This window comes from Oncorhynchus mykiss, chromosome 24 (genome assembly GCF_013265735.2).
Source record: "Oncorhynchus mykiss isolate Arlee chromosome 24, USDA_OmykA_1.1, whole genome shotgun sequence".
NCBI classification, from domain to species: domain Eukaryota; kingdom Metazoa; phylum Chordata; class Actinopteri; order Salmoniformes; family Salmonidae; genus Oncorhynchus; species Oncorhynchus mykiss.
The window spans coordinates 10,926,450-10,985,159 of NC_048588.1; the positions used below are offsets into that span (position 1 = coordinate 10,926,450).

At 42.3% G+C, this 58,710-nt stretch overlaps 1 protein-coding gene and 1 pseudogene across 1 annotated transcript; one reads left to right on the forward strand and one right to left on the reverse strand.

The window, feature by feature from the left end:
* The first annotated feature begins 5,429 nt into the window (after window positions 1-5,429).
* LOC110503736 lies at window positions 5,430-44,565 on the forward strand (annotated as a pseudogene).
* Window positions 44,566-45,641: 1,076 nt separating this feature from the next.
* Window positions 45,642-55,669, reverse strand: shbgb (sex hormone-binding globulin beta form). The gene is given in 8 exon segments (NM_001124673.1): window positions 45,642-46,149; window positions 47,682-47,907; window positions 48,689-48,846; window positions 49,778-49,943; window positions 50,952-51,113; window positions 53,427-53,616; window positions 54,732-54,847; window positions 55,487-55,669. Coding segments are annotated over 8 exon segments (1,239 nt in total). The 5' UTR covers window positions 55,568-55,669; the 3' UTR covers window positions 45,642-46,009.
* Between the last annotated feature and the right edge of the window lie 3,041 nt (window positions 55,670-58,710).

A 58,710-nucleotide genomic window follows, 5' to 3' on the forward strand; every position in this document is an offset into this window, starting at 1 on the left:
TTATGTCATGCAATAAAATGCTAATTAATTACCTAAAAATCATACAATGTGATTTTCTGGATTTTTGTTTTAGATTCCGTCTCTCACAGTTGAAGTGTACCTATGATAAAAATTACAGACCTCTACATGCTTTGTAAGTAGGAAACACTGCCGATTTGGCAGGTTTATCAAATACTTGTTCTCCCCACTTTATTTGCATGCTATTTGTCTATTGAAGAAAAAATAACACAAGCAACAGAGTACAACCAGAGCATAAAAAAAGTAGCATTAAGTGGACAAAAGAAGAAGAAACACCTGCAACCTTTCACTGCAACCTGTTGAGAGGGAATACTATTCATTGGGTGTGACAGACAGTTCCTGTAGTGAAGCCTCTCTCTCTAACATAAAGATGTATTATAAAGGTTTTGTCAAATTTCAGCCAGTGGTTTAGAAATTAGCGCTCACGAGCTAAAACAGGTCCCCGAAAATTGTGCACAATTGTGTACAACGTCATCCATTTCGTATATACAGTATGTTATGTCCTGCAAAAAAAAAGGGATTTTATACTAAACAAAAACATTATCGCAACATGCAACAATTTCAAAGATTGGACTGAGTTACAGTTCATATGAGGAAATCAGTCAATTTAAATAAATTCATTAGTCCCTAATCTATTGATTTCACATGACTGGGAATACAGATATGCATCTGTTGGTCACATACACCTTTAAAAACATGGGCCTCACAATGGGCCTCAGGATCTCGTCACTGTATTTCTGTTCATTCAAATTGCCATAGATAAAATGCAATTGTGTTTGTTGTCTAGCTTATGCCTGCCCATACCATAACCCACTGCCACCATGGGGCACTCTGTTCCCATCATTCCATCATTGACATCAGCAAACTGTTCATCCACACAACACCATACACGTGGTCTGCGGTTGTGAGTCTGGTTAGACGTACTGCAAATTCTCTAAAATGATGTTGGAGGCGGCTTATGGTAGAGAAATTAATGTTCAATTCTCAGACGATAGCTCTGGTGGACATTCCTGCAGTCAGCATGCCAATTGCACACTCCTTCAAAACATGAGACGTTTGTTGCATTCTGTTGTGTGTTGTACCCAGCACAAGGTGCACCTGTGTAATGATCATGCTACTTGATCAGCTTCTTGATTTACCACACCTGTCAGGTGGATGGATAATTTTGGCAAATGAGAAATGCTCACTAACAGGGATGTAAACAAATTTGTGCGCAAAATCTGAGAGAATTAAGGCTTTTATAAGTATGGAACACTTCTGGGATCTTTTATTTCAGCTCATGAAACATAGGACCAACACTTTAGCTGTTGGGTTTATATTTTTGTTCCGTGTACAGTATATGTTACGGATTCCAATTCAGAAATATGTTATGAATTTGTAAGTGCTTAAGATCCCATTCAATCTCTTTAAGCCTCGCCTGTACTGTATCTCACCTCACCTCTGTGTTCCTAAGATAGGAAGAGGACCCTTGGTCTCAACCCGACCCCACTGCGAAGAAAGGAAACATCAGTCTCAACGTCAACAGTGAAGAGGTGACTCCGGGATGCTGGCCTTCTAGGCAGAGTTGCGAAGAAAAAACCACATCTCACTGGCCAATAAAAAGAAACGATTAAGATGGGCAAAGGAACACAGACACTGGACAGAGGGACTCTGCCTAGAAGGCCAGCATCCCAGAGTCGCCTCTTCACTGTTGACTTTGAGACTGGTGTTTTGCGGGTACTATTTATTGAAGCTACCAGTCCAGGACTTGTGAGGCGTCTGTTTCTCAAACTAGACACTCTAACGTACAGTACTTGTCCTCTTGCTCAGTTGGGCACCGGGGCCTCCCACTCTTCTTTCTATTCTGGTTAGAGCCAGTTTGTGCTGTTCTGTGAAGGGAGTAGTACACAGCGTTGTACGAGATCTTCAGTTTCCAGCTCCAATACTCATTTACAACATTAACAATGTCTACACTGTATTTCTAATCAATTTGACGTTATCTTAATGGACAAAAAAGTGCTTCTCTTTCAAAAACAAGGACATTTCTAAGTGACCCCAAACTTTTAAATGGTAGTGTAGTTGCCATTGCACTCAAGCAAGGTCCATCCACAGTGAGACTAATGCGCAGGCGTACTAATAACAGAGTGATGGCGCCATAATAAAATAAATATAGGGATACTTAAAACAATAACTTTTCTTTAAAGACAAATAAAACATCAACAAAATAATTCAAATGTCCCAAGTATTATTTAAGTTACCAATTGCAAATGGGTTGTGTGACAAGTTTATATTTTTTATTACTTAAGCTACCACTTTCCATTGCTGAGTGCCTGTGGGAGCACAAGACCGGATGCTCCCTTTTTAGTCATAGTCAGCAAGCTGTTCCTTTGTGGTTACCCCATAATCTGCTGGATTCTCTGTGCTTGAATACGTTCATTGATGCTGCTAATCTCAAGACAAAGTATTTTCTCTGTGACATACTTGGTTGACTTGACAGCATCAACTAAGGAGCAGTTGTCAGTGACAAACTGCAGGTAGAATGTTCCGTTTTGTCTCACCAGTGGTAAGCTCTGAGGACAGAGGTGCCAGAAGGATGGCATTGTCAATTCCATCCACAAGAGCAAGGGTTTCTCCAGCAACTGTGTTTCGGACAGCCCTTCTAATCCTTTTTGACTGCCAACAGATAGGTGAAAATCTTCCTCCTTCACCCATTAACACGATTACATGTCCACCTTGTGTGTCTCCATCTGTAAGGTTCCCTAGCGAAGCATCACTGAAGACAACTAGTTTCAGAGAGTCATCTTTTCCAACATGCTGAAACTTTAGAGTCAATGGTTTGTACAGTGACGTGCTTTGTGTTGGATGCTAAGTTGCAGCCATCAACTATTACATCAGGTCTACTCTGTCTAGCAATCAATGGAATTTGACCTATCTTTGACCTCAATTGATCAGCTTCAATTCCACAGAGGGGAATTCCTTTGTATGGCACTTGAGGAATCCATGTGGATGAGTTGAAGATTATTGATATAGCTCTCCTGTTGCATCAGTATTGTTCCATCAACTGTAATAAACTCTATGCCAACATAACAATTATCATGCTCCTCACGGCCAACCTGGAAAACAGCTTTGAGGTGTGGAATCACAGTTGTAGCAAATGTCTGTGAGCCACCCCAGATGAAGTCATCAACATGACAGGCAAGTATTCCAGTCACACTGCAGTCTTGATCAAGCCAATAGAAGACTGTAGGATCCACTTGTGACATTTTTCCATTGTTGCCTTGACTTTGTTGTACTAGTAGAGTGATGCATCTGCCTGGCCATGCACAAATTGTTTTAGTTTCCACAGTGTTCCTTCGCTCCTAGCTTCAGGGGAGGTCGGATGTGAATGTTCCTTGACAGCTCTGTTCCCTGGAAAAATGCAGATTTTATGTCTATTGAATGAAGTTTCAGTTTTTCTGGCAGATCACTGTCAGCAGCAATCTGAGTGACTGAGGTGCATGTCATGAGTTCTTTAGCAGACAGCTCCTCAAAACCTCTAGCCACTAGATGTGCTCCAGTTAAGGATTCTTTAGAGGTACACACCCACCTTGTTGAGACACATTTTTGGCCAATGTCTTTGACTTCCTCAAACACTCAATTTTTCCTCCAATTACTAAGCTCATCTAGTTTAGCTGAGTCAAATGACGTCTTTTACTTCAAGTACATCATCATTTTGAATGTCATTCTGTTTTTCTCGATTTTCCATTGGTTCAATTCTGAGATTATCTACAAATAACAGGTCAGCTGACCCTGTTCTACCAGAAAGTGTACTTAGTTCAGAGTACTGAAAGTTGTACCAGTTCTGTTCCTTTGGCTTTTGCTGCCCGTCCAATGACGGAATGTGGAATACCTCTTTCTCTGTTCAGTTTGTCCAGTTTTCAAATTGGAACAACCATGTTTTTCAATTTTCGCCAAAAATGACATACCCAAATCTAACTGGCAGGAGCTCAGGACCTGAAGCAAGGATACGCATATTCTTGATACCACTTGAAAGGAAACACTTTGAAGTTTGTGGAAATGTGAAATTAATGTAGGATAATGTTATTTTGTATCAAGACTGCCCAAATGTGCCTAATTGGTTTATTAATAACTTTTCAAGTTCATAGCTGAGCACTCTCCTCAAACAATAGCATGGTATTATTTTATTTGACCTTTATTTAACTAGGCAAGTCAGTTAAGAAGAAATTATTTTCAATGACAGCCTAGTGGGTTAACTGCCTGTTCAGGGGCAGAATGACAGATTAGTACCTTGTCAGCTCGGGGGTTTGAACTTGCAACCTTCCAGTTACTAGTCCAACGCTCTAACCACTAGGCTACCCTGCCGCCCTTTCACTGTAATATCTACTGTAAATTGGACAGTGCAGTTAGATTAACAATAACGTAAGCTTTCTGCCAATATCAGATATCTCCATGTCTTGGGAAATGTTAATGTTACTTACAACCTCATGCTAATTGCATTAGCCTACATTAGCTCAACATCCCGAGGGGGACCCACCAATCACGTGGCTGTTGTTGAATATTTTCCTCATTTGAACCCTCAACAATATTTGCTCATGCTCCAGATACTCAACTAGTCTAAAGAAGGCCAGTTTTATTTCTTCTTTAATCAGAACAACAGTTTTCAGCTGTGCTAACATAATTGCAAAATGGTTTTCTAATGATCAATTAGCCTTTTAAAATGATCAACTTGGATTAGCTAACACAACGTGCCATTGGAACACAGGAGTGATGGTTGCTGATAATGGGCCTCTGTACACCTATGTAGATATTCAAAAAACAATCTGACGTTTCCAGCTCCAATAGTCATTTACAACATTAACAATGTCTTCACTGTATTTCTGATCAATTTGATGTTATTTTAATGGACAAAAAAGTTGCTTTTCTTTCAAAAACAAGGACATTTCTAAGTGACCCCAAACTTTTGAATGGTAGTGTATATATGACAACTCTCACCTTTCCCATGTGCTAAATCTGTACATTATCATATCACCTCTAAACCAGTGATATTTTTTCAAGATTAATATCCAATAATGTAACACACGAGTACATATACATTATATACAATAATATTGATCTCTAGACTCTAAGCAGAACCACAGAGGAAAGTGGGAGAGGGAGTGGGTCACGTTCATAATTAAAATACAAAAAAAGATTACATCCATGATGAATAGATTCATGATGTTTAATCTAAAACGCATGCAGGTTATTCTTAATTTTAGTTTAACATCTCAAGGTATAGTACTGTAGGTTTGTAAAAGTAGCCTATACAATTTCTCATAAGATTAGCGTTTGTTTTTTTTAATCGGCCAGCTGAATAAACAAGAAAAGCATTCACGGTGAGATTCAGTGACTTAAGAAGAAAACGCCTATTATTAGGCTAGTCCTTTTGTAATAAAGGAGCAGCGCATCCTCGCAGTTGTAGGCTAGAAAAGGGATCTTACGCGTGCTTATTTGGGGAACACGTTTGCCAACCGTGCGCGCAGTGCTCTTATAAAACATTTGAAGAGCTCCATGCGCAACAGACCGTACGGAGGTGTTCTGAAATCAGCACAGCCGACGTAGCCCCTTGGCTCACTCAGGGATATTGTGGATATTATACTCCGTGGAGCATCCGTTTGGTAGCATGACAAACGGGGCCATTCGGGACGCAGAGGATCGGGAGAAGCCCCCTCTCAGTCAAGCAGGTGGGCTATGGAGTTCAATCATTCAATGTGTGTTTATTCGGCTGTTTAGCCTATACTGTGAATTAGTGTAGGCTACTGTATTTGAATTAGGCTACTGTTTGAATTAGGCCTACTGTTTTACCATATTATGCTTTGTAAATTATGACAGCATCAATTAAATAGCTTAGTTGAAAGGATTTCGTTTTGGGCAAGTAAAATGCAAGTGGTTTTTGTCTGTATACATGAAGGCTATACAAGTTATATGCTTATTTAAAAACATTATTTGTTCTTTTTGACATAACCTATAATCTCCAAAGTAGTTTAGCCTAATCATTAATCAAATAAATAAATATATTACATTTATTTGCAGGTTTAACTGTATTTTTTAAGATTTACTATGATTTTCTGCATTGGACCTTATTCTATTTTGAGACCTGCCAATTGAAAGAACGATGACTGACGTGTAACTCATGTACTGATCTCGATGGGAGATTTTTACATGATCGCAAATTAGAATTCGGCCCATAGTATAATAAACACAATCTACTCTCTGTCTGAGGGTTTTTCATATGTATTCTCTATACTGTCCTTTCAGTATGTCAGTCCGCACAATAAATGAGCCCTTAATACATCTTAAATGTAATTATTACCATCATATTAATCATCCTTATTATTTTGAAAATAATAAATCATGGACTGGAGCATATCTGCTCCCTCTGTGCCAGAGTTCTCAGTAAAAACATGTAACTTATTTTTATTTTTTATTTTTTTATTAAAAAAAGCCCTCCTGGGTGGCACAGTGGTCTAGGGCACTGCATCGCAGTGCTAGCTGTGCCAACAGAGACTTTGGGTTCGCGCCCAGGCTCTTGTGTAGCCGGCCGCGACCGGGAGGTCCGTGGGGCGACAAACAATTGGCCTAGCGTCGTCCGGGTTAGGGAGGGTTTGGCCGGTAGGGATATCCTTGTCTCATCGCGCACTAGCGACTCCTGTGGCGGGCCGGGTGCAGTGCACGCTAGCCCGGTCGCCAGGTGCACGGTGTTTCCTCCGACACATTGGTGCGACTGGCTTCCGGGTTGGATGCGTTAGGAAGCAGTGTGGCTTGGTAGGGTTGTGTTTCGGAGGACGCATGGCTTTCGACCTTCGCCTCTCCCGAGCCCGTACGGGAGTTGTAGCGATGAGACAAGATAGTAACTACTAACAATTGGATACCACGAAAAGGGGGTAAAATTTCAAATTAAAAAAACATTATTTTTTTAATATATTTTTTTAATCATAAATGGTCCCAGCCAACATTTCCATGTGGGGCCCATATGGGTTAATGAAGGGCTGTTCCACAGGCCCCATGAGGGAAACCCAACAGGGAGTCAGGGACCCACAACATTTTGTCCTCAGTATCCTCTTTGGCCCCACATGTGGTTATGAAGCCCTACATGAGCCCACATAAAGCCCGACATGGCAATCGCATGTGGGGCCAACATGGATTCTGAGGACAAAACTTTGAGGGGTCCCAAGTGTTAGTCCAGGTGGATTAAAGAAGGGTTAAGTATACATTGTACAGGGAAATAGCATTGTGACTGAATATGCATCTGTGGGTTCAGAGCTGATGAAGAGGAGGAACAGGATGGCGATATGGCTGGTACTGGGCATGTTCTGTCTGTCCCTGGTCCTGGTCATTCTGGGGATCTACACCACCACTCGCACAGAAAGCCTTAGCATCACTGGATATGCCTCTGGAGTCATTGTAAGTACATCTTCATCATTATTATCATCATCCTCATTATTATTAAAACCATCATCATAATCATCATTATGTTAATCTGCCATTTTAGTGAAAATTGCTCACTATACATATAAGTGAACTATTAACAATAACCACATTTTCTCAAATGTTTTCTCTTTTTGTCATAAAAAGACTACACATACCTTAAGAATAAAGAAGTTGCAATGCCAAGAAGGCAGGTCTGTTATTGATGGATAGGGAAACTATGGTTTGTGAGTTGTCCACAAAACAAGATGTCTTCCAAATCATGACAATTAAAATCTCATAAATGTCGTGAGAGCTGTCATCATTCATCTTATTATAGCACATGACAGACAAACAATACATATTTCAGCTGTTATTCACACCACAGTCAGTAAATCTTTCCAGTAGATTTTATACACATTTGAAGATCGATCATTTCTAAGTGTAAAATCTCGGTTAACCCAGAACTAAAATCTTGTGTAATTGGTCAGCTGATCGATAAGTTATGGGCCCATACGTATTAACAAATTGGATCAAGAGATGGTAGAACGAGGTGCTCCACCTTCCCTCTTTGCAATTTACGGTCCGAATGTCCTCTTCCCTTTGGAAATTCGAAATATGCTAACAACTGCGAAATTGTCATTTGTCCAAATAACCAGTGACGAAAAACCCAAACGCTGGAACTACTGCGGCTCGTTATCCCATACATCCCATTCCTTTGCGTACCAGTTATTTTTTTACGTAGAACTGTCCACAAGCGATTACTAAATGTAACATAGAGAATATTGAATTAAAGTTAGATTCTGTTTTGTAGTGGCATCATAGGGTTCGGAAAGAGGGTCTACGATTCTGTGACATCATAGTAAGCGCTATTGGTTCTTATCTGTTTTTTAAAGTAGTCAATTTCTTTTTCTCAACCAAAAGGAAGTCTCACCCAATTGACTATTCGAAAATTGTGAAAATCTCAAATGGCGCTGCCCATGCTAAAACAGGCTTTGTGGCAAGTGTGCCCTCTATCCACCTCTATAAATTGTACTATTAAATTGACATGGATAAGACACAGCCATGTTGTAACAGGTACATTTTCTATTATGTCCATGTTTTAAACCTTAGCATTTCTTCTGCTGGATCACCGCAACTCTATTCTGATTTGGGGGTAACATTAGTGGAGTGATTCAACTGCACAGCTCATTGGTGCTCCCAATTCTGTAGTAGTAGTAGTCCACCAGGGAATAATCTTTCCATAAAAATAGCATCCGTTATATGCCTTTTAATAGTGCATAAAGTTCTCTACAGTAAGAGCCAACCTCTGGCATCTCTCTAACAGTGGCTGTTCTATTTGATCTCTGCAGTTGGCGTTTGGATCCTTCCTGGGTGTTCTTGGACTCTGCCTGGAGGAAAACCGAAAACAGCTGGTACATAATACTACTTCTCACTCATTTGTCACATTTGTACTGTCCTTCCTCCTGAATGGTCTCTCTCTATTTCCCTGCTTATCTCATCATGTTCTTGCCTGATCCATCTCTCTCTCTCTCTTGTCCACTTGGTTATAGTTGCAGCCATGCACAGCAGAGATGGATTTGGGTAACTCCAGGTTGTGTGCAGGCTTTTTTCCCCCCAGCCCAACATTTTAACAACTGATTTACCTGATAGTGGACCATTTGTTAAAAAAGAATGCACACCCCATGGTTGTTGCTCGCCCCTGATGCACAGTATTCACAGGGCTAATGACCAAAAGAGTAGTTTCAAAAGTGGTTACTTGGGGTTGAGTTTTGGTTTCAGTGTGTTTCCATACTGCATCTTTCAGTTAATTGTCTTTTTTATCTGTCAAAGAGAGTGGGAGGGATTAAGAATAGAGAGTGGTGTGGTATCCAAGCCACAGCCTCAGTTTGGTGTAAAAGACAGAAATATGGCCTGGCCTGTAAAACATTGAAGGAAACCCCTAAAACTCATTGGATAATAGTATTGGTCAAATCACATTTTATTTGACACATACACATGTTTAGCATGTGGTATTGAAGGTGTAGTGAAATGCTTGTTTCTAGCTCCAACAGTGTAGTAATATCTAACAATTCATAACAATTCACACAATACACACAACCTAAACATAAAAGAATGGAACGGAGGAATATATAACTTTATGAGCAATGTCGGAGTGGCATGGACTAAATACAGTAGAATAGAATACAGTATATACATATGAGATGAGTAAAGCAAAAATATGTAAATATTATTAAAGTGATTAGTGTTCCATTATTAAAGTGGCCAGTGATTTCAAGTCAAAAAATATGGGGCAGCAGCCTCTAAGGGTTACGTAACCGGGTGGAAGCCGCCTTTTGATGGCTATTTAACAGTCTGATGGCCTTAAGATAGAAGCTGTTTTTCAGTCTCTCGGTCCCAGCTTTGAGCGACATGTACTGACCTCGCCTTCTGGATGACAGTGGGGTGAACAGGCAGTGGCTCGGGCGGTTGTTGTCCTTGATGATCTTTTTGGCCTTCCTGTGACATCGGGTGCTGCAGGTGTCCCTGGAGGTAGTTTCTCCCTGTGGTTGTGGGTGGTGAAATTGCCGTAACAGGCGGTGATACAGCCCGACAGGATGCTCTCAATTGTGCATCTGTAAAAGTTTGTGAGGGTTTTAGGTGCCAAGACAAATTTCTTTATCCTCCTGAGGTTGAAGAGGTGCAGTTGCACCTTCTTCACCACACTGTCTGTGTGGGTGGACCATTTCAGATCGTCAGTGATGTGTACGCAGAGGAACTTGAAGATTTCCACTTGCTCCACTGCAGTCCTGTCGATGTGGATAGGGGCGTGCTCCCTCTGCTGTTTCCTGAAGTCCAGAATCAGCTCCTTTGTGTTGTTGACATTGCGTGAGAGGTTATTTTCCTGGCACCACTCTCCCAGGGCCCTCACCTCCTCTCTGTAGGCTGTCTCATCATTATTGGTAATCAGGACTACTACTGTTGTGTCGTCTGCAAACTTGATGATTGAATTGGAGGCGTGCGTAGTCACGCAGTCATGGGTGAACAGGGAGTACAGGAGGGGACTGAGTATGCACCCTTGTGGGGCCCCTGTGTTGAGAATCAGCGAATTAGAGGTGTTGTTTCCTACCTTCACCACCTGGGGCAGCCCGTCAGGAAGTCCAGGACCCAGTTGCACAGGGCCGGGTACAGATCCAGGGCCCTGAGCTTACTGATGAGCTTGGAGGGTACTATGGTGTTGCATGCTGAGCTGTAGTCAATGAACAGCATTCTTTAATAGGCGTTCCTCTTGTCCAGATGGGATAGGGCAGTGTGCAGTGTGATGGTGATTGCATTGTCTGTGGATGTATTGGGGCAGTTAGCAAATTGAAGTGGGTCTAGGATGTCAGGTAAGGTGGAGGTGATATGATCCTTAACTAGTCTCTCAAAGCATTTCATATTGACAGACGTGAGTGCCACGGGCGATAGTCATTTAGTTTAGTTACCTTTTCTTTCTTGGGTACAGGAACAATGGTGAACATCTTGAAGCAAGTGGGGGAAAAAATTCTAGATCACCTGTACTCCACACACAGAGACACGTACAAAGCTCTCCCTCGCCCTCCATTTGGTAAATCTGACCACAACTCTATCCTGCCTGCCATCCAGGATGGCTAAGCTGCCTGCCATCCAGGACCTCTACACCAAGCGGTGTCAGATGAAGGCCCTAAAAATTGTCATAGACCCCAGCCACCCCAGTCATAGACTCTCTCTACTACTGCATGGCAAGGATCCTGGTCGGACACCATATCTACTGGTAGTCCATGGATCCGGAAGACGTGCTGCACCATGAGCTGGGCCATCTCTTTGGCAGAGGGTAGATTGGGGAGAGGAATGAAGTGGGTGGCTTTAGGAAACCAATCTATGGTAGGCCACCAAAAGACCAGGGTCCGACGGCAGCCCGGGTGGCAGGCAAGCCCGGATGAGTGGGCCCACTAGGGCAGCTGTGCGGACGGCGTCAGGAACAAACATCCGGTTATCAGGCCCCCCGGGGTTTGGCTGGGAACACTGCGACTAACAAACCTGCTTCCCTATCCCCCAGCTGAGTGCCGTTGCCAGGCACGAAGTGGGAAGGATGGTCTCCGGTTCCGGGGTTGTAGTTGTGGGGCTATAGCGGCGGGTCAGTGCATCCAGCTTGACATTCTGGCCGTGTTGAAGGCAGTCTTCCACTCGTCCTCTTCCGTATCTGCACCAGGTGGTAGGTGTTACGTAGATCCAGCTTCGAAAATATAGTGGCCCCCTGGAGCGTCTCAAAGGCAAAGGAGATGGCGGGTAGCGGTTCTTCACCGTTATCTCGTTGAGACCCCGGTAGTCAATGCACGCGCGCAGGATCTTGTCCTTCTTCTCCACAAAGAAGAACCCTGAGACGGCGGGGGAAGAAGAAGGTCGGATGAATCCTACAGCTAGGGAGTCCTCCATGTAGGTCTACATCGCCTTGGTCTCTGGGACGTCCCTGGGGCGCAGTCGTGCTTGGGAGCAGGTCAATCCCGCAGTCATAAGGTTGGTGCGGCGGAAGCGAAGTGGCTTGTTGAACATGTCCCGGAGGTCCTGGTACTCCGCGGGAATGGCGGAGCGGTCCGGGGCGACTTCCGAGCCCCCAGGAAGACATCCCGGGGCAGGTTGTGCTGACTCCAGGCAATGGGCTTGGCAGAACGATCTCCAGTAGACCAGTTAATTAGGGGAATGTGTCACTGGAGCCAGGAGAATCCCAATACCATGGGAATCTGAGGAGACTTAATGAGCAGGAACTGGATAACCTCATTGTGGTTCCCTAACACACGTAGGCTGATGGGAGTGGTGTTCTGGGTGACCCAGCCTATAGAGCGCCCGTTCAGCGCTCTAACATCCATGGGAATGGAGCGGGGCTGAGTGGGGATGCCCAGCTCGGAAGCCAGGGTAAAGTCCAAAAGGCTCTCATCGGCCCCAGGTGAGTAATCCAGATTGGTAGGGAAAAGATGCAGGGGCAGGGCTGGCAGGAATGGTCAAAACTGGGAAACAAGAAAACAGGAACTATAGCAAAGACAGGAGCAAGGGAAAATGCTGGTAGGCTGTTTGTCTGGCAACAGACAAACAGAGAACACAGGTATAAATACACAGGGGAAGATGGGCAACACCTGGATGGGTGTGGAGACAATCACAAAGACGGGTGAAACAGATCAGGGTGTGACACCCATGGTACTCTCTGTTCTGTTGTGTTGACTCTCCACCTCATACAGCAGGACTAATGATTAACAAGTTAGAGAAGATGGACAGGTGTGTGTGTGTGTGTATATATATATATATATATATATATATATATATATATGTATGTATGTGTGTGTGTGTGTGTGTGTGTGTGTGTATATATATATATGTATGTATATGGATATTGATGAGTACATGTGGGGCTGCTCCATGCCATCTTTATCCAGCAGAAGAAAACACTGTTTAAAAGGAGGCAGATACTGAGTGTATGAACAGAAAGCAACTCGTTAGGTCGATGGGAGATGGAGAGAGTGAGGGGACCTCAGCACAGATGAGAAAATGTGCCTGGCTTGGAAAGTATCTCAATGCCTGCAGTGTAGACACACACACACACACACACACACACACACACACTCACACAAGATGTTCTTCTGTTATCAATACATTTTACCACAGTTTTCTTGGAATTTGGAAAAATTGTAAACATTTGCGAGTTTGTAATATGAAGTAAAGGAGTCTGCAGCTAATTATTCTCACCTGCTAATTTCTGTCTCTTGTTACGGTTCTTGTAATTGTATAAGAAAACAAGAATATTTCCAATTAAAATCACAATAAATGTTAAAGAAGGGAGGGGGGGAGCATTCCAGGTGATTACCTCATGAAGCTGGTTGAGAGAATGCCAAGAGTTTGCAAAGCTGTCATCAAGGCAAAGGGTGGCTACTTTGAAGAATCTCAAAATACAAAATATATTTTGATATGTTTAACACTTCTTTGGTTACTACATGTGTTGATGTCTTCACTATTATTCTACAATGTAGAAAACAGTAAAAATAAAGAGAACGGTAGTGCACTACAGTGCCTTCAGAATGTACAGTGCATTGCGAAAGTATTCGGCCCCCTTGAACTTTGCGACCTTTTGCCACATTTCAGGCTTCAAACATAAAGATATAAAACTGTATTTTTTTGTGAAGAATCAACAACAAGTGGGACACAATCATGAAGTGGAACGACATTTATTGGATATTTCAAACTTTTTTAACAAATCAAAAACTGAAAAATTGGGCGTGCAAAATTAAAATTATTTAAGTTAATACTTTGTAGCGCCACCTTTTGCTGCGATTACAGCTGTAAGTCGCTTGGGGTATGTCTCTATCAGTTTTGCACATCGAGAGACTGAATTGTTTTCCCATTCCTCCTTGCAAAACAGCTCGAGCTCAGTGAGGTTGGATGGAGAGCATTTGTGAACAGCAGTTTTCAGTTCTTTCCACAGATTCTCGATTGGATTCAGGTCTGGACTTTGACTTGGCCATTCTAACACCTGGATATGTTTATTTTTGAACCATTCCATTGTAGATTTTGCTTTATGTTTTGGATCATTGTCTTGTTGGAAGACAAATCTCCGTCCCAGTCTCAGGTCTTTTGCAGACTCCATCAGGTTTTCTTCCAGAATGGTCCTGTATTTGGCTCCATCCATCTTCCCATCAATTTTAACCATCTTCCCTGTCCCTGCTGAAGAAAAGCAGGCCCAAACCATGATGCTGCCACCACCATGTTTGACAGTGGGGATGATGTGTTCAGGGTGATGAGCTGTGTTGCTTTTACGCCAAACATAACGTTTTGCATTGTTGCCAAAAAGTTCAATTTTGGTTTCATCTGACCAGAGCACCTTCTTCCACATGTTTGGTGTGTCTCCCAGGTGGCTTGTGGCAAACTTTAAACAACACTTTTTATGGATATCTTTAAGAAATGGCTTTCTTCTTGCCACTCTTCCATAAAGGCCAGATTTGTGCAATATACGACTGATTGTTGTCCTATGGACAGAGTCTCCCACCTCAGCTGTAGATCTCTGCAGTTCATCCAGAGTGATCATGGGCCTCTTGGCTGCATCTCTGATCAGTCTTCTCCTTGTATGAGCTGAAAGTTTAGAGGGACGGCCAGGTCTTGGTAGATTTGCAGTGGTCTGATACTCCTTCCATTTCAATATTATCGCTTGCACAGTGCTCCTTGGGATGTTTAAAGCTTGGGAAATCTTTTTGTATCCAAATCCGGCTTTACACTTCTTCACAACAGTATCTCGGACCTGCCTGGTGTGTTCCTTGTTCTTCATGATGCTCTCTGCGCTTTTAACGGACCTCTGAGACTATCACAGTGCAGGTGCATTTATACGGAGACTTGATTACACACAGAGGTGGATTGTATTTATCATCATTAGTCATTTAGGTCAACATTGGATCATTCAGAGATCCTCACTGAACTTCTGGAGAGAGTTTGCTGCACTGAAAGTAAAGGGGCTGAATAATTTTGCATGCCCAATTTTTCAGTTTTTGATTTGTTAAAAAAGTTTGAAATATCCAATAAATGTCGTTCCACTTCATGATTGTGTCCCACTTGTTGTTGATTCTTCACAAAAAAATACAGTTTTATATCTTTATGTTTGAAGCCTGAAATGTGGCAAAAGTTCGCAAAGTTCAAGGGGGCCGAATACTTTCGCAATGCACTGTATTTACACCCCTCGACTTTTCCCACATTTTGTTGTGTTACAGCCTGAATTTAAAATAGATTAAATTGAGATTTTTTTTGTCACTAGCCAACACACATACCTCATAATGTCAAAGTAGAATTAGGTTTTTCTAAATTGTTACAAGTGAATGAAAAGAAAAATCTGAAATATCTTGGGTCAGTAAGTATTCAACCCCTTTGTTATGGCAAGAATAAATAAGTTCAGGAGTAACAATTTCCTTAACAATTCACATAATAAGTTCCATGGATTCACTCTGTGCGCAATAATATTGTTGAACATGATTTTTGAATTACTACCTCATCTCTGTACCCCACACATACAATTATCTGTAAGGTCCCTTATTCGAGCAGTGAATATCAAACACAGATTCAACCACAAAGACCAGGAAGTATTTCCAATGCCTCGCAAAGAAGGGCACCCATTGGTAGATTTGACAGAAAAACATGCAAGTAGTCCGGGTAGCCATTTGATTACCTGTTCAGGAGTCTTATGGCTTCAGGGGAAAAAAAATGAGAAGCCTTTGAGAAGCCTTTTTGTCCTAGACTCGGCACTCAGGTACCGCTTGCCATGCAGTAGTAGAGAGAGCAGTCTATGACTGGGGTGACTGGGGTTTTTGACAGTTTAGGGCCTTCCTCTGACACCTCCTGGTGTAGAGGTCCTGGATGGCAGGCAGCTTAGCCCCCGTGATGTACTGGGCCATACGCACTACCCTCTGTAGTGCCTTGCGGTCAGAGGCCGAGCAATTGCCGTACCATGCAGTGATGCAACCAGTCAGGATGCTCTCGATGTTGCAGCTGTAGAACCTTTTGAGGATCTCAGGACCCATGCCAACACTTTTTAGTTTCCTGAGGGGGAATAGGCTTTGTCGTGCCCTCTTCACGGCTGTCTTGGTGTGTTTGGCCCATTCTAGTTTGTTGTTGATGTGGACACCGAGGAACTTGAAGCTCTCAACCTGCTTCACTACAGCCCCGTCGATGAGAATGGGGGCGTGCTGGGGCCTCCTTTTCCTGTAGTCCACAATCATCTCCTTAGTCTTGGTTACGTTGAGAGATAGGTTGTTATTCTGGCACCACACGGCCAGGTCTCTGACCTCCTCCCTATAGGCTGTCTCGTCGTTGTCTGTGATCAGGCCAACCACTGTTGTGTTGTCTGCGAACTTAATGATGGTGTTGGAGTCGTGCCTGGCCATGCAGTCGTGGGTGAACAAGGAGTACAGGAGGGGACTGAGCACGCACCCCTGTGGAGCTCCAGTGTTGAGGATTAGCGTGGCAGATGTGTTGCTACCTACCCTCACCACCTCATGGCGGCCCGTCAGGAAGTCCAGGATCCAGTTGCAGAGGGAGGTGTTTAGTCCCAGGATTCTTAGCTTAGTGATGAGCTTTGAGGGTGTTATGGTGTTGAACTTTGAGCTGTAGTCAATGAATAGCATTCTCACATAAGGGTTCCTTTTGTCCAGTTGGGAAAGGGCAGTGTGGAGTGCAATAGAGATTGCATCATCCGTGGATCTGTTTGGGCAGTATGCAAATTGGAGTGGGTCTAGGGTTTCTGGGATAATAGTGTTGATGTGAGCCATGACCAACCTTTCAAAGCACTTCATGGCTACGGACGTGAGTGCTACGGGTCAATAGTCATTTAGGCAGGTTGCCTTTGTGATCTTGGGCACAGGGACTATGGGGGTCTGCTTGAAACCTGTTGGTATTACAGACTCAGTCAGGGACATGTTGAAAATATCAGTGAACACACCTGCCAGGATTCTACTCAGACCCATACTCTACACAGACTGGTGCGCCATAACCAATCAGAGCTGCAGTATCCCTATATACAAACAGACTATTGTCATATATGGATCTATGCCATTCACTTTGAACTGGACTGTGTTAACAGCATGAGTGGGGCAAAGTAGATGTGCTTGTTTTGAGATCAAAGCAAGAGCTGCATGTAGCCAGGTGTGCACATTTGTTAATATTCTTTGCTAGTAAGTGAGTTATTAGCCCAGTTATAGCCAATTTCTAGTCAGCAATGGGGGAGTGGTTGCTTCCTACAAGAACACAAAACATGTACATTTCTAGCCATCTTTGAAAAGCAAGACAGGTAAATAGCTTTTTTCTGGATTAAAGGGGCATTGTTGTATTTTGAGACAGGCTTGAATAAGCTAAGTAGCCAATAGACAGAGAGTATCATAGTTTATCTAATTCTTTGTTATAATTTTTTATTTTTTTTATTTTTTATTTTTACCTTTATTTAACCAGGTAGGCAAGTTGAGAACAAGTTCTCATTTACAATTGCGACCTGGCCAAGATAAAGCAAAGCAGTTCGACAGATACAACAACACAGAGTTACACATGGAGTAAAACAAACATACAGTCAATAATAAAGTATAAACAAGTCTATATACAATGTGAGCAAATGAGGTGAGAAGGGAGGTAAAGGCAAAAAAAGGCCTTGGTGGCAAGGTAAATACAATATAGCAAGTAAAACACTGGAATGGTAGTTTTGCAATGGAAGAATGTGCAAAGTAGAAATAAAAATAATGGGGTGCAAAGGAGCAAAATAAATAAATAAATTAAATACAGTTGGGAAAGAGGTAGTTGATAGGGCTAAATTATATGTGGGCTATGTACAGGTGCAGTAATCTGTGAGCTGCTCTGACAGTTGGTGCTTAAAGCTAGTGAGGGAGATAAGAGTTTCCAGTTTCAGAGATTTTTGTAGTTCGTTCCAGTCATTGGCAGCAGAGAACTGGAAAGAGAGGCGGCCAAACTGGTATGGGAATAATAATTAATTACATTTTGTAAAGTGGTTTCTTGCATCAAACAACACATTTTCAGTCACCTCCTTGTCTGAAGGACAAGTGGATAAACAGGTTAATGTCAAGCCCTGCATGTTTTTTTCAAAGTGTCATGAATGTAGGCCTACATTGAACACCACACATTGTCTGCTACTGTAGGATGAATGATAGAACAGCTATTTCCATGTGAAAATGTTGCATTTTCTTTAATGGTAGGCCACTCTGATAGGCCTAGATTATGATCAAATAGCCACTGTTATAACTATAACTTAAAGCGGGTACAGCCTCAGTGTTCACAGTAAACGCATGCCAGAAGTTGCATTGAATTTTCAAAACTTTTAAGTTTGAGCTCAGCTCAGCAGACCTGAAATTTGCTCAGTGCCGAAACATTGATTATGGTTATGCTTGTAATCGTTAAGGACTGGGGAGTTTTTCAGGTTAAAAAATAAACGGAATGGAGCTAAGCACAGACAAAATCCTACAGGAAAACCTGCCTCAATCTGCTTTCCACCAGACACTGGGAGATTAATTCAAATTTCAACAGGACAATAACCTAAAACACAATGCCAGATCTACACTGGAGTTGCTTACCAAGAAGACAGTGAATGTTCCTGAGCGGTTCCAGTTTTTACTTAAATTGACTTCAAAATATATGACAAGATCTGACAATGGTTGACTAGCAATGATCAAAAACCATTTTGACAGAGCTTGAAGAATAATGGGCAAATATTGCACAATCCAGGTGTGGAATGCTCTTATAGACTTACCCAGAAAGACTCACAGCTGTAATTGCTGCCAGAGGTGCTTCTACAAAGTATTGACCCAGGGATGTGAATACGTATGTAGATTTGATATTTCATTTTCAATAAATTTGCAAACATTTCTAAAAACATCCTTTCACTTTGTGATGATGTGGTATTATGTGTAGATGGGTAAAAAAAAAATTTTTTTTTGTTGAATTCGGGCTATAACACAACAAAACACGGAATACGTCAAGCGGTATGAACACTTTCTGAAGGCACTGTGTACAGTATATATTGAGATCTGGACGCGTACCCATCCAGTACCTCCGTGGACAAGAACCCCTGTATTAGGGCATGTAATGGAAAAAAAATAAAAATGTTTTGCAACTGTGGAAAAATGTATTTCTTATTAGGAAGTCAATGTACTGTAGTCCCTTCCTGTTTCTGGCAGTTTTCTTCAGTTTGGTCCCTACCCACTGGGCACAGATACCATTTCAACTTCTAGTTTTGAGTTACATTTCGTTGAGATGTCATCTAATGTGACTTCAACATGAAGTCCACCATGTCATTAGATTTAAGTTAAGAGTAAAATAATATGAAATTCCCTTATGTTGATGACTTTTTGCAAATCCAATCAGTTTTCCACGTTGATCCAACGTCATCACATTGAATTCTTTGTTGAACTTAAGTGGAAACAACGTTGATGCAACCAATCGTTTCCCAGTGGGTAATGAACACATCCCAAAGCATGCTTCCCTCAGGTCCACAAACTCCCTCCCACCCCTTCCCGCATCTGTTTCTCTTTGTCTGCTGGCGGCCAAAGCTCCTTCAGACTCTCTCTCTCTCTCTCTCTGAGTGTGGATATTGTGTTAACACTGGGTGACATTGAGTTGAATCTGCTCAGCTATTTTGTCTGGCATAATGTCTTAAATCCATATATGCGCCCAACTGTGTTTATTGTAACAATCATTTGGTTTTCTGTCTTCATCAGATGAAATTGAAAGCTTTAAACATCTCACTGGGCACACACTGGTTGAATCAAAGTTGTTTCCATGTCATTTCAATGAAATTACCTTGAACCAACGTGGAATAGGCGTTGAATTGACATCTGTGCAAGTGGGATTGCTACAACCCACTTGGAAGGATATGCGCAGTGTACTGTCTTCCTAGTTTTGTTGTTGAACATTAGTCCTACTAGCATGTGCTCAGTCGTGTGTATGTTACTATCTTTTTGAATAATGTATTTTTCCTTTTCTCTCGAGCTTGTGGCGTCCATTGTTTTCCTCAGCTTCGGAATCATTGCCTCCTTCCTGTGTCTGGTGGTGGATGGTGTCTTCATCGTTTTCAACATGGTGAGTCACGTTGCTGCTCCATGTGTGTCTTTCAGCAATATTAGGAGGAAAACAACTCATTTGTTTCTCATTTATTCTGTCGGCAGTAGGCTTGATCTCAGTTTCTCTTCCCCCAGTCTCTGATCTTGATGTCATGTATGAGAGTGTTTGTAAGAATAGCTATGATATAAGTGTTCATGCATGAGTGTTTCAATGTGTGAGGATGGACATTGACCCACCCTGTCTGTAATGTTGACGGCAGATTGATGGAGCCTCACTCCCTGTGGATGAGTGTGATCATGAGAAACCTTTGGGTGAGAGAGCTTCCTCTCCCCCCATTTCAACCCAACCGAAAATTTCACACAAGATCAAATGTTCCATTTGCCATGCCAAATGGCACAATATGCCGAAACTGTAATACTTGCAATAAACTTTAAAACACATTTAAATCTCAAAGTGGAACAATGCAATGCAATATAATATTAATGTGTACATTTCTAGGAAAATGGCAAGATGCAAAGGACCCATGGTCCAGAATTGTGCCTACACAGTATATCTGCCTGCCGGCATCTTTGTCCGTGTTAGTATGTAGTGGGAGGAAGGCTGGGGAACCCAGCAGGCAAGTTATTTTATTAGACCAGTGATCCCAAAGCTTCAGCTTGGAATGTTTGCCTCTATCAAAGCCCTATTAAAAAAATCTAAAGAAACCAAAAGTGAATTGTAAAATACAAAGCATCAATAATACCCCCAAATGAACAAGGTAGACAATATATTATGCATCTAAGTGAGTGTTTTCTTATGCTTTTTTCTATGTAATGATGTAAATTATGTAAATTACGCAATTCTTCTGTTTTTCTCTAAACTGTGAGCAAGAAAGTAAAAGCAGACAGAAATAAGTATTTGGATATAGCAGCCTGGTCTCATAGACTAGGCATAACATAGTAAATGTAAGTCATTGACACCCAAATTAGTATGATATGTTAGGTTTGGTATGGTTACAGAAAGGTTACTTAAAGCAAAAATGAAAGATGGTTGGTTGGGGGGAATGTGTGGGCGTATAACATGACTATTTAGCAACCCAAAGGTTGCGTGTTCAAATTTAATCACGTACAACATTTTTGCATTTTAGCTAATTAGCAACTACTTACTCCTTTATAGCTACTTTGCAACTACTTAGCATATTAGCTAACCCTTCCCCTAACCCGAACCATATCCCTTTTAGCTAACCCTTCCCCTAACCCTAACCATATCCCTTTTAGCTAACCCTTCCACTAACCCTATCCCTTTTAGCTAAACCTTCCAGTAACCCTAATCTTAACCCTTCAATGTAACTCTTAACCTTAACCCTAACACCTAACCCCTAGAGCCACCTAGCTAACGTTAGCCACAACAAATTGGAATTCGTAACATATCATAAGAATTGTAATTCGTGACATATCATACAAAATGGATGATGGACATCCACAAATTAATATACAGTCAATTCAGAAAGTATTCAGACCCCTTGACTTTTTCCACATTTTGTTATATTACAGCATTATCCTAAAATTAATTTAAAAAAAAATCCTCATCAATCTACACATGATACCCGATAATGACATAGCAAAAACAATTGTATTTTAAATTTAGCAAATGTATTAAAAATAAATAACATTAATACCTTCTTTTACATAAGTATTCAGACAACTTGATTGGAGTCCACTTGTGGTAAATTCAATTGGTTGGACATGATTTGGAAAGGCACACAGCTGTCTATATATGGTCCCATTTGACAGTGCATGTCAGAGCAAAAAACAAATCATGAGGTTGAAGGAATTGTCCGTAGAGCTCTGAGACAGGATTGTGTCAAGGCACAGATCTGGGGAAGAGTACCAAAACAATTCTCCAGCATTGAAGGTCCGAAGGAATAGAGTAGCCTCCATCATTCTTAAATGGAAGAAGATTGGAATCACCAAGAGTCTTCCTAGAGCTGGCCGCCCGGCCAAACTGAGTAATCAGGGGAGAATGGCCTTGGTGAGGGAGGTGACCAAGAACCCGATGCTCCAGAGATCCTCTGTGGAGATGGGAGAACCTTCCAGAAGGTCAACCATCACTGCAGCACTCCACCAATTAGGCCTGAATGGTAGAGTGGCCAGACGGAAACCACACCTCTATCTATATAAGGCACATGACAGCCCGCTTGCAGTTTTCCAAAAGGCACCTAACGACTCTCAGAACATGAGAAACAAGGTTCTCTGGTCTGATGAAACCAAGATTGAACTCTTTGGCCTGAATGCCAAGCGCCACATCTGGAGGAAACCTGGCACCATCCCTACAGTGAAGCATGGTGGTGGCAGCATCGTGCTGTGGGGATGTTTTTCAGCAGTAGGGACTGGGAGGCTAGTGTTAAGATGGCGCTGGAGAAGAAGGCGTGTGTTACGTGTTCCTATCCAATTGTGTTTTTTGTTTATTTCTTTACGTTGTAACTTATTTTGTACATAATATTGTTGCTACCATCACTTATGATCGAAAATAACTTCTGGACATCAGAACTGCGATTACTCACCACGAACTGGCAGAATCTTATTTTCCTTTAACGAGTCCGACGAGCCTGACATGAATGACATACCTCTTTCAAAGGGGACAGGCCCAGAAGAAGAGAAGAAAAATGGGCCAGAGGGTAGGCTGCCTTCTGAGAATTCGTAGGTGATCTAATAAACCCCCACTGCCTTCCATTCTACTAGCAAACGTGCAATCTTTGGAAAACAAAATCGATGACCTACGTGGAAGATCAAATTACCAACGGGACATTCAAAACTGTAATATCTTATTCTTCACAAAGTCATGGCTGAACGACGACATTATCAACATACAGCTGGCTGATTTTACACTGTATCAGCAGGATAGAACAGCGGCGTCTGGTAAGACAAGGGGCGGTGGACTATGTCTTTTTGTAAATAAAAGCTGGTGCACGATATCTAAGGAAGTCTCAAGGTTTTGCTCGCCTGAGGTAGAGTATCTCATGATAAGCTGTAGACCACACTATCTACCTGGAGAGTTTTCATCTGTATTTTTCGTAGCTGTCTACATACCATCACAGACTGAGGCTGGCACTAAGACCGCACTCCGTTAGCTGTATTCCGCCATAAGCAAACAGGAAAACGCTCACCCAGAGGCGGTGCTCCTAGTGGCCTGGGACTTTAATGCAGGCAAACTTAAATCCATTTTTCCAAATTTCTATCAGCATGTTAAATGTGCAACCAGAGGGAAAAAAAACTCTGGACCACCTTTACTCCACACACAGATATGAATAAAAAGCTCTCCCTCACCCTCCATTTGGCAAATCTGACCATAATTATATCCTCATGATTCCTGCTTACAAGCCAAAATTAAAGCAGGAAGCACCAGTGACTCGATCAATAAAAAAGTGGTCAGATGAAGCAGATGCTAAACTACAGGACTGAGCATGCACGGACAACCTGGCAAGTGTTTTCACTGACATTTTCAACCTCTCCCTGTCCGAGTCTGTAATACCAACATGTTTCAAGCAGACCACCATAGTCTCTGTGCCCAAGAACACTAAGGTAACCTGTCTAAATGACTACCAACCCATAGCACTCACATCTGTAGCCATGAAGTGCTTTGAAAGGCTGGTCATGGCTCACATCAACACCATTATCTAGAAACCGTAGACCCATTCCAATTTGCATACCGCCCCAACAGATCCACGGATGATGCAATCTCTATTGCACTCCACACTGCCCTTTCCCACCTGGACAAAAGGAACACCTATGTGAGAATGCTATTCATTGAATACAGCTCAGCGTTCAACACCATAGTGCCTTCAAAGCTCATCACTAAGCTAAGGACCCCGGGATTAAACACCTCCCCCTTCATGGCTACCCAGACTATTTGGGGCGGCAGCGTAGCCTAGTGGTTAGAGCGTTGGACTAGTAACCGAAAGGTTACAAGTTGAAATCCCCGAGCTGACAGGAAACAAATCTGTTGTTCTGCCCCTGAACAAGGCAGTTAACCCACTGTTCCTAGGCCGTCATTGAAAATAAGAATTTATTTCTTAATTAACTGACTTGCCTAGTTAAATAAAGGTAAAATAAAAAAATACAAATTTGCATTGTTGTTATCATCTATGCATAGTCACTTTAATAACTGTACCTACATGTACATATTACCTCAATTACCTCAACTAACCGGTGTCCCCCTGTATATAGTCTCGCTATTGTTAAAATCAAATCAAATCAAATTGATTTTAATGCTGCTAATTACTTGTTACTTTTATTTCAAATTCTTATATGTATTTGTATTTTTTTTTAACTGCATTGTTGGTTAGGGGCTTGTAAGTAAGCATTTCAAGGTCTAAACCAGTTGTATTTGGCGCATGTGACTAATACAATTTAATTTGATTTAATAAAGCCAGTAAAAATAGGGCATTTACCTGTTGGCAGCACACATTTCATCTAGCATATGCAATACTTTGGTAGACATATTTCAAGGCAATGGGGCTGATGGCAAGAAAATAAGGTTTATTCGAGCATTCCGTAAAAATGTGTATCATTAGTCCAGGTTTGAGGGAAAGATGAACAGAGCAAAGTATAGAGAGATCCTTGATGAAAACCTGCTCCAGAGTGCTCAGGACCTCCGACTGGGGCGAAGGTTTACCTTCCAATAGGACAATGATGCAAAGCACACAGCCAAGACAATGCAGGAGTGGCTTCGGGACAAGTAACTGAATGTCTTTGAGTGGCCCAGCCAGAGCCCGGACTTGAACCCGATTGAACATCTCTGGAGAGACCTGAAAATAGCTGTGCAGCAACACTCCCCGTCCAACCTGACAGAGCTTGAGAGGATCTGCAGAGAAAAATGTGAGAAACTCCCCAAATACAGATGTGCCATGCTTGTAACATAATACACAAGAAGACTCGAGGCTGTAATCGCTGCCAAAAGTGCTTCAACAAAGTAAAGAGTCTGAATACTTATGTGATATACGTTTTTTTTTATTGTAATACATTTGCAAAACATTTCTAAAAACCTGTTTTTCCTTGTCATTCTGGGGTATTGTCTGTAGATTGATGAGAGAAAAAAAATGATTTAATTAATTTTAGAATAAGGCTGTAATGTAAAACAAAATGTGGAAAAAGTGAAGGGGTCTGAATACTTTCCGAATACACTGTATACCATACGAAACGTAACACATCATACTAAAAGCAGAGTCTTGGATTTACGTACAGAATAATATGAAATGCTATGAGACCACTTTGGGAATAGGGGCACTAGACTCCACTGGTTGTCTGTTTCCCAATAAGTCTTGATCCCACACCACTCGTTTGACATTTATTTGTATTTTTGATTTCCAAGTAGGATTTGACCACTGGAAGGGATTAGTATTAAAGTGAAAAAGAAGGATTGATTTTTTCCCATAATTTTTATAGATTTTCATTTGTATCCCTTTATAAGGAGAAGTGTAGCAATTTGACATTTGAACGTTTAGCCTTTCCTCATACTGTCAATATTACTAGGCCATAGTTCTGTTCACAATTATCAACTGGCCAAATCAAGTCCATACAGTCATCTGGCTTACAGATTTTGTCACAGAAACATTCCAATGCACTGTACAGATGCAGGATCTTAATTTGAGCAAGTTTGCTAAAGCAGGAAGATAATCCTGCAGCAACAGGAAATGTCAATTATTTTGTAGATTATAATTAATCAACATTTTTGTAGGAGTTGATAAATGTTAAATAAGTGAAAATCAAGTCTGAAATTTCAAAGTGGAAATTACAAACCTCAGAAGCCTTTTTAAAACCTCAAATACACTACAAGTTTTACATTTCTTGCATTACAGGAAAGTTCTTCTACAACAGGGTGATCAAATTAAGATCCTACATTTGTATGTATTTGGTACTTACAGACTTACAGACTTACAACGCCTTAGCAAAACCCCTTCTGCTTTTAACATATACAGTACCAGTCAAAGGTTTGGACGCACCTACTCATTCCAAGGTTTGTCTTTATTTTTTACTATTTTCTACATTGTAGAATAATAGTGAAGACATCAGAACTATGAAATAACACATATTGAATCATGTAGTAACCAAAACAGTGTTAAACCCAGCTTTGCACACTCTTGGCATTCTCTCAACCAGCTTCATGAGGAATGTTTTTCCAACAGTCTTGAAGGAGTTCCCACATATGCTGAGCGCTTGTTGGCTGCTTTTCCTTCCCTCTAAGGTCCAACTCATCCCAAACCATCTCAATTGGGTTGAGGTCGGGTGATTGTGGAGCCAGGTCATCTGATGCAGCATGGACTCTACAAGATGCCGAAAACGTTCCACAGGGATGCTGGCCCATGTTGACTCCAAAGTTTCCCACAGTTGTATCAAGTTGGCTGGACGTTCTTTGGGTGGTGGATCATTCTTGATACACACTGGAAACTGTTAAGTGTGGAAAAACCCAGCAGTGTTGCAGTTCTTGACACACCGGTGCGCCTGGAACCTGCCACCATACAGCTTTCAAAGGCACTTAAATCTTTAGTCTTGCCCATTCACCCTCTGAATGGCACACAGTCTATGTCTCAATTGTCTCAAGGCTTAAAAATCCTTCTTTAACCTGTGTCCTCCCCTTCATCTACCCTGATTGAAGTGAATTTAACAGGTGGCATCAATAAGAGGCCAAAGCTTTCACCTGGATTCACATGGTCAGCCTATGTCATGGAAAGAGCAGGTGTTCCTAAAGTTTTGTACACTCACTGTATATATATATATATATTATATCCGTCTTCTGTTTTATTGGAGAACTTTACAATGCCAGAACGATATGGAGTGTAATTGGTAATGCTATTCAAAAGGTGTGTGCTGGAAATGGATGGAGTCATTGCAGCTGTCTTTAAACTATATAACTGCAGTCTATTCAATTCTCTCATGCATTAAGATATCATGTCTCGCTGTCTCTCTCTCCCCACACCAGGATGTCCGTCCTCTGAAAGCAGGAAGATGCCAGTTTTACACGAGTGGGAACAGCTACATCTATGAGAATTACTATGCCTCTGTGAGTACAACTGCACTCATAGCAATATGACTTACTGTGTCAGCTATACTGTCCAATTCAGAAAATACGTGTGGTACATACTGTCTGGCAGGGGAAATCACCTTTGACTAATCTCTTCTTGTACTGTACCTGTCACTCAATACTGTTGATTGGAGTGTCTGCCTCCTCTTGCAGGTGCCATGCCAGGGTCTCACGGAGTCATGTAAGATGAAAGTACGCAGTGGGACCTGCTACTGCTGCGACCTTTATGACTGTGCCAAGTGAGTCAAAGATAGGCCAACGTTAAAAGGTCCATCATGTAGCTTTGTGTACTACCCAACAAATTTCTGATGGAAATGTTATAGATTTGTCATTGTTATTGGACGCAAGCCTGATAAGTGGTACATCCAACCAGTAGTAAAAATGCAGTGCTAAAATAACTTTACATACAGTATGCGTGGTAACTCACCCCTCACATTAGCAATGTGTTGCACCCACCCACTTGTGTGACACTTGGAAGGCATTTGGTGTCAGAATGTTCTTCACACATTAGCTATCACAATGATAAGATGTGGAGTGATTGTGACCTATTTAAGCTGAAGTAGGCTCAAACTAGTGCAGAGTTTGTCCTAGCCAGGTCACATGGTGTACAGACCAACTCATCTCACTTCCCATCATTCGCTGCTCATTGGTAAGCAAATGCTCCTGCCACCTGTCTCTTCTTGACCTGTGTTTTGACTCACTGCTTGCTTCTACAGAACCAAGTTGGTCATCTCCCGCTCGTATAGTGTATGTGTAGGCAGTATAAATACAGTGAGCAAGTCCTCCGTTTTCTCTCTGTTTGCCATACTGGTGTGTGACTCAGGTTTGTGTTGCTTGTGCATTTTCCATTTCACAGGATGTGCTTGTTTCAGGAGGCAGGGTGCAAACCCACTGTAGCTAATAGCAAACTTTTTGTAAATTCCTGTCAAGAAGAGAGACATGGAAGCCCAGTTAGCCTACCTATCTTAGCTAGTCTGTATTTTCAAATGGAGGTCGCTAATGAACGGTTTCAACGGTTTTATTTTTCTCTATTCTGGGACAATGTGGACTGTCCGGACTTTCAATGTAGCAGAGGACTACAGAGGCGATGTGTCTACTCTTAGCAAACAAGTAGAGAACTTACACAAGCTACTGGGGAATCCACGTCCGCCTACTTTCTCTTTCTCTTCTATTCCAGTAACTGGACGCTGCTCTGGCCTGGTGGGAGTGTTGCCCCCGTGTCGTCTATCCCATTTAATTAGTAGGATGCCTCTAGATGACTTAGTGGATGTTACTATTCTTGACCCTGCCAACCAGCCATCGAGGCACGTCACTCGCCGTGGAAGTCCCACAAGGAAGCCACTGTTAGCGTCACCTATGCTATTAATAGTTTTATATCAAGCTATCATTTTTGCTAGATGTGCTCATACCCATACGGCTATTGTCAATAGTTATTTTGTGCATATTTACCTGAATTCCACTATTAGCTTCGCAACTTTAAATCCAATCAAGAAGCCTTTTGTGGCTAGCTCATCCAGTTCTATTGACTCTTGTGTCAACATGGATCCTCCAGCTGTTTTCAAATCTCACAGATGGCTTGGACTGTTACATATAAATGTGTGAAGCCTGATGCCTAAACTGGACTTTCTGGGGGCATGACACTAGCCCTGATGTTCTGGTTATCTCAGAATCCTGGCCGAATAATTTGATTATGGATAAGGATGTTACCATTGCGGACTACACCATTTTCAGATGTGATAGGCCAAAAAAGGGGGAGGGCTGGCTATTTTTGTAAGATCTTTTCTTATAGCATCATGCTCTCTTAGCATTTCTGTCCCCAAAATATGTGAGCTACTGGTTATAAAAGTGTCCATAAACCAAAAAAGTAATATTTATTGATGCAGTCTACTGCTACCCCAGCCCCAACCAGATAGGGTTATAAATAATCTGAAATGATTTATAACCCTATCTGGTTGTTTTAGGAGATCTAAATCTTGATTGGCTTACACATACCTCAGATCAGTTTAAGAATATCTGTCTTGAGTTCAACTTGACTCAGCTGATAATGAAACCCACTCGGATAAATGTAAAAAACCTTGATTGACCTTATTCTGACTTACCATCCCCATAAATATTTGGCTAGTGGTGTTTTTGCTAATTATATCAGTGACCACTGCCCTATTGCTTGCATTACAAACACCAAATCGAAAAACTCTGACCATAGTATAATTGCGGCGCTCCTTCATGATCTATATTATTCAGATCTATTTTTCTACCTCTCTGGCTGATAAACAAGACCCTTTTAAACAACTTTGAGTAAAAAAAAAATTATTGCTAAGAAATCAAGCCTGGGCCAAGGCTCGACAAACTGTGTCATTAGCTGATTGGCAGCTACAGTGCCTTGCGAAAGTATTCGGCCCCCTTGAACTTTGCGACCTTTTGCCACATTTCAGGCTTCAAACATAAAGATATAAAACTGTATTTTTTTGTGAAGAATCAACAACAAGTGGGACACAATCATGAAGTGGAACGACATTTATTGGATATTTCAAACTTTTTTAACAAATCAAAAACTGAAAAATTGGGCGTGCAAAATTATTCAGCCCCTTTACTTTCAGTGCAGCAAACTCTCTCCAGAAGTTCAGTGAGGATCTCTGAATGATCCAATGTTGACCTAAATGACTAATGATGATAAATACAATCCACCTGTGTGTAATCAAGTCTCTGTATAAATGCACCTGCACTGTGATAGTCTCAGAGGTCCGTTAAAAGCGCAGAGAGCATCATGAAGAACAAGGAACACACCAGGCAGGTCCGAGATACTGTTGTGAAGAAGTTTAAAGCCGGATTTGGATACAAAAAGATTTCCCAAGCTTTAAACATCCCAAGGAGCACTGTGCAAGCGATAATATTGAAATGGAAGGAGTATCAGACCACTGCAAATCTACCAAGACCTGGCCGTCCCTCTAAACTTTCAGCTCATACAAGGAGAAGACTGATCAGAGATGCAGCCAAGAGGCCCATGATCACTCTGGATGAACTGCAGAGATCTACAGCTGAGGTGGGAGACTCTGTCCATAGGACAACAATCAGTCGTATATTGCACAAATCTGGCCTTTATGGAAGAGTGGCAAGAAGAAAGCCATTTCTTAAAGATATCCATAAAAAGTGTCTTTTAAAGTTTGCCACAAGCCACCTGGGAGACGCACCAAACATGTGGAAGAAGGTGCTCTGGTCAGATGAAACCAAAATTGAACTTTTTGGCAACAATGCAAAACGTTATGTTTGGCGTAAAAGCAACACAGCTGAACACACCATCCCCACTGTCAAACATGGTGGTGGCAGCATCGTGGTTTGGGCCTGCTTTTCTTCAGCAGGGACAGGGAAGATGGTTAAAATTGATGGGGAGATGGATGGAGCCAAATACAGGACCATTCTGGAAGAAAACCTGATGGAGTCTGCAAAAGACCTGAGACTGGGACGGAGATTTGTCTTCCAACAAGACAATGATCCAAAATATAAAGCAAAATCTACAATGGAATGGTTCAACAATAAACATATCCAGGTGTTAGAATGGCCAAGTCAAAGTCCAGACCTGAATCCAATTGAGAATCTGTGGAAAGAACTGAAAACTGCTGTTCACAAATGCTCTCCATCCAACCTCACTGAGCTCGAGCTGTTTTGCAAGGAGGAATGGGAAAACATTTCAGTCTCTCGATGTGCAAAACTGATAGAGACATACCCCAAGCGACTTACAGCTGTAATCGCAGCAAAAGGTGGCGCTACAAAGTATTAACTTAAGGGGGCTGAATAATTTTGCACGCCCAATTTTTCAGTTTTTGATTTGTTAAAAAAGTTTGAAATATCCAATAAATGTCGTTCCACTTCATGATTGTGTCCCACTTGTTGTTGATTTTTCACAAAAAAATACAGTTTCATATCTTTATGTTTGAAGCCTGAAATGTGGCAAAAGGTCGCAAAGTTCAAGGGGGCCGAATACTTTCGCAAGGCACTGTATTTAGGCAATTGAGAAATAGGTGCACTACGTCGGTTAAACAGGCCAAGTCAAACTACTTCCTTAGCGCTATGACAGACTGTTAGTGATCCCTCTAATTCCTCTCCTTACCCGCCTAAGCAAGTCGTTTTACACTCCTGCAAAAGTGACTGAAAATCAGCATTTTATCTCAGCTGCTTTCCTATTTGAAAGAAATAGTGGTCATTTTGTATTTAACTTTGGTATCAGGAAATATTGCAAAAGTGTGGAAAGCAGCTTTTGTGCTACCTCTCCATAAGGGCGGAGATAGTAGTGATCTTGATAATTATCGACCTATTTCCAGACTCCCTTGTCTTGCAAAAATACTATAATCATTAGAAAATTACGTATCTGTTTATTGACCATCTGTAAATTGTACTCATAATGTTAATCAATCCAGATTCAGACCTAAACATAGCACCACTATGGCTACCATGCTTGTTGTAAATCATATTGCAATTGCCTTAGATGATAGAAAGAATTGTGCTGACAGACTTGTCAAAAGCTTTTGATACTGAATCAAATCAAATCAAATGTTATTGGTCATATACACATATTTAGCAGATGTTATTGTGGGTGTAGCGAAATGCTTGTGTCCCTAGCTCCAACAGTGCAGTAGTATCTAACAATTCACAACAATACACATCTTAATGTAAAATAATGGAATTAAGAAATGTATAAATATTAGGACGAGCAATATCGGAGTGACATTGACTAAAATACAGTAGAATAGAATACGGTATATACATATCAGATGAGTGAGGCATTATGTAAACATGATTAAAGTTATTAGTATTCCATTATTAAAGTGGCCAGTGATTCCATGTCTATGTACAGTGGGGCAAAAAAATATTTAGTCAGCCACCAATTGTGCAAGTTCTCCCACTTAAAAAGATGAGAGTAATTTCCATCATAGGTACACTTCAACTTTGACAGACAAAATGAGAAAAGAAAATCCAGAAAATCACATTGTAGGATTTTTAATGAATTTATGTGCAGATTATGGTGGAAAATAAGTATTTGGTCATCTACAAACAAGCACGAATTCTGGCTCTCACAGACCTGTAACTTCTTCTTTAAGAGGCTCCTCTGTCCTCCACTCGTTACCTGTATTAATGGCACCTGTTTGAACTTGTTATCAGTATAAAAGACACCTGTCCACAACCTCAAACAGTCACACTCCAAACTCCACTATGGCCAAGACCAAAGAGCTGTCAAAGGACACCAGAAACAAAATTGTAGACCTGCACCAGGCTGGGAAGACTGAATCTGCAATAGGTAAGCAGCTTGGCTTGAAGAAATCAACTGTGGGAGCAATTATTAGGAAATGGAAGACATACAAGACCACTGATAATCTCCCTCGATCTGGGGCTCCACGCAAGATCTCAGCCCGTGGGGTCAAAATGATCACAAGAACGGTGAGCAAAAATCCCAGAACCACACGGGGGGACCTAGTGAATGATCTGCAGAGAGCTGGGACCAAAGTAACAAAGCCTACCATCAGTAACACACTACGCCGCCAGGGACTCAAATCCTGCAGTGCCAGACGTGTCCCCCTGCTTAAGCCAGTACATGTCCAGGCCCGTCTGAAGTTTGCTAGAGAGCATTTGGATGATCCAGAAGAAGATTGGGAGAATGTCATATGGTCAGATGAAACCAAAATGTAACTTTTTGGTAAAAACTCAACTCGTCGTGTTTGGAGGACAAAGAATGCCGAGTTGCATCCAAAGAACACCATACCTACTGTGAAACATGGGGGTGGAAACATCATGCTTTGGGGCTGTTTTTCTGCAAACGGACCAGGACGACTGATCCGTGCAAAGGAAAGAATGAATGGGGCCATGTATTGTGAGATTTTGAGTGAAAACCTCTTTCCATCAGCAAGGGCATTGAAGATGAAACGTGGCTGGGTCTTTCAGCATGACAATGATCCCAAACACACCGCCCGGGCAACGAAGGAGTGGCTTCGTAAAAATCATTTCAAGGTCCTGGAGTGGCCTTGCCAGTCTCCAGATCTCAACCCCATAGAAAATCTTTGGAGGGAGTTGAAAGTCCGTGTTGCCCAGTAACAGCCCCAAAACATCACTGCTCTAGAGGAGATCTGCATGGAGGAATGAGCCAAAATACCAGCAACAGTGTGTGAAAACCTTGTGAAGACTTACAGAAAACGTTTGACTTCTGTCATTGCCAACTAACGGAATATAACAAAGTATTGAGATAAACTTTTGTTATTGACCAAATACAGTGCCTTGCGAAAGTATTCGGCCCCCTTGAACTTTGCGACCTTTTGCCACATTTCAGGCTTCAAACATAAAGATATAAAACTGTATTTTTTGTGTGAAGAATCAACAACAAGTGGGACACAATCATGAAGTGGAACGACATTTATTGGATATTTCAAACTTTTTTAATAAATCAAAAACTGAAAAATTGGGCGTGCAAAATTATTCAGCCCCTTTACTTTCAGTGCAGCAAACTCTCTCCAGAAGTTCAGTGAGGATCTCTGAATGATCCAATGTTGACCTAAATGACTAATGATGATAAATACAATCCACCTGTGTGTAATCAAGTCTCCGTATAAATGCACCTGCACTGTGATAGTCTCAGAGGTCCGTTAAAAGCGCAGAGAGCATCATGAAGAACAAGGAACACACCAGGCAGGTCCGAGATACTGTTGTGAAGAAGTTTAAAGCCGGATTTGGATACAAAAAGATTTCCCAAGCTTTAAACATCCCAAGGAGCACTGTGCAAGCGATAATATTGAAATGGAAGGAGTATCAGACCACTGCAAATCTACCAAGACCTGGCCGTCCCTCTAAACTTTCAGCTCATACAAGGAGAAGACTGATCAGAGATGCAGCCAAGAGGCCCATGATCACTCTGGATGAACTGCAGAGATCTACAGCTGAGGTGGGAGACTCTGTCCATAGGACAACAATCAGTCGTGTATTGTACAAATCTGGCCTTTATGGAAGAGTGGCAAGAAGAAAGCCATTTCTTAAAGATATCCATAAAAAGTGTTGTTTAAAGTTTGCCACAAGCCACCTGGGAGACGCACCAAACATGTGGAAGAAGGTGCTCTGGTCAGATGAAACCAAAATTGAACTTTTTGGCAACAATGCAAGACGTTATGTTTGGCGTAAAAGCAACACAGCTCATCACCCTGAACACACCATCCCCACTGTCAAACATGGTGGTGGCCGCATCATGGTTTGGGCCTGCTTTTCTTCAGCAGGGACAGGGAAGATGGTTAAAATTGATGGGAAGATGGATGGAGCCAAATACAGGACCATTCTGGAAGAAAACCTGATGGAGTCTGCAAAAGACCTGAGACTGGGACGGAGATTTGTCTTCCAACAAGACAATGATCCAAAACATAAAGCAAAATCTACAATGGAATGGTTCAAAAATAAACATATCCAGGTGTTAGAATGACCAAGTCAAAGTCCAGACCTGAATCCAATCGAGGATCTGTGGAAAGAACTGAAAACTGCTGTTCACAAATGCTCTCCATCCAACCTCACTGAGCTTGAGCTGTTTTGCAAGGAGGAATGGGAAAACATTTCAGTCTCTCGATGTGCAAAACTGATAGAGACATACCCCAAGCGACTTACAGCTGTAATCGCAGCAAAAGGTGGCGCTACAAAGTATTAACTTAAGGGGGCTGAATAATTTTGCACGCCCAATTTTTCAGTTTTTGATTTGTTAAAGTTTGAAATATCCAATAAATGTCGTTCCACTTCATGATTGTGTCCCACTTGTTGTTGATTCTTCACAAAAAAATAGTTTTATATCTTTATGTTTGAAGCCTGAAATGTGGCAAAAGGTCGCAAAGTTCAAGGGGGCCGAATACTTTCGCAAGGCACTGTACTTATTTTCCACCATAATTTGCAAATAAATTCATTAAAAATCCTATAATATGATTTTCTGGATATTTTTTCTTCTCATTTTGTCCGTCATCTTTTTAAGTGGGAGAACTTGCACAATTGGTGGCTGACTAAATACTTTTTTGCCCCACTGTATATAGGGGAGCAGCCTCTAAGGTGCATGGTTGTGTAACCGGGTGGTAGCCGGCTAGTGATGGCTATTTAACAGTCTGATGGCCTTGAGATAGAAGCTGTTTTTCAGTCTCTCGGTCCCAGGTTTGATGCACCTCTACTGACCTCGCCTTCTGGATGTTAGTGGGGTGAACAGGCCATGGCTCGGGCGGTTGATTGCCTTGATGATCTTTTTGGCCTTCCTGTGATATCGGCTGCTGTAGGTGTCCTGGAGAGCAGGCAGTGTGCCCCCGGTGATGCGTTGGGCAGACCACACCACCCTCCGGAGAACCCTGCGGTTGCAGGAGATGCACTTGTCGTACCAGGTGGTGATACAGCCCGACAGGATGCTCTCAATTGTGCATCTGTAAAGTTTTCTGAGGGTCTTAGGGACCAAGACAAATTTCTTAAGCATCCAAGGTTGAAGAGGCGCTGTTGCGCCTTTTTCACCACACTGTCTGTGTGGGTGGACAAATTCAGATTGTCAGTGATGTGTATGCCGAGGAACTTGAAACGTTTCACCTTCTCGACTGCAGTCCTGTCAATGTGGATAGGGGTGTGCTCCCTCTGCTGTTTCCTGAAGTCCACGATCAGCTCATTTGTTCTGTTGACGTTGAGTGTGAGGTTATTTTCCTGGCACCGCTCTGCCAGCGCCCCACCTCCTCCCTGTAGGTCGTCTCATCATTGTTGGTAATCAGGCCTAGTACTGTTGTGTCGTCTGCAAACTTGATGGTTGAGTTGGAGGCATGCGTGGCCATGCAGTCATGGGTGAACAGGGAGTACAGGAGGGGGCTGAGCACGCACCCCTGTGGGGCCCCTGTGTTGAGGATCAGCGAAGTGGAGGTGTTTCCTACCTTCACCACCTGGGGGCAGCCTGTCAGGAAGTCCAGGACCCAGTTTCACAGGGTCCTGGAATGAAAATTGAATTTGAAATAAGAATTTCTTCTCCACTGACTTGCCTATTAAAATAATAAAAATATGGTGTTGAAGGCTGAGCAAGTGTCAATGAACAGCATTCTGACGTACAGTTGGAAGTTTACATACACCTTGGCTAAATAAATTTAAACTCAGTTTTTCACAATTTCTGACATTTAGTCCTAGTAAAAATTCCCTGTCTTAGGTCAGTTAGGATCACCACTTTATTTTAAGAATGTGAAATGTCAGAATAATAGTAGATAATTATTTATTTCAGCTTTCATTTCTTTCATCACATTCCCAGTGGATCAGAAGTTTACATACACTCAATTTGGTACCATTGCCTTTAAATTGTTTAACTTGTTTCAAACGTTTCAGGTAGACTTCCACAAGCTTCCCACAATAATTTGGGGTGAATTTTGGCCTATTCCTTCTGACAGAGCTGGTGTAACTGAGTCAGGTTTGTAGGCCTCCTTGCTCACACACACTTTTTCAGTTCTGCCCACAAATGTTCTATAGAGTTGAGGTCAGGGCTTTGTGATGGCCACTCCAATACCTTGACTTTGTTGTCCTTAAGCTATTCTGCCACAACTTTGGAAGTATGCTTGGGGTCATTGTCCATTTGGAAGACCCATTTGCAACCAAGCTTTAACTTTCTGACTGATGTCTTGAGATGTTGCTTCAATTTATCCACATAATTTTCCTTATGCCATCTATTTTAAGAAGTGCATCAGTCCCTCCTACAGCAAAGCACCTCCACAACATGATGCTGCCACCCCCGTGCTTCACGGTTGGTATGGTGTTCTTCTGCTTGCAAGCATCCCCTTTTTTCCTCCAAACATAACGATGGTCATTATCGCCAAACAGTTCTATTTTTGTTTCATCAGACCAGAGGATATTTCTCCAAAAAGTACGATCTTGTCCCCATGTGCAGTTGCAAACCGTAGTTGCAAATCGGCCTTTTTATGGCTGTTTTGGAGCAGTGGCAGCTTCCTTGCTGAGCGGCCTTTCAGGTTATGTCGATATAGGACTCGTTTTACTGTGGATACTTTTGTACCTGTTTCCTCCAGCATCTTCACAAGGTCGTTTGCTGTTCTGGAATTGATTTGCACTTTTCGCACCAAAGTACCTTCATCTCTATGAGAACGCGTCTCCTTCCTGCGTGGTATGATGGCTGCGTGGTCCCATGGTGTTTATCATTGCTCCCAAGGATGAACCAGACTTGTGGAGGTCTTGGCTGATTTCTTTTGATTTTCCCATGATGTCAAGCAAAGAGGCACTGAGTTTGAAGGTAGGTCTTGAAATACATCCACAGGTACACCTCCAAATGACTCAAATGATGTCAATTAGCCTATCAGAAGCTTCTAAAGCCATGACATTATTTTCTGGAATTTTCCAAGCTGTTTAAAGGCACAGTCAACTTAGTGTATGTAAACTTCTGACCCACTAGAATTGTGATACAGTGAAATAATCTGTCTGTTAACAATTGTTGGAAAAATGACTTGTGTCATGCACAAATTAGATGTCCTAACTGACTTCCCAAAACTATAGTTTGTTAACAAGACATTTGTGGAGTGGTTGAAAAATTAGTTTTAATGACTCCAACCTATGTTAACTTCCGACTTCAACTGTATGTATGTATGTATGTATGTATGTATTCCTCAAATGTAACTGGGTCACGTAAGGTAGAGGTGATATGATCCTTAACTTGCCTCTCAAAGCACTTCATGATGACAGAAGTGAGTGCTACTGGGTGATTGTCATTTAGTTCAGTTACCTTTGCTTTCTTGGGTACAGAATCAATGGTGGACATCTTGAAGCAAGTGGAGAGGATCGGGAGAGATTGAATATGTCTGTAAACACTCCAGCCAGCTGTTCTGCGCATGCTCTGAGGACATGGCTAGGGATGCCATCTGGGCTGGCAGCCTTGCAAGGGTTAACACGCTTAAATGTTTTACTCACGTCAGCCATGGAGAACAAGAGCCCACAGTCCTTGGGAGCGGGCCGCGTCGGTATCCTCAAACCGACCAAAGAAGGTGTTTAGCTTGTCTGGGAGCAAGACGTTGGGGTCCGTGACGTGGCTGGTTTTCCCTTTGTAATCCGTGATTGTCTGTAGACCTTGCCACATGTCTTGTGTCTGAGACGTTGAATTGCGACTCCACATTATCTCTGTACTGACGTTGTGCCTGTTTGATTGCCTTACGGAGAGAATAACCACACTGTTTGTATTCAACCATATTCCCAGTCCCCTTGCCATAGTTAAATGCAGTGGTTCACCCTTTCAGTTTTGCGCAAATGCTGCCATCTATCCACGGTTTCTGGTTTGGGTAGGTTTTAAGTCAACGTACACTTCCTGATGAACTCAGTCACTGTGTCCGCGTATATACGTCAATGTTATTCTCAGAGGCTACCCGGAACATATCCCAGTCCACGTGATCAAAACAATTAAAACAATTCCGGTCAGACCAGCGTTGAATAGACCTTAGCACGTGTACTTCCTGTTTGAGTTTCTGCCTATAGGATGGGAGGAGCAAAATGGAGTCGTGACCTAATTTGCCGAAGGGAGGGCCTTGTAGGCATCTCAAAGGTGAGTAGCAGTGGTCTAGTGTTTTCTCTAAGCGAGTACTACAGTCAATGTGTTGACAGAACTTCGGAAGTGTTTTCCTCAAATTTGCTTTGTTAAAATCCCCAGCTACAATAAATGTGGCCCCAGGATATGTGGTTTCCAGTTTGCATAAAATCTAGTGTAGTTCCTTGAGGGCCATTGTGGTATTGGCTTGAGCGGGAATATACACGATTGCGACTATAACCGAAGATAATTCTCTTGGGAGGTAATACAGTCTGCATTTGATTGTGAAGTTTTCTAGATTGAGTTACAAAAGGACTTGAGTTTCTGTATGTTATCACAATCACACCATGAGTAGTTAATCATGAAACACATGGCCTCCCGAGTGGCGCAGTGGTCTAAGGCACTGCATCACAGTGCTAGCTGTGCCACTAGAGATCCTGGTTCGAGTCCAGGCTCTGTTGCAGCCGGCTACGACCGGGAGACCCATGCCTGGGTTAGGGGAGGGTTTTTCTGGCAGGGATGTTCTTGTCCCATCGTGGGCCAGGCGCAATGCACGCTGACACGGTCGCCAGGTGTACGGTGTTTCCTCCGACACATTGGTGCGGCTGGCTTCCGGGTTAAGCAAGCAGTGCGGCTTGGCTGGTTTGTGTTTTGGAGGATGCACAGCTCTCGACTTTCTCCTCTCCCGAGTCCGTACCGGTGTTGCAGCGATGGGACAAGACTACCAATTAGATACCATGAAATTGGGGAGCTAAAGGGCTAAAAAGAATAATATTAAATCATGAAACACACACCACGTCTTTCTTCTTCCCGGAGAGTTCTTTATCCCTGTCTGTGCAATGAACTGAGATCCCAGCTGGTTGTATGGACAGGGACAGTATATCCCGAGAGAGCCATGATTCTGTGGAACAGAGTATGTTACAGTCCCTGATGTCTGTCTGGAAGCAGGTCCTCGCCCTGAGCTTGTCTACTTTATTGTCCAGAGACTGAACATTAGCGAGAAATATACTCAGAAGCTGTGGATGGTGTGTATGCCTCCTGAGTCAGACTAGAAGTCCACTCCAAATGCCTTTTCTCTGCTGGTGGCATCTTACAACGGCCTCTGGGATAATTTAAATTGCCCTGAGGTGTACAAACAAAGGGTCCAATTCGGGAAAGTCGTATTCCTGGTCGTATTGCTGGAGTTACCGCTGCTTTGATATCCAAAAGTTATTTCTGGCTGTATGTAATAATACAAAAAATGTTCTTGGCTAAATAATGTAAGAAATAACACACACAAAAAAAATACTGCAAAGTTGCTTAGGAGCTAGAAGCAGAGCTGCCATGTCTGCCGGCGCCATCTGAAGACCATGTTATATTCAGAATAAGCTATCCTCAATAGGGTTGGGTACTGATGCTTGCCGATGGTTTCATAATTATCTCAATGAACTCAGGCCATCAAGGTAGATGGTGTCAAATCGGAGATCATTGAGTTATATAAAGGAGGTTTGAAACTAGGCCTACTACTGACTACAATCTATATAAATAACATTGGTAATGTTGAAAAAATATATATATATATTTGTGTGCAGATGATGCAGTGTTGTATTTCATTGCGCCATCGGTTGGCCAAGTCTTTTCATATTTGAAGTCTGATTTTCAAGCACTGCAGAGGTCACTATTGGATCTATAGTTAGTGCAAACAAAACAAAATGCATGTTTTTTTTCTAGGTCCTATAACTCAGATTTTTATGAATTTGTAATGACTAGTTTGAACAGTACACAAATAGAGCAAGTTTTCTTGTGTTTATCTACAAAGCACTCATGCAGAAACTTCCTATGCATCTATAATCATTCATTAAATTTAGACTTACAAATTACCATACCTGGCCTCAGGCTTGAATAACACTGGAAGCCCCTTTGGTCTCCACAGAGTTGGGTAAAGCTGCTTTTAGTCTCTTTGCGCCCTTTATGTGGAACACCTTACAGAGCTCTCTGAAATGAGATGTTCCCCTTGGTCAGTTCAGAGTCATGACCAGAGACCTCTATGTTGATAAATGTGTCTGTTTTCTTAATATGTTTGGTCATTTCGTATATTGTATGTTTTTGATGTATTTATTCAGGACTCATCTGTAAAAGAGACCCCAGTCTCAGTATTACATCCCTGTCAAAATAAAGGTTAAAGCCTGGTTCATGTCTTGGATTCTTCCTAGGTTCCTGCCTTTCTAGGGAGTTTTTCTTAGCCACCGTGCTCCTACATCTGCATTGCTTGCTGTTTCGGGTTTTAGGCTGGGTTTCTGTATATAGCACTTTTGTGACATCTGCTGATGTAAAAAGGGCTTTATAAATACATTTGATTGATTGGTCTGGAAGAACTCCTGGGCCTGGCCAACTCATATCATACTACCTTAATAGTATAGCTTTATAAAGTAGCCTAATGTTATTCTATGAATGGCATATTAATAGCATAACTAGAATAATATTGTTATAGGATTGGATGTTTGTTTGACGTTCTATTGTCCTGTCTTGTAGTGGGGGCTACATAAACAACTACTATGAGTTTGTGGGTGTGCGGAGCTGCGGTGATGTGCTGTCCCTGTACGTGTTGATCTGGGTGCTGACCAGCCTCAACCTGGTGGCCTTCTTCCTGGGTATCCTTACCACTGCCGTGCTGGGAAGCATCAAGGACAAGGTGAGAGACACAGGCTGCGGAAAAACTACACGCTAATGTACTTGTATCAATACTTAAAGGTTTGTGGTGTATAATCAGGAATCTTGAGCAGTACTTGCAGTTCAATCATATCCAGGTCTCATTCCATATTGTATTAAACTTAGGGAAAGGGATTGTGAAAAAGAATCAAAATCAAGGTGGCATTCTCTTGCCCTGCCAAACATTCTTCTCAGTAGACCACAGGTCTGTGGCAACAGCTCCTTATGAGCGATGTTGGGTGCGGGGCATAACCCGCCTGTAGTGGCACTCTCCACTGCTGTGGTGCTGAAGCGTCATCCCCCATGCGCTGGCTAGCGGTAGCTGTCCGTGGTTCTCGAATACTTACACAAGCATTTCACCTCACCTGCAATAACATCTGCTAAAGATGTGCATGTGACCAATTTTTTTCTATTTGATTGAAATTTAAAGATCCTTTTCGATTGAGCCAACATATGCGGTGTTTACCTTGAATGCAGTCTCTGCGAACGCTAGAACATTGCCTTTAAATTTCTATTGTAAATTTCTATTTCTATATATATAAACTTTGAGTCTTCTGTTATCATTGATTTTCTGCTATAAAATCATGCAAATACTGCCAGTGTTTGTTTTAGCCTGCCTGGAGTGCAGGGTTGATTGTTTTGGGAATATTTTGTTCCATTAAGTCAGGCAGGATCAATCACGCACAGATCAAGTATTTACAATTATTTCAAATAGTAGTTGAACCCAGGTCTGTCTGTAATACCCGAGCAAAGCTGGAAGGGTTGGATGGTTGTTAGGTAAGGCTTATTCATACTTTCTAGATCAAAACAAATAGAAAAATGTCTTAGTTACCCAGCAATCCAGATTCTAAATGTCACGACTCACTAAAGAGGAGAGATATCTCTCTGGCGATCATCCTACGTTGAATGTCCCCAGGAGAAACAGAATAGTTAACCGGTACTGATTGAATTAGGGAAGTGTGGAGAGGAGCTGGCGGCGAGGGAGAAGGGGCATATGTTCTGTGTTGCAGCACGATAGAGCTGGGAGACATAGCAGGGCATAGCCCAGGAAGACATACATCAACGTCAGAGATCATTTTTAATTAAAAAATAAATCTGAGATCCCCAGGATCCCCCACCCCTTCCTGTCTGATCCAAATACCATGGCATCGCTATAATTCTCTCTCCCCACCACTTCTGGTTGATGAACAGTGTGTCAGTGTGAGTGAACAAGCGGTTGTGTATGTGTGTATGTGGTGGGGGGAGGGTGGTTGCACGGCTAGATAGCGCTGGTGATGGGATGGATGTGGTCAGAGTTGGATGTGTGTTCATCCATGTGGCAGACCGCTGACGTGGTCACATTGGGCCACATGGTTCCTCTCTCAGGCCAGGCCTGCGATTTGCTCTCTTCTGGGAAAGAGAGTGAGGAAGCCTATTGACTTGAGATCACACAAGATATTAGGGCTGAATAATTGCCTACCAGAAATGCGTTGAATTTATGAGGTTGTTGCTCACGCCATCTTCATCTCCCAAACAATCCAAGTACATTTTTTGGCAGATGAAAGCTGAATTATTTTGTATTGACATAATTTGAGATATCTAGCACCAGCCTTATTGTGTGTGTGTGTGTGTGTGTGTGTGTGTGTGTGTGTATTTTGTGATCACATTTTGTTTCATAATACATACAAGAGGATCACAACACACTCCTTACTTGTAAGAATGAACACTAAACCAACATATGTGTGTGTTTTGCAGAGGAGCAGCTCAGTGACCCTGTCATCATCGCATTTCTCCGAAGGGGGATTTCGCTCCTCCCCCACTGCCCCCCTGCTGATGGACAACACCAACACAGGACACCAACACCTCTACCCGGTCAGTCTCTCTCACACTCACTTGTCTCTACCCGGTTAGTCTCTCTCACACTCGCTTGTCTCTACCCGGTTAGTCTCTCTCACACTCACTTGTCTCTACCCGGTTAGTCTCTCTCACACTCACGTGTCTCTACCCGGTTAGTCTCTCACACACTCACTTGTCTCTACCCGGTTAGTCTCTCACACACTCAATACCGCCTTAACGGCAGCCAAAAATAGAGCCCACACAAGGTTTTTCCAGGACGCCAAAGATGTATTTCAACAACAACCTCTGTTTCGGTCTTGGGCCTAAGAAGTCATGTTATTTGTAATTGGTCTAGTAAAACCAAAGGAGAGTGAAAGTGGTGAGATACTGTACATTGGATGGGAACTCAGATGTTCTGGGAGGACTCCCTCTGCCATCCCATATTGCCCTGCTGCCCTCCCCTAAATCTGCCCACCGTCTACCTTACCCTCTGTATTAAAACACAACTACTGGCTGCTAGCAAGACAGAGGGCACCAAGTAGCCCTATTAGATCATGCCAGGTGCATGCCTCAGCAGACCAAAAAAGAACAAACTCCAACCAATTAACCCCCAGAGAAAAATAACTTGTCTGAGAAACATTAGGCGTACCCCCGGTTGGAAACTTTTTTTTGCTTATCCACTGAAGTGATGTTCAAAGTTTGCTATTTGTAATTATTCCCAAGTGGAGTGGAGTTAGAAATGAATATCTTTGCTCAGCTGATTCAAACTAAGCTTTGTTTGTGTTTATTTGGGATCTATTACGTTTACGTGGTTATCCACTCAAACTGGTTGTGGTTTTCAATTCAAAGTCTGTTGTTTGTAGCTATTATTGACCTAGAAGTAGATTAGTTATAATTGGAACAAATTAGCAAATTGTGAAGTCTTAGCTGAATCCAACTAACCTTAGTGTTTTCTGTTTTTGTTCTGTCTTTCAGAGAACCTCCCAATACTTTTCCCCAGCAGCGGGGACGGAGTTCCCCCAGAGTGATTCGTCAGTACCCCCTGTCCAGACCCCAACCCCTCTCTATAACCTGCTGCCCTACAAGCCACAGAGCTTTTCTGTCTGAATTAACCTCCCTACTCCAGCATTCCATTACCAACTTGTCATACAACTACAAAGTTTCCTCCAGACTCTCCTGGCCCTAGAAGTCACATGACATCCAGGGAGATTCTTATTTTGGATTTGTTTTGTATGCTGTAAAATATCTGTATATGAAATGTAAATATTTGGAGCAATTTTGATTGATTTGCCCAAAAAATGTATGGCTTATGACGTGCTTCTATCTAGGAAAAAGGTTAATTATTTAAGACCTTTTTTGAAATGTACAATTTGCCAAAATACATTGACTTTTTATTCTACATCTTAAACTCAACTATATCTGCTAATAAAGTAATATTGGCTAAGTCATTTTTTTTCTGATCAAATTGACTTACTGTTTTTGGTTGTGCCACGCTGCCCACACACACTCATATTCAATAGAGATGTTGCCTGCCTGGCCTCCTCATTGTCTTAACATTGTCTACCATTGGTCTCACTAGTAATCTACCCCAGGATAAATTTCATTTGGGTCCAAAACTCATTAAGCAATAAGAAATGTGTTCTTTCTTTGAACTCAATAGGCATAGAGAGAGAGCGGGATATGTGCGAAAATATCGAGCCCCTGGCCAGACAACGCATACCTCAAACGTCTGTGTGTTTTTTCCCTTCCTTTTATAAAACATGTTCGCAATGTTCTTCCCCTACCAGGGGAAGACGATTCCCCAACATCATCTAAGATGTCTCCTCTGACTGACAGAGCTCCTCACAGACACTTTTTGTTTTAAGGACAGAAGACAAATCCAGAAAACCTTCCACTTGTGAGGGCTAAAAAAAACAAACCCAAAAGTAATTTGCTTGCACAATTAAACTGTGGAAATGTACAAGACAGAAGATGGCGTAATTATCTGGAGTTTCTTTCCAAGTAAAACACCAGACTTAACAAAAACTCAACGGGGTCAAAGAGTTTCACAGGACACAAATAGACCACAAGAACACTGGCTTAGTCTCCTCTTTCTCAGGCAACTGTGAAAATCTGGGTTCAAATACTTTGCCTCGAGTGCCAGATCGGCAGGCTTTGCACCTTTACGACTGTTCTATTGGTTCAGTTGCGCTAGGGAAGCTCAATCAAGCTCAGCTAAAGCATTTTAAATTATTTAAAATTGCATTTGAATCCAAGTCTGCAACTGTATATGAGAGCTTCTGTCTGGTAAGATGATGAACTCCTTGTGTTTGTGTTCATGCCCCTCATGTCAATGATGATTATAGAGTAACTGTTCTAAGGCTCTGTCTTGCTTTAGTTATTTTCACAGGAAGTATAATGTAATACACAGAGATCAAACTTGCATAGCATCCATACAATACATTGAGAAAGAATACAATATTTTGAAGCTTTGGGGGAAGTTACAACATATATGTAAAAAATGCAATGCAACTCAAATAGCTAGAAAAAGCAGCAAATGCTTTATTGCCATTCACACAGACTTAACAAGAGTGGACATGGTAATTCAGCTGTACTGCAAATAAAGTGAAAGAGGCCATGTTACGGTTTTGCAGTAACTACCAAGTTTGCAAAACAATCTACCCAAAGAAAACGCAATCCTTCTCTTGTTCTTCAAATGAACATCCCCCACATGTCAGAGATGCTTCAATACAAACACAATGTTACTGCATTCTGCAGTACTGTGTCACATCTTGTTACATAGATAGCCACATGAGACAGTAAAATGTTGAGAGACAGACAATAGCCAAACAGAAAACAGTGTAGCCTTGTGTAGTCTTATAAGCAGTGTCGGGTGTAACTGCGGCTCCTTTACTTCCCATCTCTGATGTCGAGGGCGGCAGGGCAGCTGTGAGAGCGGACATCCCCGTGTTTGACCTCTGCCAGGTCAAGGTCAACGTTGACACCCTGGATCTTGGCCTGGAGACAGCCGTGGAAGCTGGACAGACCCGCTGGACACAGTCAAAGGTCAGAGATAAGCACAATTCAATCCCTTGAACTGGGCCTCTTTTTCCTTCCTCCCTTCCTAGAAGTAATCACTGATGAAACATGACTGGACAGGTGAAGGCCACATAGGGCAGCCCTTTGTGGCAGTATTTGCACGATTTCATAGCAGAAAAACAATGATAGCAGAAGAAAGACTCGTAAAGTTTAACGGCTCCCCGGGCTCACACCCCTAGCGGCTCACACCCCTAGCGGCTCACACCCCTAGCGGCTCACACCCCTAGCGGCTCACACCACTAGCGGCTCACACTGTTTCATCTTGACACCATATGTCCATAGGAGTCATCATGACATATCATCTGGGAAATTGCCTGTAATTCAATACCTCTGCACAACTCCTATCTCTTGCTGTGTTTGTCCTCAACAGAGGCTTCACCTCCACTCCTCTGGAACACAGCTAGATACGGAACACCTTGTATGGACTCACTGTACTCTACTGTGTAAACACCAGTCGGTCTCATTAATAGCATTAACGGTGCAATCAAGTAACAGTTATGCGATTCGCCTCCAAGCACTTAAAGAAACCCATACTCTAGGTCCTTCATCGCTTGGGCCAAAAGTTGTGCAATATATAGGGAATAGGGTGTAAACACGTATAGTGTACTTTTAGTGAGTTATGTTTTCAGATCTCAGGCGTCTTCTACTGGGACGAGCTGGATCTACACAACCTACACAATATCGGAGAAACTTTGAATTTCAAGTTTAATTTCCCTAAAAAGCAATCATAATTTAAAGGAGGAAGGAACGCTTTTTCTTAAATGTTTTACATCTGAATGGAGTCACCCATTTTTGTTGTCTACATGTTGCCATATGACCTGGAAGCATATGGTCATTCACCTTTATTTAACCAGGTAGGCCAGTTGAGAACAAGTTCTCATTTACAACTGCGACCTGGAAAAGAAAGCAAAGCAGTGCGACACAAACAACAACAGCACAGAGTTACATATGGACTAAACAAACGTACAGTCAACAACACAATAGAAAAAAAATCTATATACAGTGTAAAATTAGCTTATCTGATTTGTGAGGTGATCCAGGAAACAAGAATATAGAGGACAATTAACAGTGGACAATAGACACGGAGAGGAGATGATTCTGGGACATGGTTTGTGGAAAATAATGAAAAAAGAAGAATGAGGTGAAACGAAGGAGAGAGCCGAAAGTAAGAGAAACGTTTGAGGGTGAGAGAGTGTGGGAAGAGTTGAACAGTAAAAAGGTGGGATGGGTCCGCACTTAGAAACATGTTGCATTAAGCTTACTTCATTTTAGATGTTATTATTTTCACTGCATCATGTATAGAGTACACAGACGTTTCGGCTTTGCGGCCTTCGTGTGTAAGAGTAGAATAGTGAATGAGTAAGAGGATTAGGATCAGTTGATGTGGGAAGACAGCACGGATCAGATTAGAGTAGGAAAAGTATCAGGCCTAAAGTAGTGCACTATGTAAGGAATAGGGTGTCATTTGAGACTCAGTGCTCACCTGGCCCGCCCCCCAGGTACACCCTGCTCCCTGGTTGGCTCAACACCCTCTTCAGGAGCTCGTAGTCCCCATCCGTCAACCTCATGGTTGCCTTGGTTATGCCCATGCCAATCACCAGCTGGCCTGGCCTCACCTGCAGCTGCAGGAACTGACTCTCACCTGAGCAGAGGGTCTGGGGGTAGCTGCGCGACCAGAATAGAGTCCCCCTCAAACGTAGCATCAGTTCCTAGGGCACAGGAAACCCAAACCATGGACGAATCCAAACTTATCCAGGAGAGATTGTTTTTGCATAAGTTAATGCTTCGTTTAGGGTTTAAAAAGACCTCCGCTGGCCGGACAAATTGTCAACACATTGTCATATGGAAACAAATTTCATAAGGAGTGGCAGCGAATGCCAGATCAACAATCGGTATCAACAGAACAATCTGCAACAGGAAACAGCAACATGTCTGTTTGTGCCCTAGACAGACGTAAAAGGTAAAAGTCAGGGTTTGTTCCACACAGCACAAAGAATGTGTGTTGAAGGCCAACAGAGATCTATTCACATTGATATTTGGGGGGATTTCCAGTAGTTAAAACATCTAAAAGTATGGCATGCTGACAGTGACAATTTCAACAAAGCCTCTTTCGGAAAGTTTGACCTCTTCCTGCTTGGCATTTTGCATGACATCACAACATGGGAGCATTGGGCTAATCAAGTCAGGTCCCAGACTCAACGGAGGCAGGAGTGTGTGAGTGTGACTTGTTTGTGACCTGCTGCTGTGTGTACAGTATGTGTATGTGTGGGTGTGTGTTTGAGTGACCCGTGTGAGTTTGTGTGTGAATGAGAGTGTATGAGTGTGTGTGTCCATGCGCGTGTGTGTCTTTGCCATTATGCCATTCTTAAAGATCATAAGCATTTCCAAAGCAGTAATAGTGAAGGAATGAGAGAAGATAGAGACTATAAATTAACAAAGTGCTGGTCCAGATCAGTTGGGTCTTGAGGCTGTATAGTTCCGGTGTGTTACCTGTGAAGGGTGGTTGAGTTTCAAGGAGAGGATGTAGTCGTTCTGAGTGTCTAGCAGAATAAAGAGAAAGCCTCTGGCTGAAACCGTTCTGAGAGCTAGCTCCACAGAGAGTGTCCAGTCTGCACCATCTAGCTCAGCTGAAGAGTTTCCCAGCAAGGCTACAGACACAAAGACAAACACAACATACATATCACTCTGCACCCTAATCTATGCACTCTTGTTCATACAACCATGCAGTGTTTTTACAGACCATTGAATGTCTTCACGCTTTTTTACATTACTGACAAAACAAGGAAAGTACCAGATCCAAGTACTTAAACTTCAGCTTCAGATGTTATTGAAGTAAAAGGCAAGAAAGCAATACCATGGGACAGTAGCTACAGTATGGGAGCATGTGAGGCTGTCTGTGGAGATGGCAGGCAGCCTAGCGGTTACTGGCGTTGGTCCAGTAACCAAAAGGTCACTGGTTCAAATCCCCGAGCCTGCAACGTGGAAAATCTGTCGATGTGCCCTTGATCAAGGCCCTTAACCTTAATTGCTCCTGTAAGTCGCTCTGGATAAGAGCATCTGCTAAATGATGTACATGTAAATGAGATGGGAGTTAACCAGGGATTCATTTTTGAAAGGGGTAGGTTTCCACATTTTTAGCCCCAATCTTAATTGGTTTCTTCCCGCAAGAGTTCTGTGTTCCTCTTAGAATTCAAATACAGGCTCCACAGAAAGCCCTGTGAAGAAAAATATGAATGGAATGGGAGTATAAAAACTATGAAAAACTAAAACTACAAGTTGATAACTTCTTTACCAAAATCTTTACCAAACCAAAGTCCAACATGTCTTTTGGAGTGATATTGTTGACAATATTGCAATATGTACGATTTTGAAACAACTATTTCCAACATTTTTCAGTCCCAAGTTTTCATTGTTTCACTGTTTAATTCTAAGACCAACAAATAACTTATATTGAGGTAAACTACCGCTAAATGTTTCCAGGGACCTAAAATATAGGGCCCAGAATTATTCCCTGTCAGGGTGCGTGGACAGAAAATAATATTGTCCCTTGTCATGTGACGGGGAAGTGAGGTGGCCTACCTAGAGAGCTGAAACCAACAGAGCCGACTCCAGTAAAGTAGGACCCGGGGGCAATATGTTCCCAGCACCTCTGCACCTTGGAATCCTGCAGGGTCCGCTCTAGGATGCTGGAGTCCTGTCTGACCCAGTCCCAGCTCCGCATGCAGCCATCCAGAGGAGGGTTCAGCTAGACAGGACAGGACAGACAGGACAGACAGAAATGGTATAGAAAAACAAGCCCCATGTGATTGCCCTTCACTACATAGCACTGCTCTTTCTTGTTTTTATTTGTCCATTGCAAAATAGTCCAATTCAGATGAGGGACAGTGGGTGCATTCGAAGAACAGACACGTGCTGTTTGTTTTGGGTATAAAATATAGTAAAATGATAAGAACTGCAGTTCATACTCCCTCAGGAGTGGTTGACCTCTGAGCTCTGCTTTGATCTGTTGTTTTTGTCATGGTGAGAAAGTTGGTGTGCCAGAAAACTGTCTCAGGATGTGCAGTCCAGCTGTGAAAATCAGTATTAGAGTTGGCGAGAGCACAGTGGTTATCATTGCACACGGATTAGATCAGCAAATCTCACGTTAAGAGAACCAGCCAGATTCATGGTTAACTCCCATCTCCACAGACAGTCTCACATTCTCCCATATAGTTAGTGTCCCACTAGCAAGCCTTCAATGTTCCACCCTATGCCCTCCCTCTTCTGCAACCCAGGCTATGTTCCAAATGGCGCCCTATTCCATTTATAGGTCAAACGTAGTACACTAAATAGGGAACAGGGGGTAATTTGGGACGTAACCCCTGTGTAATTATTACAATGGTTCCCAAGCCTTCTGCAGACAGACATCTTCCTCCATAAAGCTCCCTCTTCAAATTCTACCCCTTCACTAGCCCTCTCCATGCCCCACCACACTCCCACCCCATCTGCAACCCTGTGTTTTATTACTGTTGCTCCTAACCATGGAATGTAAAGGTCCTAACCTTTACTGTGCAGACCCAAAAACCTCTCACAACATGCTAGCACTACCCATTCTAATTATCACTCACCCCCACCTCCAGCCTGTCTGTAACCCTGCTGTGTCCCTGTTAGGTCCTAACCCATCTACAGACCCACTTCCTTCCCATTGGTCCTCTCACATGCTCCCATTCTGCTCCCTGTCAGTCTGGTGGGGGGTAACAGAACTTAGACTCACCCCCAAGGTAACTCCGCTATCTGGGAGCAGGCCTCCGATAGAGATTCTCAGCATGCCGTTGCCTATCTCGGCCCTCTGGCTCTCAGCAGACTGCTGCACTGTGACGGCTGTCTCCGAGCCAACGCGTACAGCCACAGCTCCCTCATGTTTCATCACTGCAATCTGCATCCACGGGCAATGTACAGGTAAGATTTAGAGTTCCAGACACTTGTAGAATTTATGCCAAGGTGCATTGAAGCTGTCGTGGTGGCCCTAGGCTCTATGAAGACACTATATGTTGGGGTTTCCTTTATTTTGGCAGTTCCTTATACATGCCCCACATTATAATTATGTTATTATGGTTACAGTGGCTTGCGAAAGTATTCACCCCCTTGGCATTTTTCCTATTTGGTTGTATTTGATTTACACAACATGCATACCACTTTGAAGATGCAAAATATATTTTTTATTGTGACACAAACAAGAAATAAGACGAAAAAAACGGAAAACTTGAGCGTGCACAACTATTCACCCCCCCAAAGTCAATATTTGTAGCAATTACAGCTGCAAGTCTCTTGGGGTATGTCTCTATAAGCTTGGCACATTTAGCCACTGGGATTTTTGCCCATTCTTCAAGGCAGAACTGCTCCAGCTCCTTCAAGTTGGATGGGTTCTGCTGGTGTAAAGCAATCTTTAAATCATACCACAGATTCTCAATTAGATTGAGGTCTGGGCTTTGACTAGGCCATTCCAAGACATTTAAATGTTCCCCTAAACCACTCAAGTGTTGCTTTAGCAGTAAGCTTAGGGTCATTGTCCTACTGGAAGGTGAACCTCCATCCCAGTCTCAAATCTGTGGAAGACAGAAACAAGTTTCCCTCAAGAATTTCCCTGTATTTAACCCTATCCATCATTCCTTCAATTCTGACCAGTTTCCCAATCCCTGCCGACGAAAAACATCTCCACAGCATGATGCTGCCACCACCATACTTCACTGTAGGGATGGTGATCTCGGGTGATGAGGGGTGTTGGGTTTGCTCCAGACATAGCGTTTTCCTTGATGGCCAAAAAGCTCAATTTTAGTCTCATCTGACCAGAGTACCTTCTTCCATATGTTTGGGGAGTCTCCAACATGCCTCTTGGCTAACACCAAACGTGTTTGCTTATTTTTTTCTTTAAGCAATGGCTTTTTCTGTCCACTTCTGTAAAGCCCAGCTCTGTGGAGTGTATGGCTTAACGTGGTACAGATACTCCAATCTCCGCTGTGGAGCTTTGCAGGTCCTTCAGGGTTATCTTTGGTCTCTTTGTTGCCTCTCTGACTAATGCCCTCCTTGCCTGATCCATGAGTTTTGGTGGGCCGCCCTCTCTTGGCAGGTTTGTTGTGGTGCCATATTCTTTCCATTTTTTAATAATGGATTTATTGGTGCTCCGTGGGATGTTCAAAGTTTCTGATATTTTTTTATAACCCAACCCTCTGTACTTCTCCACAACTTTGTCCCTGACCTGTTTGGCGAGCTCCTTGGTCTTCATGGTGCCGCTTGCTTGGTGGTGCCCCTTGTTTAGTGGTGTTTCTGACTCTGGGGCCTTTCAGAACAGGTATCTCATATATATATACACACACACACACACACACACACACACACACACACACACACACACGTGTATATAATTGGCTTCTGCAGGTCATTCATTAGGTCCCCCCGTGTGGTTCTGGGATTTTTGCTCACCGTTCTTGTGATCATTTTGACGCCACGGGGTGAGATCTTGCGTGGAGCCCCAGATCGAGGGAGATTATCAGTGGTCTTGTATGTCTTCTATTTCCTAATAATTGCTCCCACAGTTGATTTCTTCAAACCAAGCTGCCTACCTATTGCAGATTCAGTCTTCCCAGCCTGGTGCAGGTCTACAATTTTGTTTCTGGTGTTCTTTGACAGCTCTTTGGTCTTGGCCATAGTGGAGTTTGGAGTATGACTGTTTGAGGTTGTGGACAGGTGTCTTTTATACTGATAACAAGTTCAAACAGGTGCCATTAATACAGGTAACGAGTGGAGGACAGAGGAGCCTCTTAAAAGAAGAAGTTACAGGTCTGTGAGAGCCAGAAATCTTGCCTTTTTGTAGGTGACCAAATACTTATTTTCCACCATAATTTGATTGCACACAGGTGGACTTATATAACTAATTATGTGACTTCTGAAGGTAATTGGTTGCACCAGATCTTATTTAGGGGCTTCATAGCAAAGGGGGTGAATACATATGCACACACCACTTTTCAGTTTTTTATTTTTTTGAAACAAGTTATTTTTTAAATTTCACTCCAGTTTGGACTATTTTGTGTACGTCCATTACATGAAATCCCCCTAAAAATAAGAATAAATTACAGGATGTAATGCAACAAAATAGGAAAAACGCCCAAGAGGGATGAATACTTTTGCAAGGCACTGTATAGTATAGTCTACATTCACAAAGTAATTTAGAGGATACGGTTCAGGACTTCACCTTCTTCCACTCCCCGTCACTGATCTTGGGCCCGGAGGTGACGAGGACCTGTCCATCCCCGCAGCTCGTCTGGACGCTCAGGTTCCCTTGGATCACAGCAAGCAGGAAGTAGTTCTGCTGCCCGCCGATGTCCCCAAAGAATATCACCCCCTCAGGGTCCAGAGTACGCAGCTCAAACTCAGAGTCAAAGCTACCGATGGACAGAAAGAGACAGAAATGTCAAAACACACTGATCATCAGAACAGTGTTACATCTTATTGAGCATACACTGAGTGTACAAAACATTTATCTGGGAGGGGTTGAGTGGAGCTGAAGAATGGGATTCATAACAAAATAACTCATGTAAAATGTATATAGTTTCAGGACTTTTGTGAAACAGCACAGTTAAAAATATATGGTAAATAGAACTGGATGGTCTTCAGAGATAGATGAGAGGGGTTGATGGTAGCTGAAGGATGGGATTAAAAACAAACAAAAAGATAACTATCGTAAAAAATACACTGTATCCATAAAATGTATGTAGTATGTATAAGCTGGAAGTAGAAGCCTAAGTGTTGTTGTCCATTAGTTTACTCCAATTAAGGGAGGGGTGGTAGGGTTAGGGGAAAATAATAAAGGAAAGTATTATTTAAATAAGATACACACCCACACCAAAAAATATATGGGGGATTGGAAATGCTACAATCTGCAGTATTAAAGCTACCCCCTAAAAAAACCCTGCTCTTTCCATGACATAGACTGACCTGGTGAATCCAGGTGAAAGCTATGATCCCTTATTCATGTCACTTCAATCATTGTAGATGAAGGGGAGGAGACAGGTTAAAGGATTTTTAACCCTTCAGACAATTGAGACATGGATTGGCAAGACAAAAATTGAAGTTTGTTTGAACAGGGTATGGTAGCAGGTGCCAGGCGCACCGGTTTGTGTCAAGAACTGCAACGCTGCTGGGTTTTTCACACTGAAGAGTTTCCTGTGTGTATCAAGAATGGTCCACCACCAAAGGACATCCAACCAACTTGCCACAACTGTGGGAAGCATTGGCGTCAATAATGGACAACTATCCCTGTGGGACGCTTGACACCTTTTCGAGTCCATGCCCCGACGAATTGAGGCTGTTCTGATTGCAAAGAGGGGAGCAACTCAATATTAGGAAGGCATTCTTAATGTTTTGTACACTCAGTGTATGTAAATGAGAGACTAGGTGAGACCTGGTTCAGCCAGTGTGGTTCAGTCGGATGTGCCCCAGCTGGTTAAATGTTCTGAAATGGGGAGTGCTCAGTGGTGTCATGATCTCTATAGCCTACCTGGTCAACTCTGTGACCTTGTACTCCAGAATGGGGACATTCCCCACAGAGCTGTTCCCAGTGTACAGGAGATGTGAGGACCTGGACTCGACAAAATAGTAGCATTCTGGTGATGGCTATGGGGTTGAAAATACACAAAAATACTATTCACGCAGGCAAACAGTGATGATAGGAACGCTAGCTAAACCAACAAGAGACATTTAAATAAACAATTTCTAACAATTGCTACACTAATTAGAATATGGAGGAAAAACCTGTGCATGTGTACTCACAGTAACTGTGTTAGTGGGGTTGGGTAGGTTACTTTCTAAATGTAATTTGTTATGGTTACTAGTTACCTGTCCAAAATCAGTAACCAAATATTTGTATTACCCAAACTCAGTTACGTGTTACTTTTATATTACTTTTCCCTTAAGAGGCACTAGAAGACAAAAAAAAGATCCATCAAATGCATTTGGTGTCATCCTAGTGGTCTCTGATGTGGTCGCACTCGCTCAGGTAGAACAAAGTTAAAAACTTGCTCATTTTTTCAATGCTCAATTGAATGTCATTGAGAAAACAGAAAAGTGTCATGTATTTATTTTTTTAGAAGTAATCGTCTAGTTTTTCAAAAGGATCTGTAATCTGATTAAAATATTTTTTTCTGGTAATGTAACTGAATCTGTTTTGTAATCAGATTATATGCAATCAGTTACTCCCCAAACCTGTGTTAGAGAGTAGAACCGTATAGTAAAATACTTTGTGTCGCCTCTTACCTCCAGTGTCCGTTCAAGCGTTGGATGAACCCAAATCCCCAGGGTCAGCAGAGCCACCACAAACCTCTTCAATGCAAACATGATCTACTAAGGTCTACTTCTTTTCACGGTCCTTTGGGGTGCTTGCTTCTCTTAACCAGACGTTCCTTATGGCGTTTATGTTCTATACTTGTCAGGTCCGATTCTTTGGTCCTTGTCCCTCGTCTGGCCCTCTAGGCTTTGTACTGGGCTGGAGCATCAGCTGATGAAGCAAGAGCTACATGGAGTCTGAGAAGTCTTAAGAAATCGGTCTCTTTCCCCAGAGTTTCACAAACCTGGCCGTAGCAGACACAACAGCAGATAAGAATGGAGACGAGACAACCAAATAAGCCATGATGGGGAGGTCACTGTCTGGGTCAAGGAGGTAATTGTTTGTGGGTTTCAGATAGTGTCCAAAACACAGAGATCATATTATGTAATTATTTGGTCCAAACACAGAGTGTGAACATTGTCACTTACTAAAGTCATTGCTCTTGGCAAATTCCATTTTTCTGTTTAAAGCAATGGTCTATTTAACACATTTGTTTGGTTGACAGAAAAAAGATGGCATAGTAGAAATTCAAGTTCCAACTTCCAAATCCATTTTAAGCCATGCTGTGGCATCTTAAAGAGATTTGTTTGACATGTTTTTGATATTACATGCTTCCTTTCATTTGAAAAGAAAGACTGGTATCAATCTGCAGGAGCAGGGTAGACTGTGTGAACTGCAGATGGAAATTGAGAAGTCTCACGCTAGGTGCTCGACATCGAAGTAGCACATCAAAGCAATGTCAGACGATAGAGACAAAACAAATGAAGAATCTTAGCCAGCAAATGTTCTGAGTTAAATGACGACTTAAATTTCAAATCACAACATTGTTGTGTAAAGAGAATGGTCTGATGAAAGAGAATGGTATTTTGTCGTTACACTGACGAATATTAAGATGTCCTTTTTGGTCATGGACATTGTCAAAAGTTAGAGTCCAATATGTGCCTTCAGGAGAATGCAGCTGGTGCTCAAACATGGTAGCAGGGCTAAACAATAACATAGAATGTTGTGCACAGGTGCAGTCCTCGGATAGGAGGACAGGGGAGGTGGGTTGTAACACTACTCCTCCTCTCTCCCACTTCTTTATTATCTCCAGCAGGGCTGTCCAAAGTGGGGCCTGCGGGCCAAACATGGCCCCGGACTAAATTAGATTTGGCTTGCGAGAGGATTGTTTTTGTTCCCCTCCCCACCCAAGCCCAAACGTTTGGGCACTCTGAATTATGCAAATAAATTCTAGGGGAAGAGACTTAAATCCAAGATGCCACAGATGTTCAAGTCCTTTGTATTGAGAAGATTCCACTGAAGTGGCATCAGAGGCAATTACTGGAAAGTAAAAAATAGTTTTATTGGTTTGTGGCTGATTAGTAGTTCCATGTGAAGTGCTGCCAATAGTAAAACCCTTTCCCAAACGGAATAAAACTGTTTATACAGCTCAGAGTTGGCTGGGTGACTCCCCAGCTTTCGAACAATCGAATGAAAAGGATAGCAGGTTAGCATTTTTCATCATGAATCTTGTTCTGCAGGCAGCTCTGCAGTGGTCAGTAGCTGTCACAGTCACAATCTTAACACAAACCTTAAACTACAACCAAAAAGCTCATCTTTGTTTTCATGATTTTTGACAATATAGAATATTTTGACTTTGCACCTGGCCCATCTAGCAGAAATTGCTCAGTTCTGCCTCCAGGACAATACTCATCCCATTAAACAGCAACCTGCTAAATAATATAGCCCCTTCTTGTGTACTCCCTCAATGTCTTTATAGCTTGGTTCCAGATCCATTTGTGCCATCTTACCAACTCCAATTACAGTAGGAAATGGTAAGGCGGCACAAAGAGATCTGGGACAAGGCTAATGTTTCTACTCTCCTCCGCCTTCCCTAGAGCTGACATTTAGTAAAGACCACAGACCTGAAGTGAAAGGGTTGGCAACATTTTTATTGTAAATTATTTCAAATAAAAGACAAGAGATAAGATTTGAATTTCTGGTTGTGAAAAATAATCCAAAAATGTTTAAATAACAAAAGCAACAACAAAAATATGTACTCCAGTCCTGTATGCAATGATACATTTAAGGGTTTGAAATATGAAAACAACCGATTCTCTTTGCAGTGATTGATTTTAACATTCGAAAGGTTGCTGATGATGTCATGGCGATGACTTCACAGATACTGTTCACATGAAGGCCTGTCGAGGGATCGACTGCTAACCATAACTCTTGACTTCCCATGTGATGTTAAATTATCCAACTTTAAAAAATGACAGGGCCCTGTTGACTGGTAACAGTGTCACTTGTACCTATACTGTGATCAAAGCAACAAAACCCCTAGAACGTACAGTACCATTCCCATTTGACCAAGCCAACCTGTACATTGTACAATTGTCACCCCAAGTTCTCTTTGGGTGTGGGTGGGTTAGTAAGGCCACTGCACGTTTGGATTCACGGGCCTGAAAAAAGGTTCTGACAAAGTTAGACACATTATGATAAAACATCTGACTGTCAGAGGTGAGGTGAAGAGAAGATGCAGTGATTGAAAATTCCCTCATGATTGAAAAACGTTTGAGATTAGTGAAAAAAAAAACAATGAACCAACTCATGATGACATCTTTCCCTACGCATTAGAATGACAAAGGACAAGAACCATGAGGCCTGAGAGCCTTTAGCAAAACCACTGACAAACAAAGTCAGGTGGGACCTAACCTGGGTCGCGTTCATTAGGCACCAAACGCAAGAAAACTGACTGTAAACAGGTAGAGGCTCCTTCTTTCCCCGTTGCAAAAAGTTTCCAATGCGTGCTCTAATGAACATGACCCTGGTGTTCCAGACAAAGTTAAACTCCGTAACGTTGCATAAGCTATAGACAGACTCCGCAGCACGCTACCATACATTAGACTCTGTGACATGAAGAAAAGCAACAAGCTTCCTAGTACCACTGAAGACAAAGAACAAGGTACCGTAACGCACCAACACAGATTATTTTTGCCGTGTTAAAAAACATACATACATACAAAAGGTACTCAAAAAAATATATACTGTTAAATATACAGGACATGCATGATAGAAATTTACGACGGACCAAAGACAACTTGACAGGAAATATTTCCATAAGCCAAACAAAAATATACGAAACATGGTTAACCCTGTACTAACTGTGTTACAC